The 60,948-nt window shown below is 48.5% G+C and overlaps 1 protein-coding gene across 1 annotated transcript; it reads right to left on the bottom strand.

The window, feature by feature from the left end:
• Positions 1-1,455: 1,455 nt before the first annotated feature.
• On the bottom strand, positions 1,456-35,858 carry LAPTM5 (lysosomal protein transmembrane 5). The gene is made up of 8 exons (XM_054012052.1): positions 35,692-35,858; positions 24,487-24,580; positions 20,710-20,786; positions 19,764-19,892; positions 17,172-17,297; positions 14,301-14,396; positions 4,281-4,373; positions 1,456-2,151 (listed from the first exon to the last, which is right to left on the bottom strand). Exons 1-8 carry the CDS (start codon positions 35,767-35,769, stop codon positions 2,077-2,079), a joined length of 768 nt encoding a protein of 255 aa, XP_053868027.1. The 5' UTR covers positions 35,770-35,858; the 3' UTR covers positions 1,456-2,076.
• Positions 35,859-60,948: the final 25,090 nt, after the last annotated feature.

Here is a 60,948-nt window from a genome sequence, read left to right as displayed (position 1 = left end):
TCTAGTTTACAGGGGAGGGCATGAACAAGCAGCAATCCACCTGCAGATTGCTAGGAGAGCCAGAACCTCCTCTCTGCTGAGTTCTAGGACTAAATTCTGCTTTCAGACACGTATGCAGCTGGTTGAATTTGACTTTTTTTTTCATTTAAATTCAATGAGATTTGCTCTCCTAAGGTGCTTTGAAAATCCCACCCAGCAAAGTTCTCCTGGGATGTTTGAGTCAAGCCGGGTTTGTTCCATCTCATGCATCCTCACCAGCCATGAGTTCTGTGGGACAAACTGGGCCCTTAGCAACATATGGGCAACCCCATTGTCTGTAGCTGATGCCTTGATGATGTTATTAGTAATAGTATTAGAATATCGCCTAGAGTTCCCAACAAAGATCGGCGCTCCCTCGGGCTAGATGCTGTACAAACACATAGCAAGAGACAGTCCCTGCCACAAAGAGCTTGAAATCTCAATAGCTAAGAAACACAAAAGCTGGGAAGGGAAGCAAAGTTGAAGTGACTCACACAGCTGCAGAGCCGGTTGGGAATTTTTTGACTCTACGCTCCCCATGGAAATGCACAGATGAGATGAGCACGCTTTGTAGTGTCACTCGTACAGCTGGGGAAAAGGTGCAGGTCAAAGCAATCTAGACTGTCCGGTGAATTGAAGAAATCCATTTTGTTTTTGGATTGGGGATTCCAGCCTGGGTCTCCCTAACCCCCAGACTAAAGACGGTATGGGGGACGGGAGGGAGAGAAAGCAGCAGCATGCCCACTTCTTCCTCCTCCTCTGCCTGATTCGGGAATGGCCAAAATGATTTGTGTCAAATTTGCACATAGTGTTGGGTCGACCCAAACTCCATTTGTCAGAGAAAGAAACTATACGTCTGAAAAAGTTCACCCAGGTCTAGCTACTTTATTCCTTTATTACTTGCTTGTGGTCCTACTTGCAAACGTGATTAGCTATAAATGGAATCTTATTACTTGGGGAATCGTCTCTCTATATTTCCCTGACTTGAGGGGGGAAAATCAAATTTTAACTGATTTTTACTCCCCTTAGCTCTGCAGAGCTAACACTGCTCTGGGAGTACAAGCAAGAGTCTATTTCCCTTTAGTGCATCATCAATAGCGCTGGGTAATACATTCCGATCATTTTCCCCATCTGCAACTTTAATTGATTGCTAAAGTGTATCAAAAAGCACAATTTGGCTGGCCGGATCTTTATCCCTGGAAATGATGGGCGGGAAGGAAAGAATCCAGCTAGACTCTCAGATTGTATAGGAGTTTGCAGGGCTGGCAATTAGAGGCTTTTTACTTGCAAATGATGCCCATCTGATCTGGAGTCAGTGAGTTAAAATAAACCTAAACCCCCACAACGGCATTTTGAACAGAGTTGCTTTTAACAGGAGAGCTGCTCATTGGCTATATTCCTCCGACTGCAAGGATAGCGCGCTACAGAAGCCAGGGATTGAAGCCATTAGCTTTTTATTGAAACTCATTTTTCAAATCACACACAAAAAGCAAAACCACAAAGACGAGAAGGTGCAAAATGGCAGGTCAATATTGTGAGGATCCCAGCACTTCTGACAGCCAGATCACACACTCCCACTCAGTAGCATAGGCAGGCAGGCTGAGCACCGCACTGCTGGTCACGTGGAATCATCTGCCTTTTGCCGATCCTTTCCCCTTAGGACTTCATTAAAAGCTGCTGGGTAACCGAGCATATTTCAGAATTGGGCTCTCTCAGCAAAAAGCTTTTTTGGGTTCTATTTCCTACTCTGCGGGTCCGATTCTTCTCTCAGCTCAAGAGGTGTCAATCGGCAGGAGCTCCTTGGAAGCAAACCGAGCTGTGCTGGGATGAAACCAGCATGAGAGGAGAATCAGACCCGCCACTTCTATTTTCACAGCAGAAACTGAGATTGTTATGAGCTCCAAGTCCATTGAACCAGAGGGAGTCTGGTGCAATCTAAGCACGCTCTCCCCGGAACAGAGGCATTATTCAGGGAGGCCGAGCATCGGCCAGTTGAGGCACAAAAGCTAAGAGGCATTCACAGCAGCAGAGACGTCTTCCCATCTCAGTGGCTGGGGCTTAAACTCCTGAGTATGGTGGTGGTGACTCCTTGGGGGGCAGTTCTACAGCTTCCTCATATGACGGCAGCATGACCTGGAAGGAAGAAATCGTTAGAGCCCCGGGCTTGCTCTGGAAACAGGAAACTGTTTCAATTGGATTTGACCTCATGTGTGTTTCTTTCCCCAGGGCAAAGGAGTGGGGAGGGAGCGCCATGGCTTATGAAGGACAGAGGACTGGAACATGAAGGTAACGTCTGAACCTAGAACCTCTGAATCAAAAGACAGAAAACGCTACAGCCTGAGCTAGATGACCCAGCTCTGTTAGTGCAACAACAGTAACAAATTCAGAAGCCTCTTGTGTAGTCCAGCCACAAGAGTCAGACCCACGTTTGGGCTCCACACTCTCCCAGCTGGACAGTTATTAGAATTGGTTGAAATTTCCAATTTGAGACACAAAAACAACAACAAATGTTTCAACTCAATTTTTCACAACAGTTTTTTTTTGGGGGGGGGGCTGTGGGGGGCTTTTCAACGAACTTGATTATCAATCTATTTTGACAGCGTGTCCTTATGTTTTTTGGAATGGCCTTTCAGCAGCTACACACGCAATCCCGGAGCAGTTTCTGCTAAAATGGTCAGCAGTGAAATAGTTGAAAATATTCCAGTTGGGCTTCGGCATTCGCACCCCATTGAAATGAATGGGGATGTATTGCAGCTCGCTTAGATGCCAATCCAGCAAAGTACTTACCTTTGAGTTTAAGCACGTGCATAGTCCTATTGACTTCAGCGAGACTGCTTAGATTCTCAAAGTTCAGCACTTGCTTAAGTGCTTTTCCAGGGCAAGGCCTTAGAACAACTGATTCAGGCTACCCAGATACTCAGCTGGGGCGGGAATCGATCTAAGTTACGCCACTTCAGCTACGTGAATAACGTAGCTGAAGTCGACGTACTTAGACCTACTAAGACCTACTCACCGAGGTGTTTTCACTGCTGCCACTCCCCTGCCGACTCCGCCTGTGCCTCTCGCGGCAGTGGAGTACAGGAGTCGACGGGAGAGCGCTCGGGGGTCGATTTATCGTGTCTAGACTTAACACGATAAATCGACCCCCCGCTGGATTGATCGCTGCTTGCCGATCCGGCGGGGAGTGTAGACAGACCCTAAGTATCATTCAAGAAACTCTGATGAGGTTCAACAAGAACAAGTACAGAGTCTGGCACTTAGGAAGGAAGAATCCCATGCACTGCTACAGACTAGGGACCGAGTGGCTAGGCATCAGTTCTGCAGAAAAGGACCTGGGGATTACAGTGGACGAAAGCTGGATATGAGTCAGCAGTGTGCCCTTCTTGCCAAGAAGGCTAACGGCATATTGGGCTGCATTAGTAGGAGCATTGCCAGCAGATCGAGGGAAGTGATTATTCCCCTCTATTTGGCACTGGTGAGGCCACTCCTGGAGTATTGTGTCCCGTTTTGGTCCCCCCACTAAAGAAGGGATGTGGACAAATTGGAGAGAGTCCAGTGGAGGGCACGAAAATGATCAGGGCGCTGGGGCACATGACTTACAAGGAGAGGCTGAGTGAACTGGGGTTATTTAGTCTGCAGAAGAGAAGAGAGGGGGGATTTGATAGCCGCTTTCAACTACCTGAAGGGGGGTTCCAAAGAGGATGGAGCTCGGCTGTTCTCAGTGGTGGCAGATGACAGAACAAGGAGAAATGGTCTCAAGTTGCAGTGGGGGAGGTCTAGGTTGGATATTAGGAAACACTATTTCACTAGGAGGGTGGTGAAGCACTGGAATGGGTTCCCTAGGGAGGTGGTGGAATCTCCATTCTTAGAAGTTTTTAAGGCCCAGATTGACAAAGCCCTGGCTGGGATGATTTAGTTGGGGTTGGTCCTGCTTTGAGCAGGGGGTTGGACTAGATAACCTCCTGAGGTGTCTTCCAACCCTGATCTTCTATGATTCTATTATTCTATCTCCTGCAATAGAGAAGCCTTGATTCAGCACTACACTACTCCAGTTTTTCATGCATCCCAGTGTAACTCCACTGACTTAAATTGTTTTACACCACATTAAAACTGGAGTAATGTGGGGGTGCATCAGACCTCTAATGGAGGTTAATGGAAGCTTCAATTCTGCATGAAGTAATCTGGGCTGGTGTGCCCCATTTCCATCCACACCCTGCCCTTTTTGTGATGGACACCAGGAGCTGGCGTTCGGGACGTCTCACCTTCTCAGCAAACTCTGGCAGGACTTTCACCTCCTCGCTCTTGCTGGCTTTAATGTACTTGTAGCATCTCAAGACGCATTTGAACATGTAGGCCTGAAAATCAAAGGGGAAAAGGGCTCTGTCATTGCGTTACTGCTTTTTCATTCCTGACCACAATCAGTCACTGCTATACTGCCCTAGATCTGCCATGGTACTGCTGCCATTCCTGTGAATTGGAGGCCCTAAAGTACTGTCCACCACACTCTCTGGGGCCCTGACGCAGCTGTCTCACCATGGGTCCTTCACCTGGGACATGGAAGCTCTGCCCTGTTGAATGCCCACCTCTGAGTGGCCCAAGGAGTGCCGGAAGCTCCCTAAAAGTGTGGGGGGCCACCGGTGCCTGAACCATGGTCGCGCCCTCTGCACTGCCCCTTCCCCTGAGGCTCCACCCTCACACCGCCCCTTCTCCCTGAGCCCCTGCGTCATCCCTTCTCCCCGAGCCCCCACCCTCACACCCATTCCCCCCGAGGTCCCGCCCTTGCGCCTCTTCTTGTCCTAGAGCCCCACCCTCGAACCATTCCTTTCCTTCAGGCCCTGCCCCCACCCCACCTCTTCCCCCAAAGACCCCACCCTCCACTCACTCCTCTCTGCCCCCTCCCCTGTCGCTCGCCCTTACAGCTGGTGAAAAATGATGGGACCATAGTCCCCTGGAACACCCTATTCTGGTGCCCCTGCCACACAGGTCTTGATTCTGCAAGGTGATGTGGTTAAAGTTAAGGAAGTGCTTTCAGGCTTTGATGGATCAAGGACAAGATTGGCCAACAGAACTGAGCCCAAAATTGGATGGAAGGTCAATGTATTTTGCTTTGATTTTTTTTTTCCAAGTAGGGCAGTTGCCCAGAAAAAGCACCGTGGGCCATAACCTTTGCCTCACAGCCCTCTGGGAGAAACACGAAGGATACTTTCCAACAGGAATGGACCTGAAAGTTTTGCCCATTCAATTTATTATACTTTCATTAGTTCCACTTTTCAGGTAAAACAGCCTCTGGCCTTGGAGAGTTTTACAAGATGAAATAAATAGAGTTTTTCTAGGAAAATGGATCAATTGACAGACTGCGGCCCAAGACAACGTAACATATTAAATAAACATTTGCTTTACTATGAGCAGCGAGGCAAAGTCATGCATTTCTTATTTTTATTGGCGTGTGCTTTAAAATGCACTTTGGAATGTGCTTTGCAATAAACCCCAAACAGAGCGTCAGCAAAAGAGTGAGGATGGGATTTTCAAATGAGCCGAAGGGAGTTAGATGCCCCAATCATAAACCACTGAGAGAAACGCTCTTTTCTGGGACAACACAGATCACAAAGCTGCGGCCAAAGCATGTGGGAGCTGAGACCAAACATTCTCAGTCCAGGGAATCCAGCTGTGGTACAAACTTCCAAAGGAGATCAGGTGAATCCAGAGCCTGAGCATCTTTAGGAAACGCTGCAAAACCCTGTTCTTGGAAAGGCCTTTGTGCTGTAACAATGGCACTTCACAACCCTGTCCCTGCCTCCTGCTCATAAACCCCACCGCGGACACCCTTTCAACCCAATACACCCGCCCAACCAAGCAACTGAAACGATTACCCTGAAACAAATCAACCAACCACACACACAGATCCCACCCCAAGCAGAATTTTTTACCCCAAAAAGGGAAAATTGCCAGATAGAATCATAGAATGTCAGGGTCGGAAGGGACCTCAAGTCAACCCCCTGCTCAAAGCAGGACCACAAATTCCACTAAGAACTTTGCTATTGATTTTATATGGCATGTGCCATGGTAGTGGGTCACAATATAATACCCTGAAATAGAGAGGGTGAGAGAGAGACTCCATTGAAATTTGGAGGGACTTGGGTGTCTAAATCTCTTAGATTCCATTGCAAATCTCGGCCTATTGGACAGAGCCTGCAATCCATGATATCAGCTGGAGAATCTTGCCTACATGCTTGGGGTTCTACTGATCGCCATATTTGGGGTCGGGAAGGAATTTTCCTCCAGGGTAGATTGGCAGAGGCCCTGGAGGTTTTTCGCCTTCCTCCGCAGCATGGGGCAGGGGTCACTAGCTGGAGGATTCTCTGCTACTTGAAGTCTCTAAACCACAGGATTTGGGGACTTCAACAGCAGAGTCAAGGGAAAGGGGTTGGGACGGCTTTGTGGCCTGCATCGTGCGGGAGGTCAGACTAGATGATCATAAAGGTCCCTTCTGACCTTACAGTCTATGAGTCTATGAGTCTATCTGCACTGAAGGTGATGATGGAATTTGCCCGAATTTCAGCCAGTTTCAGTGACAGCGGAATCTTCCCCTAAAAAAGCTGACTGTGTTTGAAAAATGCCAAGTACGCCCAGGTTAGGCTCTGAATTCGGGGTCATCCGTTCTTAGGATCACTCAGGGGAATATCAGTTTGCAAATAAAGAAGGAAGCAAAATTCGAGGCCTGCCGCTATGTCCTTGGGGAGGGCAGTTTTATTGCTGGTTAGAAACTCAGTTAAAATCATCTTTCAGACAAACAGCAGGATGACTGAATATAAGCCATTCAGGCCAGGCCAAAGGGAGTTAGGCACATATCTGCCATCCAAATTCTCTTAGGTACCTTATGAAATCCCAGTCTAAAAGCTCCTTTGCATTGTGGGTGAGGATCCAACTGGAGGGTGCTGGTGGCTGTTGGGCAGTTTGGTTGGGGGTGGGGGAGCTTGTCCTAGGAGCTGTGGGTCTCAGGAGGATGAGAGCGCTGGGTGGGAGGAGGATGAACTGGATGGTGTGATGGGGTGTGCCCCCCCCAGCCCTGACAGGGTTAACGAGGGCCTGAGAGGCCAGTTAGGTTACCTGGCATCACCTGTGAGAGGGAGGGCCAGTGTTAATTGGGAGTGAAGGCCAGCAGGGGAAGGGCTGGGGTACAAGATAAAGCCAGGACACTGAACGGAGAAAGAGGCCTGCAAAGACAGGAGTCTGCAGCTACTCTCCGGGAGGAGGGAGGTCATCCAGAGCAGGCCCGGGGGGAGAGGGAGCACTGGGATCCTGCCCTGGAATCAAGGGTCTGACACTAGGCAAGGAGGGAGTGACGGCACCATGGGACTAGGGTAGGCTCCCATGGCAAACCCAGAAGCAGGCAAGAAAACATAGAGAAGGCTGAAAGGTAGGAAGGAGCTCAGGAAAAGATGGGGACTGAGGACCTGGATTGCTGGTCATAGGGTCCCCGGGCTGGAGCCCCTGGCTTAGTGGCATAAAGGCCTGAGCTGGGGCTGAACACCAGCTGGAGATGCCATTCAGACAATTGGACTCAATAACCCTGGAAAGGGCGACCTGACCAGAGGGCCAAGTGACCAGCAAGGGAGCACTTGACAGAGCGAGAGCTGCAGTCCCCGACCTGGGCACCAGGAGGCGAGCTAGCCAGGAGTGGTGCCTTGACGGGCAGTCATGGGAGGCAAGGGAGGCACATGCTGGGCTAGGATAAGGCTGAGCACTTATCACTAGCTGATGGAGTGGTGTAGGGAGATGGAAGAGTGGAGGGAGCTGACTGAGGAGATGAGACCGGCCAGGTCTGTGACATTTGGATCAAACCCTCATTGCCCAGCCAGGACAACAGGACTGGCCCAGCAAATAGGAACAATCCCAGCAAATTCGGGATCTGGTCACTCTAGCCACTGAGGAAGAGAGAAGCACGAGCACATGTATCTGTGCACATTTATTTGCAAGGAAAAGGCTTGCAGGGCACAGCACTGGGGGGGTTGCTAAGAGTGTCACTCAGAGCCTCCACACTAGGGTCTCGTTCGATACATCTACACAGCCCACGGAATCATAGAATCATAGAAAATCAGGGTTGGAAGGGACCTCAGGAGGTCATCTAGTCCAACCCCCTGCTCAAAGTAGGACCAATTCCCAACTAAATCATCCCAGCCAGGGCTTTGTCAAGCCTGACCTTAAAAATCTCTAAGGAAGGAGGTTCCAACACCTCCCTAGGGAACACATTCCAGTGCTTCACCACCCTCCTAGTGAAAAAGTTTTTTCCTAATATCCAACCTAAACCTCCCCCACTGCAACTTGAGACCATTACTCCTTGTTCTGTCATCTGCTACCACTGAGAACAGTCTAGATCCATCCTCTTTGGAACCCCCTTTCAGGTAGTTGAAAGCAGCTATCAAATCCCCCCTCATTCTTCTCTGCAGACTAAACAATCCCAGTTCCCTCAGCCTCTCATCAGAAGTCATGTGCTCCAGCCCCTAATCATTTTTGTTGCCCTCCACTGGACTCTTTCCAATTTTTCCACATCCTTCTTGTAGTGTGGGGCCCAAAACTGGACACCGTACTCCAGATGAGGCCTCACCAATGTCGAATACAGGGGAATGATCACGTCCCTCGATCTGCTGGCAATGCCCCTACTTATACAGCCCAATATGATGTTAGCCTTCTTGGCAACAAGGGCACACTGTCGATTCATATCCAGCTTCTCGTCCACTGTGACCCCTAGGTCCTTTTCTGCAGAACTGCTGCCTAGCCACTTGGTCCCTAGTCTGTAACAGTGCATGGGATTCTTCCGTCCTAAGTGCAGGACTCTGCACTTGTCCTTGTTGAAAGGTCGACAGACTTGGGCTCGTGTTAACGCGCTGAAAATATCTGCGTAGACAGCACTTTAAGTGCCAGCTCAGGCTGGAGTCCATCCCTCTCCCCAGGCTTCAGCGCCCAAGGTGCGCCATCTACACAGCTACATTTAGTGCCCAGGCGTGAGCTCGAGACTGTCGAACCAGATCATTCCGCGGGCTGTGTAGACGAACCAACTGAGTGAAACTGTGGAGACGAACCCGGGCAGGAAAGGTAAAATACTGGCTGCCTTCTTCTTTCAGCGCCACAGGTGGCAGGTGCATAGAACATTTCTGGCATGCTCCATCTATCCTGGAGATAAGGAGCTATAATGCTCACAGCACAGAAGCAAGGTGTCTCGTCTGGTTATGGGGCAGATTATGCTTGGCCATGGGGTAGGTGGACGACAGGGAGAAAGGAGGGGGAGCTTCCCTGTCCTTTTGTCCCCCCACAAAGGGACCAGCAACAATTGCAGTCCCTTCTAGCACCACTAGGGATGCTGACCACCCCAAAGAAGCGGGAAAGGAGCCCACCAGATAGGTCAGAATTGCTTGAGAATCCTTCTGGAAGTGCTCTTGGAGAGGGCGGATCCCACTGATTTCAGCAGGAGCTGTGGGCGTGTATCTCAGGGCAAGATTCCACCCTAGCTGTATGTATGGCCCAATATTATGGGTCTTACTCTTCCTTCAGGCAGCTGAGTTCATCTGCAGTAGGACAAACTGTAACACCTTGCTGGGGTGCTGATGGTGCAGAGCACTGACAAGAACAGGCCCCGAACCTGTGAAATCTCTACAGTCTAGGCCCCTAGAGTTTCAGAATCAAAGCAAATGTCCTCTCTCACCCAGACACACCAGAGGTTTTTCAGGTGGATTCCATAGGAGATGTGACCCAAGCTCTCTCGTATCTCTCCCCCTGGCTGTATCAAATATTGCTCATGATCTTACCGGGATGTTTAGAAGGCCCAGACACGGTCACTTCAGCACGTCATTCAGCTCCGACTCTTGCTAAAGTTGCCGGGAGTTCCCTGCATTTAATCTTAAAACCCAGGCTGCATTCTAAGCATAGCTGTCTGCATCATGTTTATAGACCCCTGCTCTGATTTGCAGACCTCCTGGGTGCGCAGAGCATGGATGCCAAAGAGAAATGGCTCTGCGGCTCATTTCCTTCACTGCCACTTGTAGCTCCACTAGGCAGTGAAATTAGCACCAGACTGGCAGTCCCGGTTGGTTACCCAGTCTCTTCGACCCATCCAGCAGCACGGCACCAGCCGTAGGGAGAAATAATACAGAGCAATCACCGGGGCGGTTTGGGGCTGCCAAGGTGCCATCAGATGTAATGGGACATGGCCCTAGGCCACCGTGCCCAGATGGCATTGGACTGAATTGAGGGGAAGGCGTGCCAGGAGCATGGCAATTGCGGTGAATGCATGTCATGTAATTCTCATTGCTGGCAATCTGGCAATAGGCTCAGGGGGTGCTGAAGTGCCCAGGCCTGGTCTCATGCTAATAAAGAACTAATCGTCATAAGAAATGACACTGACAGTTGATTGTTAAAGTACGTTCAAAATCCCCACCTGCCTCCCGTTCCCCACCATGCCTGCAGATTAGTTTCTGATCGCTCGTCTGCCCTTTTTCCTGTGAGTGGTGGAGGGGAAGTTAGTTACCTTTATGATACAGCATATTTAAGTCTTCATCAGACCCGGGTAACTATTAGTGGCGGGGGAGGAAATATACGGCTCTGGAAGGATATGCTCTGCAATTCTGGCCCTCTGTTTTCCTCCTCTCCCGTACGCCCGTAATCTCCAGAAAAGCCTGTAGAGTGTCACTTGAACAATAGGTAATAATTGTAATAATACCAACAACACTTTGCATCTCTAAAGCTTTCTTCACCTGAGGATCTCAAAGCGCTTGCTAACGATCGCCTCTCCCTGCCCCAGAGGATAGATAAGTATAACATCTAGCACTTTGCCATAGATGGCAAAGCACTGCTCATCTTTGATATATTTAGCCTCCCGTGCTCCATTTCACAGATGGGTAACTGAGGCACAGAGAGCCTACGCAACTCAATGTCAATGTCCGAGGGAAACGGTGGGGACGACGGACCTGTCTGGTTTTAAGATTAAGTTAGATAAGTTTATGGAGGGAATGGTTTAATGGTAAAACATAGTAGCCAAGGAATACCAAGCAATGGTAGGTAAATAGTATAATGGCTAACAAGGGTCAGGCTGGAGACTCTTGCCTAAATGCTCGGGGTCTTACTGATCGCCATATTTGGGGTCAGGAAGGAATTTTCCTCCAGGGTAGATTGGCTGAGCCTCTGGAGGTTTTTCGCCTTCCTCCGCAGCATGGGGCAGGGATCACTAGCAGGAGGGTCTCTGCCAATTGAAGTCACTAAAACACAGGATTGGGGACTTCAACAGCAGAGTCCAGGGAAGGGGTAGGGACGGTTTTGTGACCTGCAGCATGCAGGGGGTCAGACCAGATGATCATAATGGTCCCTTCTGACCTTAAAGTCTATGAGTCTATGAGTCACACAGGAAATCTACGACACAGCAGGGAACTGCACCCACGTCTTCTACATTGTAGGCTAGTGCCCTCACCACTGGGCTGTCTGGCTCACTTTGCACATGGGAAACCCAAGGCACAGAGTGGTTAAGCAACTTGCTACAGGTCACCCAGGAAGTTAGTGGCAGACAGGAGACTAAACCTCATGTGTCATGACTAGGGCCCTACCAATTTCATGGCTGTGAAAAATGTGTCACAGACCATGAAATAAGCCCTTCCCCATGAAATCTGATCCCCCCCCCCCCCCATTGCTGCTGGGAGCGCCCCGCTCCTAGCTGCAAGTCCCTGCTGGGCTCAGGAGGGACAGGACTTGTCCTTCCCTTGCATGGCAGCTGTGGGGGGAAAGAGGGGGAGATCAGACCCACTTCTGGGTCCCTTTTGGGTTGGGACTCCCACTGTTATAACGCTGTGAAATTTTAGAGGTAAACAGATGAAAACATGAAATTGACCAATTTTAAAACCCTTTGGCTATGAAATTGATCCAAATGGACTGTGAATTTTGCAGGGCCCTAGTCCTGACCCCCTCTTCTCTCGCCAATAGCCTGCTTTCCTGCATGCCATGCTCTGTTTTGGAGTGGAGTGTAGAGGACAGAGCTATGGGGCAGTAATGTCAAGTTAGAAGGCGAACAGATGGCACCAGATATACAGGACCGACGATGTTGGAATGGAAGGACAATAAATGTTTGCAATGGGCCATTAGGCAAGGCAATTGAGGCAAAAAGATCCTGGGCTGGCCCAGTGGGCCTTGAGATGCTCTCCTGGGGGGGCGGGGACAGTGAATTGAAACCGATGAGCCTAAATGGACCAAATGGCGGTTTTAGATCTACCATGTTTCCATTTGTAACCATGGTCCTCATCAAAACTCTATCGCTTGGAACTTGTCCCTTATTTGAATAGCTACGGCTGCCTCTGCATCCAGCCCTCAGTGTCATTGTGCACTGGAGGAAAGTGAAGGGAATATCACAGCATCCGGATTGTGGAGCTCTAGGTGATGGGTCTTTGTCAATTTCAGGGAGCAGAGTTGCATTCTGCTGTCAGTCAGGAGTAGCCGAGATTCACCTGCCATTGCCACGGCGACCAAGAGCCCCGTCAAAGGTGAATTTAATCTGAGAAGCAGGACTAACTTCCTAACAGTGAGCTCAGTCAGGCAGTGAGATAACCTCACAGGGATGCGATAAAAGTCCCATCTCTTAGGTCCTCGTCATCCTCCCTCTGTACTCATCTGTTGTCTCTTGTCTACAACTGTAAACTCTTTGGGCCAGGAACTATCTTTTGGTTCTTTGTTTGTACAGCACCTAGCACAATGTACCCCTACATGCCACATGGTGATGATGATGCTAGTCGTTCTCAACCTCTTACATGCAGTGACCCCACATTACAACAGACAAAAGTTTCCGGATTCCCCTTCATGTGGCCATAAACAAAAAGCATTCCGGCACACATCACTGAAATCTATTTGTGACACTACCCCCTCGTAGGACCCAAGTCTCCTCTCACTAGCACGTAGGGTAACTCTATTGACTCCACTGAATTTAATCTTGATTTGCACCAGCTGAGGTTCAACCCCAGGGTATTTCGACTCCTCTCGTGCACAATGCCTCGGTGAGCAAGTGACCATGTTGAAGTCAGTTGCTACTATCACATCCCCCAGCAAAGAAATCAGCTACTCACTGGGCACCAGCCCTAGCCTTGCACAACGTAAGAGTTATTCATGCCACTATGGGCCGGATCTTCACCTGGTGCAGGTTGGCATCACTCCATTGAAATCTGGATTTTACTGGTGTAACACACACACACGCTGGCATTATACTGCCCCGGCACATTTTCCATCTCAGAGGAGTTGAGTCACATTCACACACCCTTCTGTCTATTGTCTTCAGCACACGAGGAGGAAAACTTTGTGGTGAAAATCCATGATATGTTACATACCCATCTAGCTAAACATGTAGTAAATTCAAACGGAGTTCTATTTGCCAGGGGCACTAAGTCTTCTCTTGGAATGCCCCTAGTGCTATGCCAGTCCTACCAGTCAGATTTCCACACTGCCCCCAGGCCCCACTCCCTGCTCTGCTAATATTAAAAGATATGATGAAGTCATGTCAGGAGTGCAATCAGATAAGACATTGTGCTTCATATTGTCTAGTTTGGCTACCTGGGAAGAATCTTAATAAAAAAAAATCTCCACTTGACAAATAGCATTTTCATTCAGGTAGCATCTGCTGGAATAGCTGGAGATGTCTGTGGTTTTCTGAAGTGGTCTGAAACTAGTCAATGAAAAGCCTGTTCTCTGAGCCATCAAGAGATGAATAGAAAACTCCACTGCAAAAGGATTTTCTAAAAGATAAGGGGGATTTAGGAGCTGGTGGGCTTTTAATTACATTTTAGGGTTGCACCAGCCCGCAGCGTAGTTGGTGTGAACTGGAGTAAACTCCATCGATGTGAATGCAGCTACACCGATTTTAACCAGCCAAGAATCTGACCCACCCACTGTGTTCTTATCTGATTTATTTTGGCACGCAACAGCCAACCCCCCCTCCATCTTTTGTTCCCAACTCATGACGCCCCTGGAGGTTGATGCACTAGTGTCATCTATAAAGCGTGGGGAGAGAGGGAGCCTTAGAGAGATTTTGTTTCATTTTTGCAGACTGCAGAGGTAGGGATCAGAATCATTTGAATCTCAGACCTCTCTCTTACGCTTGTCTCCAGTATCTAAGCTCCGCTTTACATGCACACCTCCTGTTGAGCTTGGTAAGTGCCTCTAATGGCAGGACTGGAGAGGGGGAGCAAATTCCTCATGTCTCAAGGGGCAGCAAAGTTTTGCTCAACCTTCCTGGGACACCAGGCGATATGGCAGGTTACCTTTAGCAGGAGGACAGCGATGAATGTGATGGTGAAGGTGATCATCACTTTGGCATATTCCTCGGAAGACAACTTCTCCTGGCTGGGCATGAAGCTCTGAAAGGAAAGGGAAGTGCCCATGATAGTCATATGTCTTTATTCCAACATCAAGGGCCAGATTAAATCAGTTGACAATTTCGGTTTGATTCCTTGGAGACACATTCCTTGCTTTCCCTCTTACCAGGGAAAGCTTTCATGACTTAAAGGACCAAACATTCTGGTTCTGCTGAAGTGGGAGAGTAGTAATCCATAAGGGACCGTTTTTCATTTCCTGTTGATAACCAAGTGTCTGCCAATGCTTCGGGGCCTGTATCGGGGCTTTGATTAACCCTGGCTGGATCTAGCCCCCACCTTTGATTGCACCCACTCTGATAGGGATATGTGTAATAGCAGGACTATGGGCAAAATGCCTTGCTCTGATCAGCAAAGGCAGATCGGGGGCGGGGAAATCAACCCCCAACATATTTAGGCCAAAAAATACAATATTTTGGCCAAAAACAAATATTTGGATTCTGAAATCCTGCTGCAGTGCTTCCTGGGAGCTATAGTCCAGGTGCCTCATGCTCCCATTCTCTTCAATAGGCCAGGCTCCCTGGTCAGACTACATCTCCCATGATGCATCATGCTGTCCCCTTTGTGCATCAGAAATATTTCTGGTTTTGGCTGAAGTATTTCTTTTTTTTGACAAAATATTTCAGTTTTCAGATGCTCTATTTTTGAACAAAAACATGTCTGCAGAAAGCAAACATTTTTCATGAAAAATCTAGTTTCACCAAAACCTCAATTTTCCACAGAAAAACAGTTCTGATGGAAAATTTTCGACTGGCCCAAACATTTTCACTTAATTTTAACTCATTGATTTGTTACCTAAAAGTCTGATCCCAACCCATTGAAGTTAATGGCATTTAAGCTTGTGGCTAAAGTTAAGCATGTTTAATTGGTTTGCTGAGTAGGCCCGGACTTGGTACGTGCTTAGGTTAGGGTAGTCAGGTGTCTGGTTTTTGACTGAAATGGCCGGTTGAAAAGGGACCCTGGTTGCTCTGGTCAGTACTGCTGACCAGACTGTTAAAAGTTTGGTCGGCGGCGCAGCGGGGCTAAGGCAGGCTCCCTGCCTACCGTGGCTCCCTGCGGCTCCCGGAAGCAGCGTCTGTCCCCCCTCTGGCTCCTACATGTAGGCGTAGCCAGGGGGCTTAGCACGCTGCCGCTGCCCCAAGCACTGGCTCCGCAGCTCCCATTGGCTGAGAACCACGGCCAATGGGAGCTGCGGGGGGAGGGCACCTGCGGATGGGGAAGCATGCAGAGCCACCTAGACACACCTCCTTGTAGGAGCCAGACCGGGAACATGCCGCTGCTTCTGGGAGCTGCTTGAGGTAAGCGCCGCCCACAGCTTGCACCCCAACCCTCTCTTGTGCCCCAACCCTCTGCCCCAGCCCTGATCCCCCTCCTTCCCTCCGAACCCCTCGGTCCCAGCCTGGAGCCCCATCCTGTATCCCAAATCCCTCATCCCTGATCCCACACCCCCAGCTGGAGCCCAAACACCCCCCACACCTGAATCCCCTGCCCCAGTCCAGAGTCCCCTCATGCACCCTGAACCCCTCATTTCTGGCCCCACCCTGAAACTCACCCCGCCAGCCCAGAACCTTTACTGCCTCCCACCCCAAGCCCCTCCCTCATCCCGGAGCCCCCTCCCATACTCCGAACCCCTTTGCTCCACCCCCAGCCCGCAGCCCCCTCCTGCACCCCTACCCCCTTTCCCAGCCCAGAACCCCCTCCCGCACCCTGAACTCCTCATTTCTGGCCCCACCCCAGAGCCTGCACCCCCAATCAGAGCCCTCACCCCCTCCCACACCCCAACTCCTTGAGCCAGCCAAGTGACAATGAGCAAGTGAGTCAGGATGGGGAAAGCGAGAGACAGAGGAAGGAGGGAGTGGAGTGAGCAGGGGCCATGTCCTCAGAGAAGGGGCGGGGCAGGGGTGGGGCCTCAGAGAAGGGGCGGGGCCTGGGTGTTCGGTTTTGTGCGAAAAGAAAGTTGGCAACCCTAGTTTAGGTCCTTTGCTGCATCAGAGCTGTAGTGAAGGTGTGTCCTCAGTTGTGCTTTTAAGAAATGATGACTGCACAAGCAAACTGTTAGGGAAGGGCACAGTTATGTTGATTAGAAAATCCTACAGACAGAGGTGAAAGTAAGCCGGTACGGCCCGGTACTGTGTACCGGTAAGAGATGGCACACAGCCAACCGTACTGGTAAGGGGCAGCTTCCCCAGGGCCCGGCAATTTAAAAGGGCCCAGGGCTCCAGTCCACTACTACCCTGGGCCCTTTAAATCGCTGCTGGAGCCCCAGGATAGCGCGGGCGGTGGCAGCTGGGAGCCCCGGGCCCTTTAAATCGCCACCGGGCTGCGCAGAAGGGCTGGCTGGGGAGTCTGTCCCCAGCCCCGCCCCTTCCACCAGAGGCCACTCCCCTTCCACCAGAGGCCACGCCCCTTCCATCAGAGGCCACACCCCTTCCACCAGGGGCCACGCCCCTTCCACCAGAGGCCACTCCCCTTCCACCAGAGGCCCTGCCCCTTCTGGTTGAGCCCCCCTCCACCACACACACACCTTGCTCAGGATCCCGGCTGCCCTGCGTACCGGCAAATCCCTTAAGGTACTTTCACCCCTGCCTTTGGCACTGAGCAGAGCAGAGCTGGGGTGCTGCTCTAACAGCAAGTATTAAAGAAACATTTTTCATAACAGAAAAAAACCAGGATGAACATTTTGCTGGTTTCCGTACTAGGCTAACGCACAACATGACACTCGCTGTCCAGGCTCATGGTTGTCGTTCATTTATTACCTACCTCTTGGTTCGCCGAGTGGAAATTGAGGTAGTTTGGGACCTCCATGTAGGAACTACAAAGGGTTAAGACGCTCAGACAGAAATCCAGTAATTGCACGGCCAGGAAGGGAACCTTCGTGTGTGCTTTCTACAGAGACAAAAATGTCAGCGTGATCACGGCTTTAGTTTTTGGTTAAATGAAAGAGCCATATTTGTGGGTGTTTCCTTAGCTATAAAGGGCTTGATTCTCCTTTATCCTGCACTTAGGCCTTACTCTCGTTTATGCCACAGCCCCTTTAGGCCACTCCGGCAGTGTAAATAGACCTTCAAGTGGACTCAAGATTAAGTTGCACTTGAAGGTGCCTTTATGCTGCCGAGGTGCTCTAGATTAGATTTTGTCTACACTGCAATCGGAGGTGTGACTGCAGCACGTGTAGACGTACCCATGTTAGCTTTCATCTAGATAGCTTGGGTAACAGAGCAGTGAAGCCACGGCAGCATGCATGCAGGGCCATCCCTAGAGATTGTGGTGCCCTACGCAGCCCCCCCTGTGGGGGGGAGGGGGCGCCCCCGGCCTCCGTGGGGGTGGGCTGTGCCCACGGGCTTTGGGAGGCAGGAGCAGCCAGTGCAGGAATGCAGCAGGGATCGGGCCCACCCCCAGCCCCACACTCCTAGGCTTGGGGGAAGGGTGGGAACCGCCCCCCAGCACTCACAGGCAGCGCGGCTGGGAGCCGGGGTAGTGTAGCAGGCTGGGGCCAGGTTGCTCCACTTTCCACCTCCCGGTGAGTGCAGGGCAGGCCCGACCCCAACCCCTGCTGCAGTCCCCCAGGACAGATCGCTCAGGGGATGGGGTTTGGGGGGGAAGGGGCGGAGTGGGGTCGGGGCTGGGGCGGAGCAGGGGCGCAGGGGCTGAGGGGAAGGAGTGGGGCAGGGGCAGAGGCAGCTTTCCTGGGCCCTGCTGTGCGCCGCCCACAAGGGGCCAGCTCAGCCGTTGGGGGGATCAGGCTGGCTGCTGGAGCCGGATGCAGCACGCAGCTGCGTAGGGCACCAGGAAATTTGGGGCAATTTGGTGCCCTACATTTCCTGGTGCCCTACGCAGCGGCGTAGTTTGCGTATGGGTAGGGACGGCCCTGCACGCATGTCCGCATGGGCTGTACAACACCCCCCATCCCTGGGACCCTGGATCAGCGAGCCCACGCTGCCGCAGCTTCCGTGATATTCTTATTGGGGCTAGCTAGAGCAAAGCTAGCTCGGGTATGTCTGCACATGTGTCACTCACACCTCTGATTACCATAGACACACACCCTGACTGCCAATGGAGAGCGGGTCCCCGGCATGATTGTTAACCCCCGTGCAAAGTGGATGTAAAATGTGGTGTTTTACCCCCATTTTGCACTAGGGCACCTGATGGCACGAGGGGAAGAGCAATAGTGAATCAGGCCTGTCACCCATAAATGTTTTCCAAAAAAACAGTCCAGAAAGTGTAGTCTATATGCAGGCCAAAATTCTTCCGACTCGGGGAGTTGGGGATGTGCACAGGAGGGGCTAATGTTAGGCACCCAATAAATGGGCTGAATTTCATGCAAAAAAAACAATTTTCAGAGTTTCTGGGCTCCTGTTGATGGGAGCTGCTGGCTTTCAACGCCAGGCTCTGAAAATTGCTGCTGATTTTGATGCCCGAATATCATGTTTGATGCTTATTGTTTAGGCCTCAAGTTTGACTTTTGACCAGAGATGAAATATATGTAATTAGTTATCAATGGCATGAGAGGAGAATTCATCACTACGGTTTCCCTTTAAAGTACTGTTTAGTTCCACTGTCAGACCTCTTGACGGTCCATCATCTTAGACACAAATGTTCCCCTGGCCAACCCGCAACCTGCTGTCGCTTTGGTTTTATCGCTGTACATAAATTACATCAAGTATGATGAATCAGGCAAGTGAGGTTATAGGAAATGCGATGAATATTAAATGAATGATTCCTGCAGTGGGGCAGAGAGTCCAGTTAGAGAGGGTTGTAAGACTAGCAGTGGACTTCGGGGGTGAAATCCTGGTCCCATTTAAATCAATGGCAAAACACCCATGGAGTTCAGTGGGGCCAGACATTCACCCCTCATTCATATAGCGCACCATGTATCCTGCTTGGGGTCCTATGTCAGCGTAGATCACTAGTCTATCTGCCTTAGGTATTTATATAGCCCTATCACAGTATCATCGGAGCACCTCATCGTGGAGTTATCCTGTGAGGGAAGGAAGTACTAGTAGCCCCATGGTGCAGGTGGGGAGCTTAGGCACAGAGAAACTATGTGACTTGCCCAAAGTGACAAAGGAAATCTGTGGCAGAGCAAAGACTTGAACCCAAGTCTCCAAAGACCCTGGTGACAATCCTAACTACTGGACTAGCCTTCCTGCTTCTCTGGGGCCTTTGTCTAGTCCATCAAGTTCAGTATCCTGCCTTCAAGTATGGTCTATTGTGAGGTGTCCAAGGAGGGCAAAACCACTCCATAAATGAAGTTAACCTAGTAGAATGCTCATGTCCAGAGTCTCCATCACGTATTGTGCTATAGATCTGCGCCCCGGCAGCCTGAAAAGTGGGTTCATGTTTCTTACTTACCACATGGCTAATGGATGCAAAGGACAGCATTTCAGGGATCTGAATGTAGGAACTGAAGACTGTGAAGAGGGTGAGGAGAAAATCCATGATTTGCAAAGCCAGGAATGGAATCAAGAGGCGTTCCCTGTTCTGTGAGAGAGAGAGAGAGAGAGAGAGAGAGAGCAGGCAACTGATTATTTCTATTCAAGTATGATTGATTAGAAAGGGCTATTATGGTGCTATTGTGCTGTTATAGCTAGAAAATTTTACACACACACACACACCCCGGCAAGAAATTCCACACCTAACTCTAGATATTAATGTGACGGGTGTGTTAGAAATTTACCTATAAACACGAGAGCTGATCAAAAATGGTTTTTTTTTTTTGGTCATGGAAAATTTAGATTTTTTTATGGCAATTTGAAAGCTGAAATATTTCAATTTGGAAATTCTACCACTTTGCCTCATGGGAATTGTAGTTCGGAGACCTCAAGCTGCTGTTCTCCTCTATAGGCTAAGCACCCTGGTCAGACTATATCTCCCATGATTCCCCAGGGTTTCTCTTATTGGAGAGGGGGGGCGGTTGCATCATGGGAGTTGCTGACTATGGTGCATTATGGGAGATGTAGTCGGACCAGCCCATATAGGTGAACAACTGTCATTACACACCAAGGCAGCATTTCCAAATCATGATAGTTTGGGTTTGGGCTGAAATATTTCAAAAAACTCTTACTGGTCAACGGAAAGCAGACTCTCGGCCTGCGAAATTCATTTAATTGAAACCCCAATTTTCCCTCAAAAATAATTTTGAGGGACAATTTCCCCCTAGCCCTAATAGGCACATCCAGACGTTGAGCAAATTTGTCAGTGACCAGTCCAATGGGTTTGAAATTGTAAATAATCTCCCCCCCCCCCCCCCCTCCATCCCGACAAAAACAAGACTGGACGTTATTTTAAAACGACATACCTTCACCACGCCATAGAGAAGGTAGAAGCTGATGATAAACAGCATGAAGATCAACAGGAAGCTGGTGGTGATGTCCGCTAATAAATAATAATAATATTAAGATCCCAACGCAACATTTCAAATCATGGGCCGAATCCACTTAGTCCATCACTGCACAATGGAAAATTTAACTGAGTTAAGGACTGGAGGATTTGGTCCCATAAGTCAAAGCTTTTACTTCAACATAATGACTTCTCCTCTTGTGGAATTGAACGCAGGACCTTCACTGCTAAATCCAGTTGCCTCCATCCCATAAGCTAAAGAAGCACTTCTGCTAGAGGCCACCAGTAGTAGGTTCTTACCCTCTGTATGGAGCAGCTGCTAGCCAGGGACATGACACAGTTAACCAGGGAATGATATAAAGATATGTTGTCAGTGGAAGATAAAGATTTTGCACAGGCTGTTAAGCTGGGCAAATTGTCTCCCAAAGCAAGTAGCAGAATCCCCATCACATGGGACATTTACTTCTGGGGTGGATGACGCACTGGAGAATAGACTATAAGGGAAAATCTTAATACGATCTTTCCATGTCCAACTTCTGTGATTCTATCGACTGAGACTCATTCTTGGGCCTTGCTGTATCTGTTCCTCCCTAGACTCCCTCAGCACCCGGCACCTGTGGTTTGTATTGCAGGGGGCTTGAATGGATGGAATCATGTCTCTTTTGCTCCCAAACACCCTCACATGAGGGATCAAATCTGGATCCACAGCGCCAGACCTGAGTTCCTATCTGCAGAATTCTCCCTTCCACTCCCCAGGGCAGGGAGCACCACTGCAGGTGCTACAACAGCCTACGGTGTGCGACAGTAACAACAATGTCCCCCTTTTCCTTTATAGGGGTTTCGGCTTTTGGATCCTGCCTCCCACTCACATGGGAGGATTTGGCTGGTGAGTAGTCACAGAAGCACTAGACATGCTTCCCACTAGACATGCCCCCCTTTCCCAGCCCTAAACCCATGCTCTAAGCTGCCATAAGCTGTGCTTATCTGAAGAGGATACCCGCCCCCCGCACAGCCTGTCCACTTCGCTTGGGGATTTCGCTGCTGCTGGTGAAAGCTTCCCCAAATTGGGGGGGTGTATCTCATGAGACTTTCCCAGGCCGTGATTTATACAAACACACACGCCAGCGAATGAATAAACATGCTCTATGGGTCTTTCTCTCGCTCTGTTTCTATGCATCACGGCTTGCTCCCGTCTCCCAGAGATACCCAGGAATTTCATGAGCAGGGAGAAGTATGTTACGAAATAAAAGTCCTCTCTCATTGCGAATGTGGTATAAACAGTGTACGGTACCATGGTGATCTGATGAAGCTTACACTGGGCCTTTGCAACCATAGCGAGGGGACTCATAAAAAAACCAGGTTTTATTTGCCTAATGTGTATTTTGATTAACTTCTGGCCACATCAGAGCTCCTGTGCTGAATGCAGCTAGAAGGGACTTTGAATGACTCCTAATGTTCCCCTTGAATGCAAAGAGGCCTGTTTCTATTTTATGGCCCAATAAACTGGCCGGGGGAATGCAGGCAGGACTCGTAAACTGTGGTTTTAATAGTCACATTTGCTGATTGCTGGGGATGGATATTTAGGTTGTTGGGCTGCTGGGACACTGCAGAGTGCTGCTTCTGAACAGCTGGGTTCAAAGGCAGGGCAGGATTGGCAAGAGAAATAAACCTAACGGTCCTTCAAACGGGTTCTGCCTCCAGTGCGGGTGGTTTGGGTCCATATGACAAAAGCTGCATGCACCCTGGTTTCCTGTATAGCTCTGCTACTTCCCCTGGAGGATTCCATCAAGATTGTGGTGACAACTCCCAGGCATTATTACCACAGTGATAAATGTTGATATATTAATTAAAACAAAAACAAAGGAAATTAACCCACCACAAATGGAATTAAGGCGTGTTAGAGATCTGGCCTTTCCAAGAGGCACAGAGGCCAAATAAGGATGCAACGCCCATTGAAAGTCAATGAGATTTGGACACCTAATGCCTTCGAAAATCTCCCCTGTGCGGGTTAAGCTCTTCTCTTCCGCTATTGTTTGTTTTACATTTCTGTAGTGCATGATATCACACATCGGAAATGTGCAAGTTGTTTCTGCAGAGCTTTTGAGAACTATAATGAAATTAGAAGTTTAAATACAGATGTGTGCCCTTTTGGGGGTTGGCCCCTTCGTTAATTTGCATGAGAAAGCAAAAGTCGAAGAGGTGTGAAATTGGTTCCCAGGAAATGGTAGTTTCACAACATTCTAGGGTATTGTTAACACACTCCACTCTGGGGCAATGTACACACAGAACAGCAGGAGTTGAGGACAAGTGAGAGAACCATTTTTGGGGGGGGAAGGGAATGAATCTCCCAAATCTTCTTCCATTTCTGTATTTGAATTCAAGCTGAGCATTGTGCAATGATTAGACACATTGTTTGCACTTATAGTTTCTGGAACTATAAAGATCGCTCTTTGTCATATTTCCAGTCTGACCAGAAAAAGAAATGTCAGAAATCTCATGAGTAGAGCTCTGTGAAATATTTGTGATGCACCTTGAAATGCAAGTGTTTGGGGTTTCATTGCAAAATTGCAAAATATTGCAACTTTGGGAAGGGAGTGGGTGGAGGGAATATATGCCAAATGTGGCCTTTTTTATTTTGTTTTGTTAAAAAATAGTAGTTTTCACACAAAATCATTCTATTTTTAAGCAGAAATCTCAAGGTTTGTGAAACTCAATGTCTAGCTTGGATAACAATTTATTTTTGTATGGAAACTTCATGAAAATTTGACATCTCAGTCTCCCCTGCTAAAACTGGCCATTTAATTCAGGGTTTGTAAAACGTGAAATGTATTGTCACTAAATGAATTTTTTTTTTCCCAAAAAATTTTTGGAAACAAATCATCATTTTTATACATCACTATTTGTGGGAACATTTTATATTCCATTTGACAGCGGTTCAAACCATTTTGCTAAGCAGAATATACATTTATGTGTACAACAATGCCTATAGACATGACAGGTAGCGCTGGTTGAAAAAAAATAAAAACAAAATTGTAGGATTTTTCTACTAGTTTTTCAAATTTCATCCCCCCGCCCCCGAAATGTTAACATTACAAATTTTGAAGAAAAAAAAAACATTTTGATAATTGAAAAATTTCAATCAGCTCTGTAACTAATAAAAAACTCATAAAAATTCAGCAAAAATTGGTCTTGTTTTGGTCAAAAATTGCATTTTTGCAGAAAAACATCATTGAAAACTTGAAATCAGAAAAATTTCAACCACCTCAGGGCTGTTATGAGTTTTAATCAATTAATATTAGCCAGAGGCTTTGAGATTTGTGGTTGGAAAGCTTTCTCCCAATATACAAAAAAAGCACGGGATTCTTACAAGGACAGAACAAGGAGTCATGGTCTCAAGTTGCAGTGGGGGAGGTTTAGGTTGGATATTAGGAAAAAAATTTTCACTAGGAGGGCGGTGAAGCACTGGAATGGGTTAGCTAGGGAGGTGGTGGAATCTCCTTCTTTAGAGGTTTTTAAGGTCAGGCTTGATTACTATTTACTCCCTAATTTTATGTATCTGTTTTAGGTCGGATCTGGGTCTGAAGTTTTCAGCTCATGACCCTCAGTTCTAAACTCCGGCATCTGACAACTGGTTTGAAGAAGATTTGGAGAAGAAACAACTTTGGATTGAATGCACCCTCTCAAACACAGCCCCCTCAGCTTCTCCTCTGGCTTCTCTTCCATCTACTGAACCTACCAATAATGTAGTAATCCTTGTCCAGGACTTTGCAGTAGCCTTTCCCAGAAGCCACCTCCACCGAGTACTCAATCAAGAGCAGTATGCTCATGACCTAGAAGGGCAAAAACAGAGGAGACCGTTATGCAGGTTGCCTGCCAATTTCTTATCAACCAGTTTCCAGAGATCACTACTGCTTGGAATGCCTACTGGACAACCCACCTCAGAGTCTCCAAGTGCCATGCAAACATTAATGGTTTGAAACTGCGCTGTGAGAGACTGAGGGGAAACCAAAGCACAGAGTGAATTTGTGGGAGAGGGAGGGAAAGAACTCAGTCAGCCCAGTCCTGGGCTTTCACCATAACACTGCTTCTTTCTCAACCCCTTTGTAGGCTCTGCGGTGAGGAATTTATTTCAAACATCAAAGGTTGTTGATGTTCAAAAGAGCTTGGCGCTCATGTAGGCCTAAAGAGAACTGGGTGGATTTTCCAAAGAGCTCAGCTCAATTTAGGGTTATCACCTTTGAAATGCAAAAAACCCAACACACACACACACACAAAACGCCTCCCCAAGGCAACTCCTCAACCCCCACCCCTTCAACAGCCACTTACAGTATCTAGAGAGATAACACATATAGATAAGATTGACAACATTGTACTTCTCCACACTGTCCTGTGACTCACACACTTGTGTGTGTGTGTTGCTGGGCAGACAGCTGCTGTATTTTCAACAGTTTTGATCTGTTATCGCTTAAACTGCGTTAGTGGGAACACTGGACACAGACACTTTTAACATTAGATAACAACACTGTGATAACAATGCAAATCTTTAGACCCACGTAAAAATACTCCCGGCAGATTAAAGCATTTTTCCGGCAACTGGCAAATCTATTAAAAAAAAACCCAGCCAGGCTGGTCAAATACTGACCAGGTAGTAACCCTAATCACTATGGGAGCTGCTGGAGGTGGAGAACTTTTGATAGTACCCTCTGAGTGATGGCTGCTGCCTGTAGGCCTGGCCAGAGAACAACAATTCTGTTTGGTTAAAAATGTGGAGGCTTTGGAATTTGTTTTTGTTTTGGAGCAAAATTCAAGCCTTTTGGATTCTGGCATGAAAAAACATAGGTGAGACAACCCCTAGAATAGCCTGACGGGTGAGGCACTCCGCTGGGATGTGGGAGCAGCAGGTCAGTCAGAGCAGGGAGCTGAACTGGAAATGCTCATCCTGAAAGCAGCCATCATAAACTGCAAGAGGAATTTCCAGATTAAACTACCTGGGAATAAACGTGCCCGCCCCTTACTACTCCTGGTGTACCAGAGAGTTAATGTCCCGCAAGTCAATCCAGAGCTGCATCCCACTACAGGTGTGCTGTGTTCGTATGCTGGATGTCCTGGGCCGTGCCTGTACATTATGTACAGCAGGTGTCTGGGATCTCAAACTCCCTCTGGGAAGGGAGTATTTTCACTTGTGGGCTGGCAGTATCATAAAATGAGGACCACAGCAGAGCTCCAGCCGATAAAGCATAAATAAAGCACCATTATTTCTTACTTGTTTGGTGCTTTATTGAAACTTTCAACACCACTGGGTGGGAAAATAGGCTCCCCTTTCAGCCCACTGTGCTTCCTGCCTTTGTTTCTCTCCCCCAGTCCTGTCATTGTATCTCTCCTTCTTTCTTCCCTCTGCATTTCCTTCTCTGTAGCAACACCCGGCCCATGCAGATTTCACTGCCGTGCCCTTTCCCCATCCCGTTGCCAAAAGGTCAGCCAGGACATAGCTTGGGTGACACTTAAAGTGCCATTGTTTGCTTTCAGAGGTAGCACTCCAATGGGACCACAGTCGGGTTGACACCTCGCAGAGCCATGGTTTCAGGCTGTCTGCAGACTCAGGAAGGAAGTGCCGCATTGCTTACCTTTGGAAAGTTTTCTTCACATTCGTCGGGGTGAGTAACTTGGTGAGGGGGCTGGGCTTTCTTAAAATAGAAATTTAGATGCGGCAGAATTTGAAGACGCGGCATGAGCTCCATAAGGACTCAGCCTGTAGCCTATACGTGTACAAACCCTGGTGTATGTCGTATGTGGGCCACGCTTGTATGTTCTGAGCCGTGCATGTACATTGCGTTATATGCCACGATCGTACATTGCATACTAAGCCTGTATATTATGTATTCCGGTTAATAAATTACCTCCTGTTTCTCTGTACCCATCTTGCTATTACCCTCCCAGCTCCTTTGTTACTGGCCCTCCCTGCAGCTGCTCCGCTCATCTGGAAAAACTACTTGAGATTTCGAAGACTTTCCCATTCTGCACTGGGACAAAATGGAGAGAGCAAGAGATTCTCCGCAGAATGGCTTTGAGGGTGGCAGTCACTTGGAACGTGGGAGGCCAGAGTCAAGTCCAGCATTCGGAGGGAGAAACTTGCACTCTGCTCTTTCACAGACCCAGTGAGCACCTTAACCACTGAGCTAGGGAATCTCTCTCTGGCCCACTGCATATTGGGGAACAGCTCCAACAGGAGATCTTGAGAAAGCAAGACAGAGACTGACTCTCTCGCTCAGGCACTCACCAAAGATGTGGGACACCTGGATTCAAGTCCCTGCTCCAAATCAGGAAGTGCAGGAAACTGAATCCAGGTCATCCCTAAGCCATGTGAGACCCATAGGCCTCCAGACAATTAGCAATTTGTGGGGGAACTCTCTGGTTTTGACCAGAAAATTTCATCCCTCATCGGAGAAAGTTTTGTTCAAATTGATCCGTTCCCACAAAATGTTTCGGTTTTGATGAATCAGATGGAAAAAACATTTTGTCAAAAAATTCCCGACCATTCCTACCCATAGCAGGACACGGTGGTGTTCCCCAGAAGCTCCAATGTTCTGGGATACTCCTGGTGCTGGAGGCAGCACTGGAGGGACATGATACTTAAACTACTAGGTTCACAAGGCGTCAGCGAGTGTTGAAGTGTTGTCAAGAAGAAGCAGATGAGACAGGCTATGAGCTCAGCTAGACTTCACAGATCTCTCTGCAGAGCTGATCATGAGATACCAGACCCTTTGACAGGCACAGGAAGCATGATCATATCCCACACTGAGATAAATAATTGCGTACATTCTATCTGGCTCAAACAGCTTCTCACAGTATTTTGAGAAAGTAAACTGAAAAATGATGTGGAAGATGACGGACAGGAAGAGCTGTGGTTTGTACTTGTGTTTGCAATGGGTGTATACAGGAAACAACACTGAAAGTAGCAGATAGAGAAGCGATCAAGCCTACAGCTGTGTGTTTAACTGAGCAGAAGAAAATGTACTCTTATCTGTAATGTTCCTGGAGACTCCAAACAAGCTCAGAACCCTGTTTTGCTCCACGCTGTGTATAGTAAGAGATGATTCCTGCCTTGAAGAGCTCACAATCGAAATACACCAGGCAAAGAGTGGGAGAAAAGGAGGAGAACTGTTTCCACTTTAGAAATGGGGAACGGAGGCTCAAAGAGACCCCAAGATCACACAAGAAGCCTGTGACAGAGACAGGAATCGATCTCATGTTCCCTGAGTCTCAACTGGTGTGAATGCAAGAAAAACAGGATATATAATTATACATGGAAGAAAGAATCCTGTGTAGAGGACACCCATTTGTTTTCTCCTGGTCTATCACATAGATATATACATTTGTACTGTGCAATATCCCTGAAGTGCTAACGTTACATGCTACTTTTTCTGTGCGGGAACAAGCTTTGCAACTTTGTTGGGAGGTGTTTGAGGACGGAAGAGCGCTCAGAGCTTTCTCTTCCCTTGTTGCTGCTGTGAGGTCAACGCCTCAAGGGCTATTGTGGGGAACAGAAGAGGAAATGACTCTTTTAGATTTCTGTGCAACAGGAACTCAAGTGAAACAGTGGATCTGAGCCTGCTGAACATTAGGGGAGTTCACTTTTGGTTGCAGAACTGAATTTTGCAAATAGGCTGAAACGGTGGGGTCATCAAATCCAAATGGCTGTGAACTCTAGGGTAGTTCCCAGTTGGATTCAAAATGGAATCACGGTCTGGATCTGAACTTCACAATGCAGGCTCATCGCTAATATCTATAAAAAGGGGGAATTCTGCAGTAAGAGGTCCAGGTTGTCCTCTCATTCTCAATGGCAAGAATCAAGAGTAACTGCTGATGTAGCTGAAGGTATATTGGAGTAAAGCCAAGTGCATGTCAGAGGACAATCCCGCCTTGCTAAACTGAAAGATTAAGGGCTTGATTTTCATTACTTTAAAGCCCCTTTATGCTGCCAGAGCAGCGTAAAGGGGTCTGAATACAGCTTCATGGATTCCAAGCCCAGAGGTCTGAGGCTATCCTAGATGATCACTATGGTCCCTTCTGGCTTTGCCGTCTATACTCAGGCCCCTTTACCCTGCTCCAGAAGTCTAAAGTGGCCTTAATGCAGCGGTTCTCAAACATCACTGCACCATGACCCCGTTCTAACAACAAAAATTGCTACACGACCCCGGAGAGAGGAACGAAGCCTGAACCAAAGCCCGATCCCCGCTGCACCGAATGGGGGGGGCCAAAGCCTGAGCCCCACCGCCCCAGGCGGGGAGTCCAAAGCCGAAGCTCAAGGGCTTCAGCTCCAGAAGGGAGCCTGTAACCTGAGCCCCATTACCCTGGACTGAAGGTGGTGGGGCCCGGGCTTCAGTTTCAGCACCGGGTGGTGGGGCTCAGGCTTTGGCTCTGGCCTTCGGCCCCAGCAAGTCTAAGCCAGCCCTGGTGCCCCATTAAAATGGGGTTGCAACCCACTTTGGGGTCTCGCTCCACAGTTTGAGAACCACTACCTTAATGTCATGAGCGTCAAGCCCTTAATCTTTCTGTTTAGTGAAGCACGATTCTCCTATAGCCCAAACACTGTGATACCAATGCACCTGCTTTATTCCCTTCTTATTTCCCCCTTGTGAGTTGGTTGCACGGAGACACCGCTGCTGGGAGAGGTGGGGAAGTTTTCTCCAAGAGGCGGGTCCTGCATTTGAATCTGCACATGGATAAGGTCACGCTTGCTCTAATGTCTCATGAGCCACAACCCCATGCCTGCGAGCACCACAACCATAGGCAGGGACTGAATCTGGGAAACGTAGGCAGCAAAAAGCGATGCCGCCGCTCCTGGAGGTAAAGAACTCCCCCAAGGGAAAACAGGCGGGTAGAGTCACCGAAGGTAAGCCCACCACATTGCTCTGGAGCCCATGGTCCAGAACCCACCGCTTAGGTGCACCAAACACCACCGTGAAGGGTGTTATTGGGGAATCTAGATAGACAGAGCACCTGCCTCCCAGGCTTGTACTCAGCTGTGTCCTCTATGAGCTCCACTCTTGCTCATGTTTCCAGCATCCGTCCGTGTTTCTACATCAGCCATTTCGAGAAGCAACACAGATAACAAAGCGGGCGGTGAGATTTCACCTGCAAAAGCCGGAGGGAATAAGGAAGCATCTGTCAGAGAGGCAGCTGAAACCGCTGTATAGATGTGGCTCTGGCACACTGCCTACTCTCACAGCACTGCAACAGCATGTGCATGGGATGGTCTGGGGGGGAGGGGGCGGCACCTCAGACAAGCTGTGGAAACATTGAGAAAATTGTTACAAAAATTAAAGACGAGGCAAAAGAGCCACACGAAGCCTGTTCTGGGGAGGAATCAGCCAAGCCCCCGAAGAATAAAGAAATGTCCTATTATGATGGTTTCCCTGATAGGCCCCCATGTGTTACTTGCTGTGCGAACCCATGGTAAGAAACAGTCCCGACCTTAAAGAGCTCCCTATTTTGGCCACTGGGATTAGAGACAGAGAAATTAAGAGTCTTAGTTAAGAAGTCTACCAAAGCTAGGCACTAAATCAAGATCACCTCCAGTGGAGACCAGCCCAACCTTCTGCTCTAGGCCTTGCTTCTCCTTCATTAATTACTCTTGGAGTAAATAAGCCATGAAGGCAGCTTGGGACCTTCCATTTCAGATGGACCGGCTTTAGCTCTCAGGGAATGCAGCAGCTTCCACCATGGAGGGCGACTAGAAGCAGGAGGGTTGAATGGATGGAAGCTGGAGATGGGGGCCGTGAATGGTTTCCAGCAGCCAGAGGGACCTTTATCTGGGACCACGACCCACACTTGAGTTGTATCCCTGCTACAGCAGTGGAAGCTAGCAGCGAATCTAGATAGCGTGCCTGCCTGCCCGGAGTGCCCACCTCAGGATGTGCTGGAGGGGACAGTTTCTGGCGGTAGGGATGCAGGTCCGGCAGATAGAAGGGGCACCAGCAGCAGGAATTATTCTGGCTGGGGACGGAGGTTGGAAGAGGAAGACAGTTTGGAGAGGAAAGGGGAATCAGCAGCTGATGGGAGGGTTGGATCGCTTTAGCGGGAGGGAGGTTGCTGAAGTGATTTGGTTTTAACATTCAGTTCCTCAGTGCAAGGGTGAAGGCTCCCTTGATACTATCGAGCTAAGGTGCTTCCATGGTTCCCATCCCTGTCGCATCTGAGTGTCTCCCAACCCCCCCAGGAGGCAGAGCAGTGCTGTTACCCCCACTGTACAGATGGGGAATCGGGGAGAGAGAGCGAGTGACTTGCCCGCAGGAAATCTGTGCCAGAGCCCTGAACACCCACATCTCCAGACTCGCTCCTTAATCACGGGTCCATCCTTCCCTCCTAGACAGAACCTGGGCAATATTTCTTCCCACTAGCCCAACTTCCCCATCACCCTCACCCCCGTCCACACACACACACCCTGTTCAAGTGGGGAATGAAAAACCTCCCTCCACAGACTAGCAAGCAGGGGGCCAGGTGCCACTTAGCGCCCTCCTTCAGCTGCTCTGCGCGGGCAGTGCGTAGAAAGCACTGGTCTGCTTGGCTTGGAATCTGGTGTCAGATAACTCGAGCCCTTCCTGGGGGAATTAACACATCCCTGCTTCATTTTAAAATTTCTGTGCTAAGCACCACGGCCCCTGTTCAGCAGGTGTTAATCCCGGGCCTGCGCTCTGTCTCACATTCCCTCCATCTTCCCATTCATTGGAGAACATCCAGGATTTATTGTCACAGTCTATGGAGAGCTCAGCAATGAGACAAATCTAATTTACAGGAGCACAAGACACTGCCACAAAGCCTCAGCGCTGGTGTTTGATGGCGCTACTATCACCAAGCATCACTGGGATTCATCACGGGGGTCCACAGCAATAACTTGTACTGATACAAACGAAGCAAATCATCCAAGTACCCGCCAGGCAATAAATCCACTTTCCCTTTCTCCTGTGCCCGGCTGCAGACAGACGGTGAAAAACACGGGAAAGAAAAGAAAATCTGTGCTCGTATTTTACCTTTTAACGTGCTGATGCTAGACAGCCTTCTCTGCAAGGAGACAGCGTTCGGTGTGAAAGAGACGCACCGTGCCAGCACTGTTGGTGCAGACAAACCAGGGATGGGATGGGATGGGATGGGATGGGATCACTGTGTTGTGTACGCTTATGTTGTGGACTGATTGGCACCCTCTAAGCAACCACAGATAGAGAAATAGATGGCTGAGCAGAGATAGACAGACAGACAAGGTAGGGGTGGAAATACAGTATGTTTTATTAGACCAGCTTTGTTGGTGGAACGAAAAAGCTTTCGAACTTCACAGAGCTCTTCCTAAGGTCTGGAGAAGGAAAAAGATAGATAGAGGAGGTGTATGGGGATAGATAGATAGATAGATAGATAGATAGATAGATAGATAGATAGATAGATGGGGTATATGGGGATAGATAGATCGATAGATGCAGTGTATGGGGATAGATAGATAGATAGATAGATAGATAGATAGATAGATAGATAGATAGATAGAGTGTATGGAGATGGAGAGAGAGAGAGAGGCAAAAGCCACCAAGTTTGTGACAAAAGAAGTATGCAGGGAGAAGCGCTATTAGAACAATAAGCATGTTTTCCACACTCTGTAGTGGGCAGTTTCTTGTGTCAATGAAGCTTTGCAGGGGGCCGGTCCGTCCCTCACACAAGAGCCAGGCTTCTCACTAGCTATGGAAGCATGTTTGTTGGTTTGTTAAAGTCACCCTTGAAAAGGACCCATTAATTTAATCTGCAGGAGGGAAAATGACAGGAGAGGCCTGCAAGCCCGAGCAGCCTAGGTCCAGAGGCTCGCCCATTGCCCGCCTCTGCAATGCACAGGGGCACCCTGTGACTGGTTAACTGGCATGCATAAGGCAAGACCTGTGACTTCAGAACCGCAGGCCCCTCCGCCTCAGTGGGACAGTCTGAGAATCACAATTCAGTCCCTGCTTCCTGGCACCAAAGGGGAAGTAAACTGCACCAGCTGTTCCCCGGCACAGCTGACTTCCTCCTCCACAACAGCTAGCACAAGGGAGGTGGGGAGTGCCACACCCCGCCCAGCCCACTCCCCAGCCACCTGCATGGGAGAGAGAGCAGCAGCCCACCCCATCATGGAGGGTCTGACGATGCGGGTGGCCTATGCATGGCAGAGGAGGGTGATGTATTCCCCCTGACTCCCCTGCATGCAGGCTGGCCAAATCCCACTCTGAACCCCACCTCGACCCAGAGGCCTGGGTAGGCTGCAGCATTGTCAGCGCCCTTGGTCCTTTTATTGGTATCCGGTGAGACACTCAATTGCTTTACCTCAAACTTTGTTGAACACTTAGAGCATTGACTATGGAACTATTCTCTAAAAATAGCTTTTTTTTTATCATTGAATAACAATATCTGACATTGACTGATGAAGAGCCAAAGAGCTTTACAAAGGAGGTCAGTATCATTGTCCCCATTTTACAGATGGGGAAACTGAGGCACAGGATGGCAAAGGGACTTGCTTAAAGTCACCCAGGAGGCCAGTGGCAGAGCCAGGACCAGAAACCAGGTCTCCCGAGTGTCAGGCCAGTTCTCCAGCCACTAGGCCACACTGCCTCCCCTAGTATTACATTTTTCCTGGTGACCGCAGCAGGGTGGCTCAGCGCCTTGCACTGTGCCACAATTACTGTTTTCTGCCCACCATCAGGACCACTGATCACAGCTTTACAAAGAAGCAAATAAATATGGACTTCATTGTAATCTTAAAACGGTCCCCTGAAATGACTTTGGGCTTCACTGAAATCCCAATGGAATCTTCCCACTAGCTTCAGTTGCCTTAGGGTAAGACTCTATGTTCACTGGCCTGCTGGAAAAGGGGAAAATGGTCACAAAAATTTTGATATCTCCTGGATTCATGGATTATATCAATCTCAGCTTTTTCTTTTCTTTTTTTTTTAAGCACCCTCATAATAGTGGAGAAAAGCATGATGGGCATTTACCCTAAAGGCCCAACAACCCGAAGGCAAAAAACCGAACACGGACTTGATTATGTTTTAAAATCCCAGGATTTTTAAAACTAGTCTCAGGGTATTTTGGGCAGGGCCGGCTCCAGGCACCAGCTTCTCAAGCAGGTGCTTGGGGCGGCCGCTCTGGAGAGGGGCGGCACGTCCAGGTATTCGGCGGCAATTCAGCGGACGGTCCCTCACTCCGCTTGGGAGCGAAAGACCTCCCACCAAATTGCTGCCCGCGATCGCGGCTTTTTGTTTGTTTGTTTTGTTTTTTGTTTTGGCTGCTTGGGGCAGCCAAAACCCTGGAGCCGGCCCTGCTTTTGGGGCCTGAACCATCGTCTGTGAACATTTGGCTTTGGCAATGGTGCTAGAGAATCTGACAGCTTGCTAGGTTGCTTATAACCATCGACGTCACCTTCTACTGATGAGCTTAGAACCATCGATAACACACACTACTCCTGTTTGTAGCATGCTTATAAAATCGATTGCTCACGTATTAACCCTTTATAATCCAGCTATACATGGGATCTTAGTGACTGGGCTTCCACATTGATTTCCCATTAAACGTGGGTCAGATCTCAGCTGGTGCAATTCGGCACAGTTCCACTGAAATCAATGGAGCGACGCCAATTTATACCAGCTGAGCATCTAGCCCGATAGATACACTGTGGACCTGTGTGTTGCTTTTAAGCCATGGCTTTGTGCTGGGAGCAATGACGCAGCTGCAGCGCACTGGGGAGTCTGGCAAGCCAGCCATCACATGCAGTGCTCATGGGCGGCGCAGAGGCGGGTGCATGCTGCACTCTTCCAATGGATGGCGACGCCGCCTCTCCAGAGGAGGAACCAGGACACCCCACCCCTTCCCTGTCCAACAAATGGCCTAAAAAACACTGTGTCTCACTGCCTACAGGGCGACCTCTCGAGGTCCCGCTCCTTGGTTGTGCGCAAAAGGGGCGCAGGGCAACTGGGGAGGGGATTTGAAGCCATTTTCATACTCCCCCAATCCTGGGCTGACTGTGCAATGTGTCATAGCCTCAGCGTGAATTACATCCACCAGAAAGATACTCGAACTATGCCACCAAACAGCACTTACAATAGCTGGGGTTCACTGAGGCCGCCCGAGCGACACCCTATTTCCCCCACTCCCCACCCCCCACAGCGATAATCCTCCCAGGACAGCCATGGCAACTTTACAGAGACATGATATTCAAAGAGAAAGCAACTGGGAACCGAGTACAATGTCTAAAAGCTGTTAGAGAAATTAAAGTAGGGTAGCCATGTTAGTCTGTATCCACAAAAACAACAAGGCGTCCAGTGGCACCTTAAAGACTAACAGATTTATTTGGGCATAAGCTTTCGTGGGTAAAAAACCTCACTTCTTCAGTTGCCAATGTTTTTTACCCACGAAAGCTTATGCCCAACTAAATTTGTTAGTCTTTAAGGTGCCACCGGATTCCTTGTTGTTTTTTTAGAGAAATTAAAAACATTCACAATTTTACCTAGATACTGTTTATAGCCCTGATCCATACACACACACACGCACGCCCACACCTCACTACAGATTCCTAACCTTAACTTTTCCACAACCCTTTGCATGTCATCCCACTGCACAATCCGTAACAAATGGATCCGCCTGTCTACGCTGAAAGCTCATATGATTCGCAGCACAGCATTTGCAAAGGCTGACACTTGAGCGGCAGAGGAGAAACAGGAAGTACAGTGAATTTCCATCGGCTCTGGCAGAAGAATCTAGTTCAGAAAACTATCAGCACAGACAGTAGGTTTCTTTTTTCCCCTCTCTTGTCCATCGCTCCTAAATCATCGGCCTCCCCCCCACCTCTCGGGAACACAGAAAAGTCAACACTTTGGGAACTGTTTGATTTCCCAGTTTACAGCTTTCCTACCTGTACATTTATTTCGTAACTTACCATGTGGTAGATGCCAAGAGTGACTGTTCCAGTCTTGATGTTGAAGCAGCAACATTTCGGGGGCGTCTGGGGAGACATTTTTGATCCCTTTCGACTGTTGTGGAGCGACAGCTGCTGAATCCAAGACAGCTGCACTAAAGTGACCAAGCAACGCAATGTAACATCTTGTTGCTCAACTTCCTTCCTGGACTATAAATGTGTCAAGTCATCTCCAACGTCACACGAGGTCTCTGAGATTTCCAAACACAAGAGAAAACAAAATCACGTTGAAAGCAACTGATCTCTAAATCTTGCCCTGTCCCAGGTTGCAAGTACATCAGCGAATGCTACTGCTTGAAGCCAGAGTCCCTTTGCCTGCACAGCATGGAGTGGTTATGTCATGTTAAGCACGAAGCCAAAACCATCCTGTAAAATTACCAAAAATAAAAACAGGAGCTAAGATTTTCAACCAAAAGTTACCCACCTAAACTCACATTTAGGCACCAGAATTAGTAGCCTAATTTTCAGATACGCTGAGCATTACATGAATTCCACTGAAGCCGCTGGGTGACCAGCACATTTGTAAAATACCAGCCTTTAAGTGACTAAATATGGATTTAGGAGACTAATTTGAGGCCCCCACGTTTGCAAACCTTGGTCCTTAAAACAAAATCTGTTATTGCAGGGTTCAGAGTAAAGACAACAACAGCAATAACAAAACATTCATTCCACCCACCCTGCAGGTGACCGGACAATTTACACGGAAATCGGAGGAGCACACACACACACACACACACACACACTTAGCTATCTTGCACATGGATTTGTGCATTGTGATCATCCTTGAAAATGTGATTCTCTGAGCCTCACCATGGTAGTTTTGTAATTGACCTAACTCATGTACAGCACAGTGCACCCAGGTACCGACTGCTGGGTATATTATAAGCCATCAGCCTACACGAACCCTACCCTCAGTAGGCATGTGCCACAATGGCATGTGGGCTTTAGGGCAATCTTGTGGCTTTGGGCCACGGCTGGAGAGAGGGTGAGAAGGGGGTTGTCTATCATCAGCGCGAGAAAAATGGGCCCAATTCATGGCTGCCCTAGGTCACCCTAGTGCTGCCAATTTGGTAATATTTAAAAACAAGACACTCCAGCAGGAGTGCTGCAACCTCCCCTTCCCCGCCTCTTCTCCCCAAAGCCCTGCCCCGCCTCCTCCCGAGGCCACGCCCCCATGTACTCCTCTTCCCACCTCCCCCCTGTCACTCACTGCTTTTCCCCTTCCACTCCCGCTCCGGGTCAGGAGGGACTCACTTGCGGAGCTGGGGCTGGGAACTGCAGCTGCCCAATGCAGATAGGAGGCAGCCCTGGCTGAGTCGGGGCTGGCGCGGCTGATGTCTTGGGGCCTCCCCTGACCGCAGTAACCGCACTTGTGTGTCTGGTCAATAGATCTCACCAGACACTGTCAGGCAGGGCCAATCGGAGGGGGGGCCAGGAGGGCCATTTGGCCTCGGCCTCAAGCTCAAAGGGGGCCTCAAATTTAGACACGTGTTAATTTTTTGGCTTTGATAAGTTTTGCAACTTGTTTTTATGCACATCCCTATGGGACCAAAATGTGACCCACTCTCTCAGCTTAGAGCTGCACATTTCAGCAAATAAGAGATGTGATTTGGTAAAAGACATAATTGTTTTTGTTAACGGATATAGATTTTGTCATATTAAAGAGTTTAAAATGTTCATAAATATTAATACAAATATATCTGATGGCCCAAGAGTAGACCATGATGAACGTGTCCTCTCAGATCAGCTGATTATGTAACAAACCACGGCTAGTGGCTGGTGCTGGAGCAGGTGCGTGTTGAAAGGTAGAGAATTGTTACATTTTAGTGTCTTTATATTTTATGTCTAGTTGACTAAGGAATTATTTATATGTGAGATTTCAAACTTGGACTTTCTGGGGTGTTTCCTAATATCACAATTGCATTGCGTATTTTTGTCAGTTTGCCGGCATCAGGGGCGTCAGGTGAATGCACCTTTAATGTGTTGAAGCAGGTAAAGAACTATCACCCTTCAACTATGGGACAAGAGCGTTTGAATGGGCTCGCCATGCTTAATATCAACGGTGACATTGCACAAAAGCTAGATTTTTCCTCAATAATTAGTGCATTTGCACAGAAAAAGGTTAGAAAAGCATTTGTTAAATAAAAAAATATTCAAATTATGTCTCACTCTTTTTTTTGGTGCTTTATTTTGTTTTCATGTGTCGTCATTTTGTATTTTTATTATGGCTAGGGATCTCAAAAGCTGGAAGTGGCCCGGGCCTCTCTGGACCTCTGAGAGGGCCTGCTATCAGGTCCCCTTTTTGATCAGACTTTCCAGTTGAAAACCGGGCTCCTGGCCACCCTACCTGCGCCAGAATTACCTGGGTGTAAATCAGCCATATGCCCAATCCCTTGCCCACAGAAAATACCTCCAGTGTGGGGATCTCTGCAGCAGCCCAGGCCTTTCCAGGGCATGTCAGGGGTGCCTGGGGACTGGGAGGGGACATGGCCAGTGTAACCCTGCAGAGTGGCCAACTCTCATGGCTATTTTATTGTGAGTCTCGCAATATTTGGTGTTTTTCTCAAAGCTCCCACTCTTGGAGTCATTGATTTTCGTAGAATCGCTGCTTTTGTTTTAAAAAACAAAGAAAGATTCCAGGCCTCTTGGTTGCGGAGCAAAATTGGAAATCAAGCCCCGAGAGGGAGTAGGAGACAAAGAACCCAACATTTATCATTATTTTTAAGCTGATCTCGTTTTTGGGAGCCTTACTTACGAATTTTGAATAGCTGGGGTTGGCAGTATGGTCACATGTCCCTGCATTTCCCTGGCTCCCATAGGTCACACAGGGGCTTTGGGCAGATGGGCACAAATTAAGGCAGCCTGCAGGGTCAGGATCGGGGGTGCACTGGGGACCTCACCTGCTGTTACATCCATTAACAATATCCCTTCCTGCTCTGGCCTCGCTCTGCTGGCTGGTTGGGTGGGAGGATGGCAGGGCAGGGCCGGTGCTACCATTTAGGCAAACTAGGCGGTTGCCTAGGGCGCCAAGATTTGGGGGCACCAAAAAGCGGTGCCCCCAATTTTTTTTTTTATAGCATTCCTGGGCTAGGCTGCTGCGCGGTCACCGCTCCACTTCTCCTGCCTCCCAGGGAGGGGAGGAGAATTAGAGCGGGGGCGGCGTGCTCGGGGAGGAGGCGGAGCAGAGGAGAGCTGGGGTGGGGAGCTGCCGCACGGCTCCACGGGCCGGGGGGGTGGGTGCCTCAGGGCGGGGGAGGGTGAGGGGAAGCTGCCGCAGGGCTCCCCACCCCAGCTCACCTCTGCTACGCCCCCTCCCCGAGCACACCGTCGCTGCTCCACTTCTCCCGCCTCCCAGGCTTGCGGCGCCAATCAGCTGTTTGGCGCCGCAAGCCTGGTAAGGGAGGAGAATTAGAGCGGGGCGGCGTGCTCGGGGAGGAGGCGGAGCAGAGGTGAGCTGGGGTGGGCAGCTGCCGCACGGCTCCCGGGGGGGGGGGGGAGCTGCCGCGGGGGGAGGGGGGCACCTCAGGGCGGGGAGCTGCCGCAGGGCTGGGGGGGGGCGCAAGGTAGAAGTTTCGCTTAGGGCGCGAAACTTCCTTGCACCGGCCCTGGGGCAGGGCCTTGCAGCACGGGTAGTGCCAGCCTCCTTCTCTCCTCACACAGTGGGAGCCCCAGGAGCTGTGCCCAGCCTTCTGTGCAGATGCACGAATGCTGGGGGTAGCTGCTTGCACCCACCCCATGCTTTGCACCCCCAAGCGGAGCTGGGAGCCCTCAAAGCTTGATTTAGCCAGGCTTCATTCACAGCGCAGGCCTCGATCGTACCAGGGAGCCAGTGCAGTAAATGGCAGAAACCATAAGGGCCACGTTCACAGACACATGAGGAGAGGAGGTGTGGCTTAGCTCCCTTTAGAGCCAGCCTATTGGTCTAGGGGGATGGTCTTGGCTTCTGGTTCAAATCCTGGGGCAAAAGTGGAGAAGGAAATGCATGTTAGCCTGTGTGTTATACAGAAGGTCAGATGGGGGAGGGATAGCTCAGGGGTTTGAGCATTGGCCTACTAAAACCAGGGTTGTGAGTTCAATCCTTGAGGGGACCATTTAGGGATTTGGGGCAAAAATCTGCTTGGGGATTGGTCCTGCTTTGAGCAGGGGGTTGGACTAGATGACCTCCTGAGGTCCCTTCCAACCCTGATATTCTATGACATGGCCCCTTCTGGCCTTCAGATCTAAGAATTCTCATCTAGACGCCCTTAGCGCTAGACACCCACTTACTAATACATAAGGGCGTCTCAGTTCCACTACGCGTTTGCCCTTAGATGTCAGTTTAGTACTCAGGAGACCTATGGTCCAGTCCCTGCGGTGCTACAGACTCCTTGGGTGTCCTTGAGGCAGCTCAGGGTGTGTCTAGACCGCAGTGTAACGCCTGCAGTTGCCTGGGGCTGAGGTTGTGGGGGTATACAATTGCAGTGTAGACATTTGGGCTCAGGTTAGAACCTGGGCTCTGAGACCCCATGAGGGTGGAGGGTCCCAGAGCCCAGGCTCCAGCCCGAATGTCTATACAGCAATTGTATAGCCCTGAGAGCCAGCTGACCCGGGCCAGCCACGGGTGTTTTATTGCAATGTAGACACACCCTCTCTGACCCACACCCTGAAAGGTGTTGCGGTGCCTAACTCCCATTGGTTACAATGAGGATCTGTCCTCAGTTCCCAGTCTGTAAAATGGGGATGATCGAACTTCCCTGCCTCACAGGGCGTGGTGAGGACAGGGGCATTACAGGTTGGGAAGTGCTCAGGTACTGTAGTAATAGAGGCTATAGAAATACCATCGGTACAGGGTAGAAGATGTAAATTAAATTAATCTGGGGGCTACATTAATTTTTGTCTCGATTTGGTGTGTAAGATACCCCAATGTATAACGCGGGGGGCCAAACTCTGCAGTGACTTGTGAGATGATCTTTCCTCGCAGCTAAGCCATGCCACCACCAGGTGTCTCTGTGCTGTATTGACAGTTCCATGAGTGGGAGCCGTGTCTGGCCAGAGACGAAATCATAAGAGTCATTGGTTTATAGCTGGGCTCTGCTCTCCCTAGTAAATGCCTGTTGCTTAAGACGTACTGGGGTTCCATATGTATTAGGACAATCTGCACGAGCCCGGGAAGATACGTGTTGGTGGGTGGAGAGGAGTCTAAATAAGGATGTCAGAGTAAGTGTAAAAAGATTCTTGATGCCTGAGAGCGCTGGAAGAAGGTGGAAATTGCACAAACATACGCTTTCCTTCTGAATTTAGTTAACTGTAGGGTGTCTCCAGCTCTGGGCAGCAGCTCAGTAGAAGCCAGACCTTGCTGATGTCCCTGGTGGGGGAGGTGCAGTCATCTCTCCTAGGGTGGCCACCTGTCTGGATTTTTCCAGGATCGTCCTTTTTTTTAGGTGCCATCCTGGTAAACCTGTCAGGGTGCTCAGTGCACACAGCCAGCGGGCCAGGTTTAGGGGCTCAGGATCATTCCGGATGTGCCAGGGGTTTGTATCTCAGAGGTGGGAACCCTAGTCTCTGCTCTCCAATCAGGCAGCCTCCCCTTGCTTTGCCTTCTGCCTACATCTGCCTTTTCTTGCTCTCTCTGGTTTGGTATGTTTCATGTAGGTCCATGGCATTCAATTCCACTTGGAAGTTTCATTAAAAAACTCAAATGGGACCCCAACTCAGCGTGCAGGAATGTGTGCCTATCCAGATGTAAAAAATCAGCTTCATTTCATTCTTCTCCAAGGCTTTTCATCCACAGACCTCAAAGAGCTTCACAAAGGAAGGGGAGTATCCCCATTTTACAAATGGGGAAACTGAGGCACAGAAAGGTGACCTGACTTCCCAAGATCACACCATTGGTCACAAGCTGAGTATGGCTGGGCAAATAATGGATTTTTTTGGTTCAGGGGCCAAATTGGGGGGGGGGGGACAGAAAAATAAATCTGGTGACATTCTAGACAAAGCAAGTTCGCCTCTAAATAATTTTTTTTTCTAGTTTTTCATTTTGATTCAACTATTTTCAGGTATTTTAACCCCCTTCTTCGAGTGGGGAAAGAGACATGAGTTTTAAAAAAGCTTGGCCATATTTGAAAACAAAATGCTGTTTTGAAACAAAAAAGTCAAAAAGAAATGTTTCAAAATGGATAAAATCCAACATTTTGATTTTTCAATGTTTTGGGGGTGTTTTTTGGCTGCAACGATTCAACAAATTCCATCCAAATTTGAGAATAGTTTCGAAGCCCGTAAAACTGAATTTGTTGGTGAAATGTCGATTCACCAAAAATAAATACATCACACCCAGTTCTAATGCTGGCTCCAAGTCCAGTGCTCCGCCCATCATCCCACACTCATTTCAAGGCTCAACACGAAGTATATGGACCCTGCAGTTACAGTTTTGGTGCCTTTATGTTCCTAGATTCAAATACAAAACTGCCTGAGGTTTGAATAGCTTCTGGTTTCAAGAGGCAGCTGTTGCATACCACGAGATTAAAGATGCCTTTTGATCTCTCCCTTATTACAAATCTTTAAGAATCCTACCTAGTTTGCCTCCACTCTGGGAGGGTAGGTAAATTTTACATTCAATGGTTTTTTCATATTGTGTTCATTGGAACCTAATGCTGCTTGTTTCTATCAAAGCCAATGGCAGAACTCTGATGTCAGAATGCATATTAAGCATTTCTTCACTCATTAAAAAACAGAGGTGAAATCCTGGCTCCACTGAAATCAACTAGGTTTTGTCTAAGTTCCACTAGAAGCTTCGATCCATTCTTATTTGGTAGGAACCAATTCCCAAGTGACTAATATTCCACAGTAACTAGTGATTTTGGATGCCTCAATTTGTGGATATATATTCTGTGCTGTCTGAGAATCAAGCCCCCTTAATATGTTTCAAGTTGGACCCCTAGAAATTGAGGTCCCTAAAACCACTAGTTACTTTGGTGTCAAGTATCAGAGGGGTAGCCGTGTTAGTCTGAATCTGTAAAAAGCAACAGAGGGTCTTGTGGCACCTTTGAGACTAACAGAAGTATTGGGAGCATAAGCTTTCGTGGGTAAGAACCTCACTTCTTCAGATGCAAGTGAGGTTCTTACCCACGAAAGCTTATGCTCCCAATACTTCTGTTAGTCTCAAAGGTGCCACAAGACCCTCTGTTGCTAGTTACTTTGGAACATTCATACAAAACACTTTTCATCCATTGACTTTAGGTGGGTTGGCACCATCATTCCCATTTTAAAGACAGGGAAACTGAGGCACAAAACGATGAAATGACTTGTTCAAGGTCACCCATCAAGCCAGGAGCCAAGTAAGAAATAGAGCCTTGATCATCTGAGGCTCAATGTACTATGGGGAAAAAGACCTAGTGATAGATCCATACTAGAAACAGGATCCAAACTCCTTCAGACTGCAGGAAAGTTCTGATCCAAATCCTAACTTTGAGGGTAGGGCCCGACTCTACTAACTTTGAAGATAACAAACCACAAGGCCTGGTAGATTTCAGCCAAGCCACAGTAACGGCTGAAGTGTCTCTGTGGATATATTCTGTGCTTGAGTTTTTTTTTTAAAAAAGTGTTGATCTTATTAAACTTCTTCCATTTAAAAATTAGTTGCAAATGGAGACTTTATGTTTCTTCCCCCATTCGAGGCCTTCTATTTTCTGTCGAGATTCCTTCCCCATGCCTTCCTACAGACCAGTTTCTGGTCCCATATGAATGAAGGTTCAAGAAGATCAAGTAGTTGCTGATCAAATAAAAAGCTTATTCATTATGTGAACCTGGCATCCCTGGGAAAGTATGTTTTCCTTTCGAAACCCCCTTGTCCTTTTAGAGGCAGACAGAGGCCTGCTTGTGTACTGCTCCACGCTCGGACATACTGTAACCAAACTTAGTTCACAACGTGTAAAAACAAATAGAAAGTGTGGCCCAGGCTGAGCCATTGGCTTCAAATAGTCCAGCTCTGACTGAAAGCCACTGAGTATTTGGACTATGGATCCCGGGAATAGTATTATCCTGAGGGGCCCCTTTCAGCGGTCTGCATTCCGAGGCCTTCAGACATCTGGAGGGACAAATAGGGACATTTTGCTGGGAGATCAGTGCGGTAGGAAGTCGGCGTGCACAGAGGAAACACAGCGCTGTTTTTGTAGCACTAAGGATATACATTTTGTACTCTCTTTGGGGGCCCTGTTACCGACTTCTCCCTGGAAGGAATTCAACTCAAGATGGGCTCTCTCGAGCAAAGGATGCTGTTGGACAGAGTTTGAATCAGCCCTGAGACAGCCCCTCTCCAAATTCTAAACAGATCCAACCCGCCCTTGAAGTCAATGGGTGTCTTTCCCATCAGGCTAGGATGACCAGACAGCAAGTGTGAAAAATCAGGATAGGAGGTGGAGGGTAATGGGTGCCTATATAAGAAAAAGCCCCCAAAATTGGGATTGTCCCTATAAAATCGGGACATCTGATCACCCTACATCTAGGGTTACCATATCTCATAAATAAAAAAAGAGGACCCTCCACGGGCCATGGCCCCGCCCATTTCCCCACCCCTAGCCCCGCCCCAATTCCGCCCCTTCCCCCACCCTAACTCCGCCCCCTCCTCCCTCCCACTCCCAGCCAGGGGGAAAGGGCTGCCCCAGTGCTACCAGCATCACGGTTTCCCGGGCAGCCCCCAGACTCTGCGCCCCCAGCCGGCGCTTCCCCAGCGCAGCTGGTGCCCGGGAGGGGAAGCACCCAGACGGGGGCGCAGGGTCTGGAGGCTGCCCAGCAAACCGTGAAGCCGGTAGCGCTCGGGCTTTGGGCAGCCCCCATGCCTCCGGACCCTGTGACTCCAGCCGGGCACTTCCCCTCCGGGGCTCCGGCGGCTCTGCGTAACTTACACTGTATAAGTTACACAGAGCCGAAGAGGAGCAGAGCCCCCGCAGCTGGAGGTTCTGCTCCTCTTAGGCTCTGTTTAAGAGCCGGGCTGCCCCAGCGCTACCGGCTTCGGGCAGCCCCGTGCCTCCGGACCCTGCGCCGCCGGAGCCCGGGAGGGGAAGTGCCCGGCTGGGGGCGCAGGGTCCAGAGGCAAGGGGGCTGCCCGAAGCCGGTAGCTCTCGGGCAGCCCGGTTCTTAAACAGAGCCTCCAGCGGCTGGGGCTCTGTGTAACTGACACTGTGTCAGTTACACAGAGCCCCTGCGGCTGGAGGCTTTTCTCCTCTTTGGCTCTGTGTAACTGACACTGTGTCAGTTACACAGAGCCCCGGGGGCTGGAGGCTTTTTTCCTCTTTGTCTCTGTGTAACTGACACTGGGTCAGTTACACACAGCCCCGGCGGCTGGAGGCTCCAGTCCCGGCGGCTCTATTTAAGAGCCGGGCTGCCCGAGCGCTACCGGCTTCGGGCAGCCCCGTGCCTCCAGACCCTGCGCCCCCAGCCGGGCACTTCCCCTCCCGGGCTCCGGCGGCGCAGGGTCTCCAGGCACGGGGCTGCCCAAAGCCGGGAGCGTTCAGGCAGCCGGGCTCTTAAACAGAGCCGCCATTTTCCCGGACATGTTCCGCTTTTTGGCAATTCCCCCCGGACGGGGGTTTGACTGCCGAAAAGCCGGACATGTCCGGGAAAAAGAGGACGTATGGTAACCCTACCTACATCAGGCCCTTGGCGAGAACCCAATGGCAGAATTCTTAGGTGAGAGCCGTGGCAAAAGGGAAGATTAAACCCAATGAGCCACATGCGGCTCTCATAGACCAACATCACTGAGTTCAGCGGAGCGCCTCTGGATTCACACCAGCATAGCTGAGAGTGGAACTGGGGTCAAACCCTGTGAGGAGGCCAGAACTGCCATGTTGCCTTGAGCCTATTTTTTCCCTGCTTACGTTTATATGCGTCTTTCACAAGTAGTCACACGGCTGCACCACTCTCTGAGGTAAATCACTGAAGAATGCAGGAGATCTTCTGGCAAGTGTTTAAAGTGTCGCGAGACAAAAGCAAGGCTTAATATCCTGACTTTTCAGAGGAGGAAATAAAATACAGAGGAATTAAACCACATGCCCAAGATCACTTGAACCCAAGCCTCTTGAGTCTTAGAGCAGTGACTTAATTATGTGGCCCCTAACACTCTTCTTTTAAGGGTCTCTTAATTTCCACTTGACCCTGATCATGTTCAGTTCCAGCGCGTGATCCCAGCCAATCAGAAAAGTGTCTCCCATAGTTCCTGACTGGCTTGTTCCACAGCATTGACTGATGTAGTTGCATTTCAAGGCAACCAAATAACAATGTGACAGCAGGAGCCAAAGAAGCTCCATGCCACGTCAGGAGAGCAATAAATCTCAGTCAGATGCTGGCACTCAGCTCTGCCGTTCTAAATTCCATTTGACGTGAGTCAGGCTCAAGCATCGTCTATTGCTGGGAATTGATGAGGGTTTGGTTAACCAAAAACTGACAAATGACTCCTGCTGATACATTCTTTTAATTAGAAAAATAAATGCATTTTCCATTCACATGCAGTGAGCAAGGGCAGCTCGGGAAGATGCAACTGTCCAAGGATTCAGCAGAAATGAGAGACTCCTGCAGCTATGAAGAGCTTTTTTCATCCTTGCTGGACCAGATCACAGTTCACACTGGACTGGTTCTATAGCAGTGGAAGCCTTTTTAATATTCAGACTCTTCCCTGGCAAAGAAGGGCAATTTTTCACTTATAGCTGAGGTTATTATTATTTATTATTTATATCATCATAGTGCCTAGGAACCTAGTCATGACCGTTGTGCTAGGGGCGGTACAAACATAGAACAAAAACATAGGAAACCAACATAATGCAGGGCTGAGTTGAATCTGACTGATGTCTGAGGGCTAGATGCCCCAACCCAGGTCATGAGCACTGCACAAACCCATCATGCAAGACCCTCCCTGCCCCAAAGAGCTAACCATTGAAACAGACAAAGGGTGGGAGAGAAAACAGAGGCAAAGTGACTTGACCAATGTCACACAGCAAGTCAGTGGCAGAGCCACCACAAGAACCCAGGTTTCATGAGCACACGCCCAGGGCCCCATTCACCAGGTCACACTAATAACCATCTGGGGTGGAGGGTACGTATCCCAGCCTGTAACAATCATTACTATAGGAATTTGTTAGTCTCTAAGGTGCCACAAGTACTCCTGTTCTTCTTTTTGCGGATACAGACTAACACGGCTGTTACTCTGAAACCTACTATAGGAATATGTATACGGGGGAGCCCCACACTTTTTGTCATATTCCCAGACCAAGGTGACATTCAGATGGAGTTAAGGTAGGAAAATGGAGCTTTAATGATGACCAGGGAAATTCTTGAAAGGCCCCAGTCATGCTGCCAGCAGCTCCCTCACTCGGATACCAACGGAACTCCATATAGAGAACCCTCTGCTGATCTCAGCTATCAGGGCATCCCATAGGTACAGGGGTCATGTTCCACATAGCCCGAGTGGCCTGGGATGTGCCTAACACCTTAAACTCCAGGCGGAAACCAACGAGCGTCCAGTGCAGCCAAATAGCACATAAGCAAAATGGATGAGGTAGCTCATTTGTTAGTTACCTTTAATTTCCTTTACCCTCTCCCACCCCATTCCCCCACTCGGCCAGGTGTCCCTGCCTGCCTGCACTGTCATTACTAACCCCACATGCCCTCGTACCATCCCTCACATCCTGTCTTCAGTGCTTTCCTACCCACCTCCACACTGGCACTTTTGAATATCTCCTCTTGCTGCACGTTCCCCACTAGACTGTAAACTCTGAGGCATGGACCATCTCTTTTTTTGGTGTTCGTACAGCGCCTAACACACCGGGATCCTGGCTCAAAACTGAGGCTTCTCAGTGGTACTTCAATAATAATAACTAGCATTATTAATTCCCCCAGATTTCTTCTCCTGAAACCAAATCCCCTCATCCCGCTGCGTTCTCTGAACCCATTCTTTCCTCTCTGGAGTTCAAGCAGCTAAGGTCACTAGGTCCAAGCTTCCCCATTAATCTTACAGCTTGTCTACACTTGCGGTACTGCACCTGTGCCACTGTAGTGCTTAGTGAAGATGCTACTTATGTTAATGGAGGTGGTTCTCCCCTTGGTGTGGGTACTCCACCTCCCTGCGAGGTGGTAACGATGTCGATGGGGGAAGCCCTCCCTTCAACGTAGCGCTGTCTACACCAGGGTTAGGTTGGTATAGCTCATAAAGTAGACCAAGCCTTACATTCCCCATCTCTTCCTGTCTTGCTAAAATGCTAGCTGAGCTCGCCAACAATGGTTTTAAACCCAACAATAACTTTTAGTGAAAGGTATTTGAAAGTGTCAGACTATTAGTTTCAGCGCAACGAAACCGGAAACCCCTCACCTCAGCTTTGCATGCCAATGAACCCACGGACGGCGCAGAAGACAAAGATGATTGCCTCAGTTACTGTATGTGACAAGAATGATCTATCTATTAATGCGACTTTCATCCATCAGTTCATTATGCTTTATGTCTATGCTGATGTGTGTTTTGCCATTTGCTCCTTTTTTATCTCCATTATGTGACATGCTTTATTCATCTCACCAGGATTTATGTTCATCCTCTTACCTGCTTCATTCTTTTCATTATATTTTATATCAGTTTGGCTATGCTTCACGTCCACATCACTGCGCTTTCTATGTGCCTCACTATATTTTATACCTTGTTTTACATGCTTTATGCTTTAACTAGCTGCAGAAAAGTTCCCTGCATGTATTTAAGTGCTCACAAAAGTGACTCTATTGTTTTAAGCCAGCCAGAGTGCAAGAAGGTGCTGTGTAAACTTATGCTTCTAAAGCAATCCCAGAACCATCCCATACTTCGCCTTTAGAGAAGGCAGCGTTTTCATCTTGCAAGTGCTTTAGAAGGAGGAATGAATGAATCATGATTCCTATTTATTTATTAGAATACTAAATTCGTTCCGTAGCGCTGGGTGGACCCCTGAAAATGAGGCCGGCCCCCTTGTGCAAGGCATTGCACAAACACAAAATAGTGCATAGTCCCAACCCCGAAGCGCTTACCGTCTAACTACAAGAGACAGGCACATGTTGGGGAAAAGGGCGAGAACACACAAACAGAGGGACAGAGGGATGGTTTGCAAATGTCATGTTGATTCCATGACTTTGGTTTTTTAATTCTTAGCGTGGGGGTTAGTTAAGAGGCATGCACAGGCATCATAAAAACGGCAGAAAACTTCCACTTTGTGGCAGCAGGAAGCAAGATTTCCCTATCCCTGCTGCCAGTGGCTACTGCTGCCCTGGGGGCAGGACACTTGGTACTTGCCTTTATAATGGGCTGAACCCACCCAGTATGCTGGGAAAATGCAAGTCCAGCGGTTGATCAGAATAGACCTGGGGGAACATTTTCAAAAGCGCCTATGTGATTTCGAAGCTACAGGGTGCTGCAGCTGTGCCAGTCTAGCGCCATAGTATAGATACTTGCTACAGTGATGGAAGGGGATTTTCCACTGCTGTAGTTAATCCACCTGGTGATGGGGTGTTGACCCCACACCAGTCCTGAAGGGGTTAAGGCTGGCTAGATCAATAATGCTTAATGAGGGATGACACTCACCTGGGCAGGAACAGGTGGGGCTGCTATAAAGCTAAGAGGCTGAGAACAGCAGGGGGATTCAGGGGAAGTAGTCTCCAGTCACTCCCAGACGGTAGGGAAGGTCCAGCCGGGAAGTACAAGTTTAAAACCAAAGTACCCTTTATTTTGGGGGGTTTCTCTAGCCAGGATGGTGGCTTTAGGCCCAACTCATTCCAAACCTTTAGAAAGTGGCCCAGTGCTGGTCATTAGCTGTGCAATACAGAGCAAAAAAAATTGTCCTGCTGCATTTCTGCTTGCAGCAAAGGGGAAAATAACAAATTTGTGGAACTGTGTTACGTTAAAGTCTTGCCTTCTCCAGATCTCTCACCCCCATGTTTGTTCAGGGCCTGGTCTTGTTGCTCACCGCAAGTATCTGCCATCACCTTTCCTTTAGGTGGTTAACTAATTTTTCTGTGCAGATCACATTCTACATTGTCCCATTCCAAGCTGCTTACCCACAAGAAAACACTTTGCTTAAGAAAGGAATCAACCCACGATGGTGTATTTAGCTGCAAAAGGACGAAATCAGCTGTTACATTTGCAACCCCCCCAAAAAAAGATTTATTAGGAGACACTGACCAGCACTTGGCAGAACATACTGTATGAATAACTGAATGACCTTTCAAATATTTACACATATGCAAAGTCCTGTTTGGAGGTTGCCTCTTGTGCCTTCATTTGTCTGACAACTTCCTAACCAGAAATGATAAATTAATTTACAGCCACCAGACAGCTTGTTTTTTTATTAGCCAGACACCGCCAAGAACAATAGGCGAGAAATGGCAGAACACACGGCACATTTGCTCAGTGCCACGGAGCCCGTTTCGCACGATGAATGTCAGCCTTAGTCCTTGCTAACTTAGGAACATAGAGAGCTTTTAGGTGTTAGCCACACTGACAAGGGCCTTGTGAAGGGGGAGGAAAAGTATGGCCCATAAGGCTCCCATTGGCATGGGTGGAAAGTAACATTTGCTGTGCTAAACAGAAGCATCTCAGTTGAGTTTACCTGCCAATGATTCCATGGTTTAAGTGACGTTTGGATGTAGCCAGAAGGTGCCTAAGTGGTAGTAATGAGACGGCTATAGGGGAAAGCTACAACAAGCAGCAAGGACAGGGGATTATTATGATAAATGTCGCTATTAGGAGAGGAAGGATGAGCTTAGCTAGCTGTGGCAGGGGCCGCCTGTGTGTTATTTATTTGTGCAGTGCCTTGTACAATTATTCATCCTAGTGAATACGAAAAAAAAAAAGGTTTTGGAAAAGGTCAAGATCAAAATAAAACATTCAAAAAATTACCAAAATGAAATATTTTGATGAACCCAAATCGGAATTCTTTCCAGCGTTTGTGTTTGTGATAATTTTCAAGATTTTTGGAAGGGAAAAAAATGTCAAATTCTCAAACATTCTCATGGGACAGGAAAACCATTTCTCATCCAGCCCTGCCTAGCACAAATGGTGCCCCAATCTTACTTGGCCTGTAGGCACTACCTGGCAGCATTGCAAGAAACCTGCTCTGCTGGCCTCACATTTCCCTCCAGCTGAACGGGAGGCGGAGGGGATGGCATGAGTTGGGAGACGGCTGGTCCCATCCTTCACGAGGAAACAGACAGTGCAGTCGCCCATCCTCTGATGGGACATACCTCACCCATTCACGAACCTCCAGGATCTTCTACAGCAGTGTTTATCAAACTGGGGGAGGAGTCACAAGACTATTGTAGGGGGGTCACGAGAACGGCAGCTGCTGGCCAGGATTTGAACCAGTACCAGCTCTCATCATTTGTTTCACAAGGGATAGGATTTCAGCCTAGGCTGGATCCAGTGTCACGGTGAGGCTAGAAACTCCAGCTCGCTAGCGAATGTGAGCCCTCTGATTGGCTGCCTGCCTCACTTGCACGTCTCCTGAGGCAGAACAACCAATCCAAGCTGCTGTCAACAGCTCACTCTCCCAAGGGCCAGTTTCAGGGGTGGACAAGCAGGGCGGTGACCAGGGGTACTAACTTCGGGGGTGAGGGGCACACCACGGCGGGTGGCTCTTTTGACCTTTGGACGATACTGTGCCAAAAATGTTTTCTGCCCTAAAAAGCAGGTAAGAGCGGCCCTGAGTGAGATAAGATTCCCACCTAGTGCCTGTCTTGGACTATGCCCACATGGGTGTGCTATGCACAACTGGCTTCATCTTTTATAGAGGAACTCGCTGCCCACACCCAATGCTCAGGGCGTTCAGGGATCATAAGACTCGCTCTGCTTTCTAGCTGGAGCATTCCAGGAACTCTCCCTCCCTGAGGCCTGAACCAGGCCCTTACCCTCAGGCCGGAGAATCTAAGGTGATAGTTCCAAATTAAGGGCCAGATCTTTAGCTGGTGGAAATCAGCATAGCGCCTTCAGAGCCAACAGAGTCACATCAATTTACATCAGCTGCGGATCTTAATGGCCCAACTCTGCTTCTTTACACCCTGGTAAGTGCAGGGTAATTCCACTGAAATGAGTGGTGTCAATCTGGAACAATCCCACTGAATTCAATGGTGAAAATCTAGAGCCACTCCTCTAAAGTTGATGGAGCGGCTCTAGATTTACACCAGTATAAACAAGTGCTATGATCAAACGAGTGCTCATTTCTATTCCTAAGCAACTTAACATTGCAAACTTCTCTTTCAATGTTATAACTATAATGTTGTTTTAGAGCTTCGAGGAATAGCAGCAAATCTCACTCAAAGCTAACAATGTAACTTGGCTGGGAATTGCTTATATTTTAAATGGAAGAAATTAGGGACTGGCAAACCATTTAGAATAATGTAAAGAAACAATCTGACCCTTCTCCAAGAACTTGAATTAACCTTTTTGAAAAGTTGAAAAAAAGTTTGGTCAACTCACATCAGAATAAAAAAAGAAGAAATGACTTTATTCAGATCCACTCCCTCTGTTTTCAGATGGGACCCTATGAGAAGACAGAAAAAGCCACAAGAAAGAACCAACTTGTCATGCCAGATCTTGCGGTCCCTGTCTAATAACCCCCTGGATGGGTTTTCAGAAGAGCTTGAACCTGGGACCTTCATCACCAAAGCAAAAGCCTTTGCTCCTTGAGTCAAAGGAATAACTCTGTTAGCTGGCAGCAACAGTAGGCTGTTATTCTCTAGCTGACCAGCACCTAGAAAGGGATATGATCACACACATTTAGGCCTGGTGTACCCTAGAAAATGTATACCATTACAGCTATGCTGGTTAGGGATATGATGTTTACCAATATAGTTATACCAGTACACCCCCTAATGTAGATGCAGTTATACCAGTGGAAAGATACCTTACACCAGTAGAGCTGATTCCCTTCTTCTACAGAAATAATCTATTCTGGTATAAGCACTTTTATGCTGGTATAACTGAATCCAGACTTAGGCTAGGTCTACACTACCCGCCTGAATCGGCGGGTAGAAATCGACCTCTCGGGGATCGATTTATCGCATCCCGTCGGGACGCGACAATCGATCCCCGAATCAACGCTCTTACTCCACCAGCGGAGGTGGGAGTAAGCGCCGTCGACAGAAAGCCGCAGAAGTCGATTTTGCCGCTGTCCTCACAGCGGGGTAAGTCGGCTGCGATACGTCGAATTCAGCTACGCTATTCACGTAGCTGAATTTGCGTATCTTAAATCGACTCCCCCCTGTAGTGTAGATGTACCCTTAGGAAGTGGTTGTACTGCTTTAACTATTCCTGTAGAGTTAAAATAGTAGAACAGTTATGTTTACCCAAATCCTTATTCTCTACTAGGCCAGCCATTAGAGACAGACAAAAATCACACATATTTAGCACTTGTAAAAGTTTGCCTAACTTCTTTATAGTTTGTTTTCATTTTTACGCTGCTTCTGTAACATTTGCTTCCAACTGTGACCAGAAGCAGAAGTGATGAAATACCGAGACGAGATGCTCTTCTGAGATTTCCAATGCAGATTTGCAACTCCATGAGTCTTGGTTCAGATGCAGCTGCAGTAAACAGCCAAACGTTTTGATGTTGTATCTAAACACTTTGTGGTTTGCCCATCTCTACCTGTTATTAGTGATATGTGACCCTGAAAAGATCCAGCAACTGAGATGAAGCCCCAGCAGTTCTGATGTTGATCCAAGCTGTTTGGACTTTTTGAGTGTGCAAAAATGGAGTGGGAACTCTTATGAGAACAGCCTTTCATGTACTATTTTCCCACTTCCATTTCCATTCCCAACTGGAACCATGCACTGAATAGTCACGCTGCAAAATGAAACAATAACAAAACCCATCAGCCAACTGGGTTGATCCTTAACTTGGGAATCATGTTGCTTCTTATTTAACTGACCCATTTGGACTGCAGATATGCACCTAAATCAAAATCCATCAGTCCAGCTCTGACGTAACGTCTTTCCTTACTAGCTGTCTCTGGCAGTCTTCCCCTTCACTGCCCTTATGGTGCCAATTCTTTAGTGGTTGGTGGGGAACCCGAGCATGCTCTCAACTCCAGATTCCAGCTCAGGGACCCTCTACGCAGCAGCCAAGGTCTGCACCCTCCTGAACCTTGCAACCTTTCCTTATCTTCTGACTCTCCCTCCCTCTCTGGGTTTGCCAGCTTCACCACTCCCTCCTTCCGGGGAGCAACCATAGGCTACCTGCCTCTGTCGTCCCAAATATGCCTCCTTTCTCCCAGGGAGTGACTGAAGACCCCTTCCCTGCAGCCCCTTTCTGCTATCAGCTCCCTGGCTTTATAGAAGCCCCACCTATTCCCCTAATTAGGGCTTTCCTCTCAGCCTTAATTCCTCTAGCTTGTAGCCTAATAGGTTAAGTGGCCCACCTGGCCTCCATTAACCCCTTCAGGGCGAGTGTGGGGTGAACACCCCATCACATCCTCCTTTTAGAGTTTCCAACACGCAAACAGTAGGAATCTCTGTCGTCTCTGTATGCAGCCTCACGGTGCCAATTCTGAACTCAGAACTTGGAAGAGTAGATGATTGGGACATGGCACCATTCATAACCTGACATGCAGAACATGCTGAACCTGAGAGCGGTGGCCAAAATAAACAATTCCTTTAAAATGGACAGGTGAAATAACATTCTGCGCCATCTAACGGAACGGAAAATACACAGGCGTCCAATGAGGTTTTACTTAGTGGCCAGTCATTAGCATTCTTGTAAATTTGTAACATTTCTGTGTGGTTTCAAGGGTGATACACTGGGTAAGAAAGCCCTGGTGTCACCTCTCTCCAGGTTGGCTTTTGTGTCATGTTACAATGTTGCCTTTCAGGCAGATACCACACCATTCGAAGGGTTCAGTTTCATAAACAATTCTGAGCTAATTGCAGCCAATTGAAGCCCTAAGTGAAATTAGTTAACACTGCTAGCTTCACACCTTCTAGCAAACGTTAATTAATGCCCCCTAAACAGTAAGTGTTATCTAAGACTTTACCTACGACAGCTGGTCAAATTATTCGCTGGAAATAAACAATGCAATTAATTGTTTGTTTATACTGCTGCCTCTCGCTTGGCATCTTTAAATCAAGACTGCAGGTCTCTTGCTAAAAGCCGGAAATTATGGGCTGGCTGCAGGAATCCCTGGGTGAGATTCTCTGGTCTCTGTTATGTAGGAGGCCAGGCTGGGTAATCATAATGGTTCCTCCTGGCGCTAAAGTCTACGTCTGTCTTAGTAAAAGGCCTGATTCTGCAAGATGCTGAGCATCAGCTGGGAGGTGCCGAGAACCCTTAGCTCCCATAAGGCCTGATTTTCATTTTTACATTAAGGCCTCATTGCATTGGCACTTCACATTGCAAGACTTGTGTAAAAGGGTTTTATTGTATAATGGGAATCAGGCCCATTGACTTCACTGGGGACCAGGATTGCCAGGCATCTGGTTTTCGACCAGAACGCCCGTTAAAAGGCTGGTTGGCGGCACAGCAGGGCTATGCCTGCCCTGGCTCTGCACGGCTCCCGGAAGTGGCCGGCATTTCCCTCCTAGGTGGAGGCGCGGCCATTGGGGCTCCATGCGCTACCCCAGCCCCAAGCACCGGCTCCGCATCTCTCATTGGCTGTGAACCACGGCCAATGAGAGCTGTGGGGATGGCGCCTGTGGACAGGGGCAATGCACAGAGTTCCTTGGCTGCGCCTCTGCCTAGGAGCCGGAGGGAAATGTCATCCGCTTCTGGGAGCAACCTGAAGTAAGCGCTACCTGGAGCCTGCACCCCGAACCCTCTCCCACTTGATCATTACCTGTTAGGTTCACTCCCTCTGGGGCACCTGGCATTGGCCATTGTCGGCAGACAGGATAGTGGGCTGGATGGACCTTTGGTCTGACCCAGTATGGCCGTTCTTATGTTCCCAAACCCCAACCCCCTGCCGCAGCCCTGAGCCCCCTCCCACCCCAAAACTCTCTCCCAGAGCCCACACTCCCTCCCGCATTCTGAACCCCTCAGCTTCAGCCCCACACCAGAAACCGTGCCCCCAGCTGGAACCCTCACACACCACCGCACCCCAACCCCTTACCCCAGCCCGGAGCCCCCCACACACCCTGAAACCCTCATTCTGGCCCCACCCAGAGCCTGCACCCCCAGCCCAGAGCCCGTACCCCCCTTCTACACCCTGGAGCCCTGACCCCCTCCCGCACCCCAACCCCCTGCCCAGCTGGGTGATAATGAGCGAGGGTGGGGAAGAGCGAGCGACAGAGGGAGGGGGATGGAGTGAGTGAGGGCAGGGCCTCAGGAAGGGGCGAGACGGGGGAGGAGGGGCTCGGTTTTCTGCAATCGGAAAGTTGGCAACCCTACTTTAAGTGTGTCTCACAGCAGTTGAGGGCACTCAGCACCTCACAGGATTGAAAACTGGCTGCTTCTTTCTACTTGTCTTTAACAACCTGGGACATAAAGGGGTTATCTTCACTGCAGAGCAAACCCAGGCTCTTATCTGTGTGTTGCCCCTAATGCCCCTCCCATCCACAAACAAAACCCTCTCACTTCACCCCAGCCCAGCTGGGGGTTATGAGAGACACAATGCTGCTTTCACTTGAGCTGGTAACCTGCCCATTTTGCAGTGAGAACACAGGCTAAACCCTGGGAGTGCTGATAATCCTCCAATGCCTTCCCACAATTCCCCCTGTGTGTCCAAAAGACCAGACAAGTTCTCCCACAATTCACTGGGATTGAATAATAGGGTGGCTCAGTTTACAGCAGCACAAAGAACCATTGGACATGCCCCCACAACCCCTAGCAATGCACACGGGGGGGCGGGGGGGATGCAGCACCAGTGGGGACCCAGCAACTCAGGCATGGTTTTGTAATGTGGCTGCTCACATCCAGGTGTTGACAACGGGGTACTGGTCACCCGAGTTAACTCTGCAGTGAGAACGTACTCTACATGTGAAAAACTCTGGCACTACTTTTGCTGATTTAAGAATTTTTTTAGCCATTTAAAAACCTACAGCATCACATGAAAAAAAAAGTCATGTGAAAACAGTTCTGCATATACAGGGCCAGGTCTTCAATTGCTCTGCACCCACTACTGAGGCCAGATTTTCAAAAATGTTCAGCACCCACCAGGACCCCTCTTGCCAACTTTTGCAGTGCTCTTTGGAAAATCTTGCCTCAACTGTAGGTGCCAAGCATAGCTTCCCAGAAAATGATTTTGCCCCCAAGGAAAAATTGAGACAAAACTGGACATTTTTCATTTGTGTGCAAATTTCTCAGGGTTTCATAAAACAATGAAAAATGGAAAATTTTCCACAAAAATGGACGCCACGGTAGAACCTCAGGAGTTACAGACACCAGAGTTACAAACTGACAAGTCAACCGCGCACCTCATTTGGAACCGGAAGTACTCAATCAGAGACCAAAAAAACCAAATACCGTACAGTACAGTACTGTTAAATGTCAGCTGCTATAAAAATAAAGGGGAATTAAAAAAACAGTTTGATAAGCTAAGGAAACTGTTTCTGTGGTTGTTTCGTTTTATTTAAGATAGTTAAAAGCAGCATTTTTCTTTTGCATAGTAAAGTTTCAAAGCTGTATTAAGTCAATGTTCAGTTGTAAACTTCTGAAAGAACAACCAGAACGTTTTGTGCAGTTATGAACATTTCAGAGTTACAGACAACCTCCATTCCTGAGGTGTTTGTACCTCTGAGGTTCTGCTGTATTTGTTAAATGTTCCTGATTTAGCACCCCCAAAATATATTTTTTAGGAACTTTCAATTAGCCTCTAGCGTAGAGCACCTGAAAATCTGCCCCTTAAAGTCACCAGAAGCAAACCTGGTCAGAAAATGATTCCCTCCAACACCCCCCCCCACCCCGCACCCCCCTACCCCCCACACCTGTGGAAAAATTCAGTGAAAAAAAATCCACAGAAAATGTTGATTATTTGATGAAAATTCAAATATCAAAATATTTTAGCAGAAAACCGAAATATTTTGATTTAGAAATGCTGCCACAGTGTCTCATGGGAGTTGTAGTTTGGATGCTTTATGCTCTCACTCTTTTCCATGGGGTGAGAGGTCTGTCACGGAGTGTGGGGGGAGACCCGGCCCTGCACCCCCGGCTTCCTGTGATTCACCATGACTCTCAGCCAGCAAGTTGAACAGAAGGTTTATTCAATGACAGGAACACAGTCCAAAACAGGTCTTGCCGGAACCAACAACAGCCCCCTCCACCTTTAGTTAGGTCCATCTGGGGGCCCCAGGGAGGCCACAGCCCCTTCGGGAAGCCCAAGCCCCATTGGGTCACCACTCTCCATCTTCCAGCTAGCTCCAAACCTGAACACTCCCTTCAGCCCCCTCCTTTCTGGCCTTTTCCTGGCTCCTCCCCCAGCCTTTGTGTCCTTTGTCCAGTTTCCCCGGGCAGAGGTGTCACCTGGCCTCCAACCCCCCTCCTGGGTTCTCAGGTTACATCTCAGGTATGCTCCCTTCCCCAATGCAGACAGCCTCAGCAAAACTCCCCTGCAACCTTCCCAGGTTAATACTCCCCACTCAGCATTCAAATAACACATCAAGAACATTCCCACTTCATCACAGTGTCCCTAATCAAATTCTACCTCCCATAATGCATCACAGTCTCCCTTCTGGGAGAAGAGAGACATTGCTGTCCTTGGATAAGGTGCATCAGCCAAGGAACCTAGGTATTTGACTTCAGGTTGAAAAATTTTCGGTGGAAGGCAAACACTTTTTGTGAATATTGTCATTTAAGCAAAAACCCAATTTCCCACCCACAAACAGTTTTGAAAGAACATTTTTGACCAGTCCCAACCAGCCGCCAAGGTGATGCAAAAGTTAACATTTCTTGAACTTTACTTGGCATCCTCCATCTTGCTACATTTAGAATGCTTTCATCTTTCTGCCCTAGGCTACTTCAATTGAATGATTCCTGTTGTTTCCAATAACATGTCATCCTGCTAAATATGGGGGTATCTTGGCATAGCTGATTTAATATGGTGTATTTTGTGTCAGCATCTGACCCACCAGCTGATGGGCTAAAGTAGAGACTCTTTCTGAGCACTGATTAACTAGTTTTCAGTGTTTAATTGGCCCCTTTGATTATCATTTTGTTCTGGAAATCTAAGAATCTTAAAACACTCTTACGGAACTTAGTATCTCTCTCCTCTGTCTGCAGTCTTCCAATTAAACTGCAACCCTATTGAAAACAAGACCTACTTCATCGCAGGATGAATGCTAAGGCACACATATACGGAATGCCATAAATCGAGAATGCATGCTTTCTTTAAAACATAATGATTTTCTTCAGACATGTCTCACAGAAGTTCCCCTGGGCTCAGTAACATAGACCCTGGTGTTCTAATATATGGTGTTCTGAGAATTCACTGCAGACTCCCTTGTGAGTTCCTCCTCCTCAAAATACTATTCCTTTCCCCAGTCCCTTTTCAGATAAAGACACCCTTATGAGACGTGTTTGTGTAGTGGCTTTCAAGGCTTTTCATTCATTCTTTTTTTTTTTTTCCCCTGCCTACAACAGGAATGACTGTATTTCTCTTCTGCAAAGATGCCAGCAGAGGTTTAGGGTATGGGAGCACGAGCAGAGGTGAAGGCAGATTATGGCTCTGACCCTGGCATGAAGGGCACAACAGCTTTTGTGCTGAAATAGACAATGGTTTTTCATATTGGGCCAAATCCTGATTGTTTATGTAGCTAACAGGGATCAAGGGACGTGATCATTCCCCTCTATTCGACATCGGTGAGGCCTCATCTGGAGTACTGTGTCCAGTTTTGGGCCCCACACTACAGGAAGGATGTGGAAAAATTGGAAAGAGTCCAGCGGAGGGCAACAGAAATGATTACGAGGCTGGAGCACATGAGTTATGAGGAGAGGCTGAGGGAACTGGGATTATTTAGTCTGCAGAAGAGAAGAATGAGGGGGGATTTGATAGCGGCCTTCAACTACCTGAAGGGGGGTTCCAAAGAGGATGGATCTAGACTGTTCTCAGTGGTACCAGATGACAGAATAAGGAGCAATGGTCTCAAGTTGCAGTGGGGGAGGTCTAGGTTGGATATTAGGAAAAACTTTTTCACTAGGAGGGTGGTGAAGCACTGGAATGGGTTACCTAGGGAGGTGGTGGAATCTCCTTCCTTAGAGGTTTTTAAGGTCAGGCTTGACAAAGCCCTGGCTGGGATGATTTAGTTGGGGATTGGTCCTGCTTTGAGCAGGGGGTTGGACTAGATGACCTCCTGAGGTCCCTTCCAACCCTGATAGTCTATGATTCTATGGTGTCAAGGAGCTGATGTCCAGCTAAGCACCAGCAAGTCTTCTTGCAGGAGGCAGGGGGTAACAAAGTGACTCATAGTCCTGGGCACCCAGGGAGGCCCAAAAAGGGGAAATAGAGACTCAGAGGTGGATAAGGCCGCCCCATCCTCAGGGCTCTGCCAGCCCATACTTTGCTTTGCAAGTTAACAATAGGTGCACCTCAATCCCAGAGCCCCCTTGAAGCGTTCCCCTGCAGCGTCCAGCCCTTAAGCACTGGACACTCTCAGAAATTACCAGGCGAGTTGTCCCCAAAGGAATAATGAACACACCAGCTTGTTTGGGTCAACTGAGGGTCAGCTCCAATGTAACGTCACAGCACTGAGATATATCTATAGTGAAAACAATCATAATTTTATTGTCAAACGCTAAGTTTAAGAGATAGTGAGTAAGGATAACAATGGAAACAGGAATGGTTACATATAAAATAAAAGATATAACATGCTACCTAGAGTCTAAACTTAATTTTAACGTGCTAACCCCTTGTCAGAAGTAGTTTATCTCACCTCAAGCAACCTCCCAGCGTCTCCATGGCCGGGATCCCGCTTTCATAAATGCATAAAGCGCTGTCCTTTTGCTTCCACAGTTCAGGATAAAGAGGCACCCTTTTGCCTTCTCCTCTTGCCCCCCAAGTTCATTGTTTTTTCCCCAGAGTCCAAATGAGCCCCCATGTTTCTGTTCAGTGCCCAGTGTCTTGCTTTCTTGTTGGCTTCCCATCCCCTGTTGATTTCAAATGTAAATGGAGCTTCCATTGTGTTGGCTTACAATGTTTCATCAGCAGAACAACAGGTGATTCAACATTCTTTGTGTGACCCAAAGTCTGTTTCTCAGCTCTGCCTTAGAGACAAACTTTTTAAAACTTATTTTCAGTACATAGATGCCAGGCCTTAAATATCAA

This window comes from Malaclemys terrapin, chromosome 22 (genome assembly GCF_027887155.1).
Source record: "Malaclemys terrapin pileata isolate rMalTer1 chromosome 22, rMalTer1.hap1, whole genome shotgun sequence".
Classification (NCBI taxonomy): Eukaryota; Metazoa; Chordata; order Testudines; family Emydidae; genus Malaclemys; species Malaclemys terrapin.
This window is presented reverse-complemented; position numbering and strand designations above follow the sequence as displayed.

Excerpts from the sequence above, each read along its gene's own strand:
- LAPTM5 (XM_054012052.1), bottom strand. The coding sequence starts at position 35,769 with ATGTCTCCCCAGACGCCCCCGAAATGTTGCTGCTTCAACATCAAGACT. Across the intron at positions 17,298-19,763 it reads TTGCATCCATTAGCCATGTG|AAAGCACACACGAAGGTTCC; the intron begins GTAAGTAAGAAA and ends TTGTCTCTGTAG. Across the intron at positions 14,397-17,171 it reads TCCACTCGGCGAACCAAGAG|AGCTTCATGCCCAGCCAGGA; the intron begins GTAGGTAATAAA and ends CTTTCCTTTCAG.